The following is a 72,089-nucleotide window of genomic DNA, read 5'->3' on the forward strand; positions in this document are numbered from 1 at the left end:
ATACACACCACTCACACACCAAATACACACCACTCTCACACTAAACACACACCACTCTCACACTAGATGCATACCTCACATGCAGACACCATAATACATTAGACACACATATAGCTCACACAAAGTGCATATATATCTCATACAATGGACTACACCAATCACACTACAAAAATCAATCAAACACACCACTTCACTCACATTCCTGTATTTACTTGCTTTCTGCTTGCAGATGCAGACCATTACCAGTGTGCACCACCCATACCCCTATACTGTTTGATCCCCCATCACTTTAACAGGCTGGTTGCCTGCTTTGCTGAAGAGATAAACCTGCTGGTGCTGTGCAGTAGTTGTGAGTCACACACCTGGCAGGGGCACGAGTCTTCTTCTTCTCGGCAGCAAAACTGAAGCTGCGCTCTGTGGGCAGAGCAGAAAGCAAGCCTAGCGCTGATTGGCTAAAGCTCAGCCAATCAATGCTAGGCTTGATTTCTACATGTAGTCAGGCAGGACTCTACTGATTAGCTGGGAACCTGTGCAGAAAACAAGACTAGCATTGATTAGCCGGGGCTCGGCCAATAATCACTAGACTTCTTTACTGCACACTCCCATCATTACAGAGGAGCATCTCTAAGCAAAGTGTAGTTGTGAACACCAGGGGGCGGAGCCCGAGCCCAACACTATCCGACATTGATTGTGTGAGCACCTGGCCCACTGTTCACCGGCCAGTCCCGCCCTGCTGGCGCCCCCCTCTATGTTGTGCCCGGGGCACTTGCCCCGCCTGCCCTCTATCTATGCCCCTGCCTAAAGACCGGGTACTTTATAATTATACTACTGATTTAACATGCAAATTTGGCTAGTTTAGTGCCATCGGAAATAAATAGTGCCATTTTTTAAGTCTCTTTTGAGCTGTTTCACAACAGAATAAAAATATAAAGGAAAGACTAACACCAAAACTGCATTCACTGGATAAATGTTGTTGAGATGTACCGATAATCTAATGAGCATGGGGGCAGCCTCACTGACCCCCTAACATCTGCGACTTGGGACCCCCTCTTTTAGACAGAGCAGAGTGCTGCTAACAAATAGCTGCTCTTGTTCTGACACAATTGGCCTGGCCACTTTTACATATCATACTGATATTCTTCTGCAGATGAAATATATGTCCAGATGCAACTTTTGGCCACATCATTTTGTCGCGTGGGTATTATAAGCGGGTCTTGCAGCGATCATCTGGTTTTCTTTAAGTGAAAAAAGAGCTGTCTTAAAGAAACAAACCCTTGGACTATGATGAGCTATATAAATTTTATTGTAGATGCATTTTATATTAATATCATAAATATTGTATTATGTTAATATTAATAAATACAAAATACATTAATCTCTGTGTTACTTGAATGCTGGAACTGGAATATATTCTTTCATTCACATCATCATTGACATCATTGCATTGTCAACACCAATGTCAAGGTCATTGCTTTACGCCAAAGTAACATTTTATAAACACAAAATGCACAAATGGAGTAAAATTAAACGCTTACTAAGACTAAATTGTTTGTCAAAGTTATATTATATAGAACAAAATATAATATACTGTCACAAAATGGCGTTGTGTGGCGAATAATGATATGTTGTATCATACAATGTCATTGAGCAGTGGACCATGTTAGTTTAGTCAATAATGTACATGTTATATTTCTTCTAATCTAATTCCTGTATTGTGTAAATGGCAATCACAAATTTTTTGGAGCTGGCATTAGGAACTAAATATTTTTCACGTTTTATAAATACATGTTGTACACTTTTGACTCAATGTCAAGATCAAATACATTTCATGTCTCAGCTCTCATTTCATGTCTCAGCTCTCATTTCATGTCTGTTTTTGTAAATACTTCTATTCCCCATAAGACGGCAATTTTGGAGCTGCCTCTTAGAACTCTGCGTGCCATTCCTCTTCCTGAAAATTACCCTTCCCCTTGTCAAAAGGGTATGTCACTACACAATCTGACACTGTCAAAACTGATTGGACAGTGTCAGAGTGTGTAGGAATATGCCAAATTAACATGAGAAATGTCAATGTATTCTTATTTTTCCAGGGAGAATAGGAGAGGAACGGCACAACACATAATTTTAAGAATAGACACTTGTGTTGACACGTTCTCTTTAATGCAACTTTTGGTTGTCAACATCTGTTATGATCGCTGCCTGATACTCCCGCCACCGTGTACTTACCGGTCCCCTCGTCTTCTGGCTCCTGGCTGGCGTAGCGCCTTTCTTCCGGTCCACGCTGCTTCTGGCCTCCCATGATGGTGCTCTCTTAGCATGCTGACTCTCCCTTTCTTACAGGGCCAGTGCAAATTCACCCAGCTTTCCCGGGTCCTTAAGTTACCCTCCCCTTTTTTCTCTTTGCCTGAGCAATTAGGTTTCTTAGTCTAGGCTGCTAGTTCTGCTCTCCTGTTTAAACTATTGGATTATCTTTTACTGATCCTGCCTAAACTTGATCGTGTCCTATTTGCCTTCCCTGACCTGCCCGATTACCATGACGACTATCTGCCACCTGCAGATAGTCATCCGTTATTAAATCTCGCCTGTCCATGTCAGCAATTGCCATCAGAAACTACCAAGTCCACATCTCTGTGCAGAGGTAAAAGGCTGAAAACCTAGCAATCCTGTAGACTCTGCTCCCTAGTTTAGCAACCCGCCAAATCCTTTGGCTACATAGAGGGTTCACACCATCCTCTGTTGGCCCCATGACACTGATATTTACAGCCCCGTGACAACATAATACAGAAACTTTATGCAGAAGCATCAGCAAAACTAAACTTTTTCTTTTTGTAATCAATGTCAACTTTACTAAATGCCAACTTTGTGCGTAGTGGTGGTATGAACATCAACATAATACAACACTTTGCATCTGTAAATTATAGCGTTATTCTTTGACAACTCATAACTAGCGTATAGTTTCCTTTCAGGCACTTAGACGGCCACAGATGTGCCTCTTAATAAATTAGGCACATCTTGCTCTAGCAACCTTTATAATAAGACTGGCCTAGTCAGTCTTAATAAATCTGTTCCTAAGAGATAAAATGTTGGAAATGACTGAACGCATGGTTTACTTCTACAACGCTGCATTAGAAGAGCTTTGTTTATTCTTTTTCAAGTTCTCCACAAAAATGTAAACCTATGTTATTGTGCAAAATAACAGTTTAAAAGCTTGTTAGACTACTTGGGGTTCCTTTTTCAGATAAGTCAGACTGGAGAAACTGGTATGCAGGATGTTTATCACAAGAATGACAGAACCTAACACTGTAGTTTCACTCTTGTCTGGTACAAGAGCAATGACTCATTATTTCACTTCTTGTTATTTATCTTCAATAGCTTGGCACTGTGATCATAAAGATAACTGATGTTTCAATAATGATTGCAATGAGATCCCAGACTATAATATACATTTGTTTCAGAGTATTCCAGAAAATGACAGTGACATAATACAAAATATGCATCAAACCAGGACATTTAAAGGGGTTAACAATTTTTTTTTTTTTTTTACAAAGCTCCTAGAAGCCTCAGTTACGTTTTGACAAGTGCACGTGTTTTTCACGGCGTCTGTAACGGACGTAATTGGAGCTGGTTTTCATTGGAGTCAATGAAAAACTGCTCCAATTATGTTCCAAGAAGTGACATGCACTTCTTTGAGGCGGGCGTCTTTTTACGTAAAAAAAAAGCCCGTCTGCACAGAACACCGTAAGACCCATTGAATTCAATGGGCAGATGTTTGGAGCCATTTTTTCGGGCAAAATTCGAGGCGTAAAACGCCTGAATTACGTTCGTAAATAGGGCATGTAAACATACCCTTACAGGGGTGTGTAGACTTTTTATGTCCACTGAATACACCTTGTTCCAAATTATTATGCACATTGGATTTAAGTGTCAGAAACATTTAATTATTAGTTTTTCAATTAAACTCATGGATGGTATTGTGTCTTAGGGCTCTTTGGATCATTGTACTCAATCTCAGACACCTGTGATAATTAGTTTGCCAGGTGTGCCCAATCAAAGGAAAACTACTTAAGAAGGAAGTTCCACATTATTAAGCAGGCCACAGGTTTCAAGCAATATGCGAAAGAAAAAGTATCTCTCTGCTGCCGAAAAGCGTGAAATAGTGCAATACCTTGGACAAGGTATGAAAACATTGGATATTTCAAGAAAACTTAAGCGTGATCATCGTACTGTGAAAATATTTGTGGCTGATTCAGAGCACAGATGGGTTCGTTCAGATAAAGGCATAATGAGGAAGGTTTCTGCCAGACAAATTAATAGGATTAGGAGAGCAGCTGCTAAAATGCCATTGCAAAGCAGCAAACAGGTATTTGAAGCCGCCGGTGCCTCTGGAGTCCCGCGAACCTCAAGGTGTAGGATCCTCCAGAGATTTTAAAGTGTGCATAAGGCTATTATTCGGCCACCCCTAAACAATGCTCACAAGCAGAAACGGTTGCAGTGGGCTCAGAAATACATGAAGACTAATTTTCAAACCGTGTTGTTTACTGATCAGTGCTGTGCAACCCTGGATGGGCCAGATGGATGGAGTAGTGGATGGTTGGTGAATGGCCACCATGTCCCAACAAGGCTGCGACGTCAGCAAGTAGGTGGCGGAGTCATGTTTTGGGCTGGAATCATGGGGAGAGAGCTGGTAGGCCCCTTTAGGGTCCCTGATGGTGTGAAAATGACCTCTGCAAAGTACGTAGAGTTTATGACTGACCACTTTATTCCGTGGTACAAAAAGAGGAACCGTGCCTTCCGTAGCAAAATTATCTTCATGCATGACAATGCACCATCTCATGCTGCAAAGAATACCTCTGTGTCATTGGCTGCTATGGGCATAAAAGGAGAGAAACTCATGGTGTGGCACCCATGTTCCCCTGACCTCAACCCTATTGAGAACCTTTGGAGCATCCTCAAGCAAAATATCTATGAGGGTGGGAGGCAGTTCACATCAAAACAGAAGCTCTGGGAGGCTATTCTGACATCCTGCAAAGATATTCAAGCAGAAACTGTCCAAATACTCACAAATTCAATGGATGCAAGAATTGTGAAGGTGATATCAAAGAAGGGGTCCTATGTTAACATGTAACTTGGCCTGCTAAGTTTTTTTTTATTGAAAGAGCTTTTGATTTCTGTAAATATGACCTCCTGATGCTGCAAATTCAACAAATTACCATTTTAGTTCTCTTTACAACCTTTAAAATGTTTTGATCTCTGTTGTGCATAATAATTTGAAACAGTGCATTTTGAGTTTTTTACTTCTAAAAAAAAAATCTGTTATCATTAGGAGATTTGTTCAATAAAATTTGCATTATTCTCCAATGGTTGATGGCTTGAAGATTATATTGACTGTCATTTGCATCGACTAATGCATGCAGTTTTACAAAGATATTCTTATTTAGAAGTATCGCTTCTAGGGAAGAATGGCTTAGTGATATGGTGCCATTTTGAAACACCATATAAAGACATGCGGACCACCTACTGTTCTGTAGTATAGAACTGTAGGGACTCCATGTGCCTTTAACAGTCTCTGCCCGCATAACTCTGCTAACAATGGCCTCCTGTCTGCCAAGTATGGAAGCCCGCTAGGTCCCACCTGGAGGCGGGGCCTAAAAGGCTTCTGGTCCGCAAGATGGCTCAGGAGCTGAGCATGCGACATCAGCCGTGGGTGTCAGCTGTATGTTACAGCTGACACCAGTGGTGTAACTGCTGTTAGCAGCTGCTACGGGGCCGCAGCATGAGGGGGCCCGTGCCACCCACCGGCACGGCCCCCCATGGCCGGAGGCTCCGCTAGCAGCCACTACGGCTGCTACAGAGCGACGCCACTGAAGGGGTTGTTCCTATCCCACAGGATAGGGGATACATGTGGGATCGCTGGGATGCCCAGCGATAAGGACAACGGGGGACAAAAAGTCCCCTGAAGTTCTCCATGACAAACCTCGGACTTCCAGGGTCTGTCGGCAGCTCCATAGAAAGGACTTGTGCACCGGTCGCGCTTGTGTGCATGCGTGACCAGCGCTTCTTTCATTTTAATTGAACTGTGCAGACTCCGGAAGTCCGAGGTTTGTCATGGAGAACTTCGGGGGACTTTCGGTCCCCCGTTCTCCTTATCGCTGCCAGCGATCACACATGTATCCCCTATCCTCTGGATAGGGGATACATCTCTTTAGTAGGACAAACTATAGGCCGTTTTTTTTTAGGGGGGGCTGTATGGCATTTTCTACAGGGGGTTCTGTATGGTGTAATCTACAGGGGGCTGTATGGCGTTATCTACAGGGGGCTATATGGCGTTATCTACAGGGGGCTGTATGGCGTCATCTACAGGGGGGATTTGGGGCTGTATGGCGTTATCTACAGGGGGAGGGCTGTATGGCGTTATCTACAGGGGGAGGGCTGTATGGCTTTATCTACAGGGGGCTGTATGGTGCTATCTACAGGGGGCTGTGTATGGTGCTATCTATAGGGGGCTGTGTATGGCGCTATCTACAGGGGGCTATATGGTGCTATCTATAGGGTGCGCTGTGTGGCAGAATCTATAGGGAGGCACTATCTACAAGGGGGGGTTGTTTTACTATTTGACCTCAGTGCCCTGCAATTGTGGGCCAATGCTGTGGAGGAGTTTTGCAAATGCGAAATGGCACCCAAAAACCATTCCAGGAAGCTACATGCCATATCACCACATATGGGGTATTGCTGTGCTCAGAAGAGTTCACATTACAAACGTTGGGGTGATTTTTTCTCTTTTATCTATTGTGAAAATTGAAAAATCTGAGCTAAAACTACATATTATTAGAAAAAACGTTGATTTTCATTTTCATGGCCTAATTCCACTAAATTCAGTAAAAACCTGTGGGGTCAAAATGCTCACTGTACCCCTCTCAATAAATTCCTTCAGGGGTGTAGTTTCCAAAATTGGGTCACTGTTGGGCGGTTTCCACTGTTTTGGTCCCACAGGGGCTCTGCAAATGTGACATGCCGCCCGAAAACCATTCCAGCAAAACTTGAGCTCCAAAAGCCAAATGGTGCTCCTTCCCTTCTGAGCCCTGCCGTGGGTCCAAACAGCAGTTTATTACCACATATGGGGTATTGCCGTAATCGGGAGAAATTGCTTTTCAAATATTGTGGTGGTTTTTCTCCTTTATGCCTTGTAAATATTGAAGATTTTTATTTTTATAATTCCACTAAATTCAGCAAAAAACCTGTTGGGTTAAAATGCTCACTATACCCCTTGATAAATTCCTTTAGGGGTTTAGTTTGCCAAATGGTGTTTTTTGGGGATTTACACTGTTTTGGCACACGCAAAACGTCTTCAAACCTGACATAGTGCCTAAAATATATTCTAAAACAATGGAGGCCCAAAATCCACTAGGTACTCCTTTGGTTCTGAGACCTGTGTTTCAGTACATTAGAACACTAAGGTCACATATGGGATATTTCTAAAAACTGCAGAATCTGGGCAATAAATATGGAGTTGCGTTTCTCTCGTAAAACCTCTGTTACAGAAAAAAATTAATTAAAACAGATTTTCTGCAAAAAAAAATACATTTGTAAATTTCACCTCCACTTTGCTTTAATTCCTGTGAAACACCAAGAGGGTTAAGAAAATGTCTAAATGCTGTTCCGAATACTTTGAGGGGTGTAGTTTTTAAAATGGGGTGTTTTATAGGGGGTTTCTCATTTATAAGGCCCTCAAAGCCACTTCAGAACTGAACTGGTCTCTGAGAAAAAAAGCCTTTTGAAATTTTCTTGAAAATGTGAGAAATTGATGCTAAAGTTCTAAGCCTTGTAACGTCTTGTAAAAATAAAAGAATGTTAAAAAAATAATGCCAACGTATGACATATGGGAAATGTTAACTTGTAACTTTTTTGTGTGGTATTACAGTCTGTTTTACAAGTAGATACATTGAAATTTAGATAAATGCTAATTTTTGCAAATTTTCGCAACATTTTGGTATTTTTCACAAATAAACACTGACTGTATCGAACAAATTTTACCACAAACTTAAAGTACAATGTGTCATGAGAAAACATTCTCAGAATCACTTAACCCTTTCACGACCAATGACGAAAATGAACGTCATGGTTGGCTGCTAGATCCCGCACCATGACGTTCATTTTCGTCAGTATTTCAAACTATCACTCTGTGTAAATACAGAGTGACAGACCCGCGCTGACAGCTGTCCTAGACAGCTGTCACATCAGTCTCGCCGGACAGCGGACCATCGCTTTGCCGTCGCCGCATTTAAGTGGTTTGAAGCACATCGGCAGCCCCAACAAAGTGATCGTGGGGGCTACCGATGCTTGTCGTGGCAATCGGAGGTCAGACAATGACCTCCGGGTTGCCATGTACGGAAGCCTCGGAGGAGCAGCCTCCTCGGCTTCCTGTCAGTGTGACTGTCACGTCACAATGACAGTTAGAGTACATTACACTACGTGTGTAGTGTAATGTACTCTAGCAGCAATCAAAGCTGCAAGTCTAAATGTCCCCTAGTGGAACAAGTAAAAAAAGTAAAAATAAGTAATAAAGGTTTTTAAAAAAAAGTGTAAAAATGAGTTTATAAGTTCTATAAACACAAAATGCTTTTTTTTCCTATAATAAGACTTTTATTATAGAAAAAAAATGAACACGTTAAAAAAGTACACATATTTGGTATCACCGCGTTCGTAACGACCCCAACTATAAAACTGTAATGTTATTTTTCCCGCACGATGAACACCCCAAAAAAAAATCAATAGAAAACGACGACAGAATCGCAATTTTTATGGTCACCACCGCTCCCTAAATAAAGAATAAAAAGTGATCAAAAAGTCGTATGTTCCCAAAAATAGTACCAATAAAAACTTCAACCCGTCCCGCAAAAAACAAGCCCTTACACAGCTTTTTTAACAAAAAAATAAAAAAAATGATGGCTTTTTTTTTAAATAAATAAGTGATTTTATTGTGCAAACGCTAAAAAAAAGGACCAAACCTATATACATATGGTATCGCTGTAATCGTACCAACTCGCAGAATAAAGTAAAAATGTCACTTATAGCGTATGGTGAACGCCGCAAAAAGAAAACCTAAAAAACGGTGTCAGAATTCTTGTTTTTTGGTCAGGATGGCAAAAAAATGTAATAAAAAGTGATCAAAAAAAAAATCGCATGTACCCCAAAATGGTACCAATGAAAACTATAGATTGTCCAGCAACAAATAAGCCCTCACATGGCTCCGGTGGTGGAAAAATAAAAAAGTTCTGGCTCTCAGAATATGGTGATGCAAAATGTACAGGGTGTTCAAAAAGCGGATAAGATCAGGCGCCATTTATCAGGCCACACATCTATGAATTATTATTTATTTACCGCATTATTATACCCTCTTATTATGCCCTGATGTACTCTACCCAGCTTACACATACTCCCACATTATAAACTGAAATATCAGCGAAACCCCAAACAAAACTACTACCAAGCAAAATCTGCACTCCAAAAACAAAATGGCGTCCCTCACTTCTGAGCCCTGCAGCGTACCCAAACAGCAGTTTGCGCCCACACATATGGCATCATCATACCCGAGAGAACCCGGTTAACGTTTTATGAGGTATTGGCACAAACTGGGCACAACATATTATGCACTAAAATGGCATATCAGTGGAAAATTGCAATTTTCACTTTGAACCATCCGCTGTGCACTACCCCTTTGCGCACTATGACTTAATTGCCAGTCATGGTACGGGGGTTTATATATGGAGCGGGCTCACATGCTGAGCCTGCTCCATACGCTGCGGGTGTCAGCTGTGTATTACAGCTGACACCCAGGACTAACAGACAGGAACAGCGATCGTGCGGTTACAGAAGCCTGTAAAAATAACAATATACTGCAATACATTAGTATTGCAGTGTATTGTACCATCGATCCAATGATCGCTGGATCAAGACCCCTAAGGGGATTGATTAATAAAATGTGTAGAAGAATTATAGTTATTAGTAGTGAGAATTTTATTTTTTTAAAGTTAAAAAAAAACAAAACACCTTTTCCCATTTTTCTTCTAAAGTAATGTAAAAAAATGAACAAAATTGGTATCGCTACGTCCGTAAAAGTCTGAACTATTACAATATACCATTATTTAATTTGCACAGTGCACACCTTAAAAAAAAATAATAATTGAAACCGCCAAAATCGCTGTTTTGTTTTTTTTGTTACCTTAGCTCTAAAAAAAAAATGTAATACAACATTTTAATCACTTTTTATGTACCAAAAAATGGTACCAATAAAAACTGCAGCTCCTCCTGCAAGAAATAAGCCCTCACACCACTCTATTGATGGAAACATAAAAAAGTTATGGCTCTTGGAAAGCGGGGAGTGAAAATCTAAAATAGGAAAGCAAAAAATGGATCAGTCCTAAAAGGGTTAATTCATTTCTAATGAAAAAAATTTATGACCACAAGTGGGGTATTTCCGTACTCGGGAGAAATTGCTTTATAAAAAATGTTTGTTTTTTTTTTCCCTCCTTTATCCCTTGTGAAAATGAGAAAATTCAACATTTTAGTGGAAAAAATTTTGATATTAATTTTCGCGCCCTAATTCTAATAAACTCTGCAAAAGACCAGTGGGGTCTAAATGCTCACTATACCCCTAGAAAAATTCCTTGAAAGTTTTTCAAAAATGGAGTCACTTTTGGTGGGTTTCCACTGTTTTGGTCCCTCCAGTGCATTGCAAATGCGACATGGCACAGAAAACCATTCCAGCAAAATCAGAAATCCAAATGGCGCTCCTTCCCTTCTGAGCCCTGCTGTGGGTCCAAACAGCAGTTTATTACCACACATGGGGTATTGTCGTAATCGGGAGACATTGCTTTACAAATTTTGGGATGCATTTTCTTCGTTATTCCTTGTAAATATTAAAAATTTCTATGTTGTTTCAGAAAAAAAGTGCATTTTAATTTTTACAGACTAATTCCAATATATTTAGCGAAAAACCTGTGTTGTCAAAATGCTAACTATACCCCTAGATAAATACCTTAAGGGGTGTAGTTTTCGAAATTGGGTCATTTATGGGGAGTTTCTATCGTTTTGGCAGCTCAAAGCCTCTCCAAATGTACAGTGGTGCCTAAAACATTTTCAAGCAAAATATGAGTCCTGAAAGCCTACGGGTGCTCCCTTCCTTTTGTGCCCTGCCGTGTGTCCAGGCAGCGCATTAGGGCCACAATGTGGGTATTTTTGAAAACAGGAGAAACAGGGTGATAGATTTTGTGGTGTGTTTCTTCATTCTCATGTTCGCTTTACAAAGAAATCGGTCTTCAAACTGATACTTTTATGAAAAAAAGTTACATTTTTGTTTTTTTCACCTGCTATGTATTCAATTTAGCAAAAAACTGTGGTGTCAAAATACTTACTATACACCTAGATAAATACCTTAAGGGGTATAGTTTTCTAAATGGGGTCATTTGTGGGGGTTTCCATCACTCTGAGACCTATGAGCCTCTGAAAACCTGGCTTGGTGCAGGAAAACAAAATGTACTTCAAAATTTATAAAATTATTATTCAATTTATAAGTCCTCTAAATTGCTGAAAATTTATTTGATTTTTTCAAAAGTGCTGCCAAAATAGAGTAAAGAGATGGAAATATATATTTAATTAAAAAAATTGTACAGTATGTGTGTACATATGTGACATATTGCAGTTACAAATAGGGAAAAATTGTAATTTTTACAAAATTTCTTCCATCTTTCTATTTTTTTATTAATTTCTGCAAATTGTATCAGTCTACCACTTAAATAAAGTACAACATGTGACGAAAAAACAATGTCAGAATTACTTGGATATTCAAAACTTTCACAGAGTTATTTTCTGATAAAGTCAGACATACCAGATTTGACTAATCTGGCTTGGTCATTAAGGTACAAACATGCCCGGTCATTAAGGGGTTAAAAAAAAAAAGCATTCCAAAGTTATTACATAAAATGGCCTGGTCCATTAGGCGAAAACAGGCTGTGTCCTTAAAGGGTTAAAGAGACCTTCCCATAAACACCATCTATGCTAGATCAATTTGATGATCCTGTGCGCCGTGAACGTTCAGAGGTCTATCACTGGGACCCCACTAAACCTCACTCAAGTTGAATATTTGGCCATGCATGCATAACCACTGACCGTTTAAGTCTATGGAAATACAAAAACAGGCTTGACTATTTCCGTATCTCCTGTACACTATAATAGTGAGTGATTGTCGATATGCCATGAAAGTTATTCATAGGAAAGCCACTTTTCTAATTTAATGCTGTCTTAGCTACTGCAACACCAGTTCAATTCAGAAGGTGGTGATAGAGAGACAAATCACTCTTGTAATGAATGTCAGGTACAGTCACATTATAATAAGTGCCTGAGTGACTATAAATAAAATGTGCGCTGACTCATAGCCCGTCTCCGAGACACAACAAGCAAACAGATAATAATGCAGTTAAACCACTTTTCACCAAATATCCAGTTATAATAAACACGCTGTTCAACGACCATTTACTTTTACTATGTCAAACTCAATTTTTAAGACAGGAAGTTGTGTGTGACAGTTCTTTTGCTGACATCATTATTGGATCCAGCACGGTTGCAGTTTCCAATATAGATCATTACACCATAAAGTCTCATTAACGTCTCTGAGCAGCATTGTGCTGTGATAGGGCACCTACAATATAGGCTTCTACGGGCCCAACTGTTCCTCTGCATGCCTCTGATTTCATATAGACTCTTCCAGGGAAAAAAGCATGCCGTCCCTTTGTATCCCATATTGTACAGCTATTCTACATTAATATGCTGAAGCACCCTACAGTGGCACACCGTGTGTTTACAGCTCCGTAATAGGAAACTGCAGGTACTCTGTGTGCCTGATTTGTCTTGTTCATGAGACCTTAGCCCTTATTCACACGACAGGGTTTCCCGGCCGGGTGACGGCCGTTCATAAATCGTCCGTCACCCGGCTTCATTAGGAACAATAGACCCCTAATGGGGCTATTCACACGACCGATTTTTTGACGGCCCGGGAAACCTGGCCGTCAAAAAATGGGGCATGCCCTATTTTTAGCCGTTTACCCGGCCGCCCGGCTCCCATAGACGTCTATGGGGCCGGATAATACACGGCCATCACCGGAATGTGTCCCGAGTGATGGCCATGTATTCCGTCGCTCGCGCTCTCTCTCCTCCTTCTCCTCACAGTGCAGAGTGCATGTGAGAAGGAGGGTCTTTTTTTGCTCCCTGTAGAAGTCGGAATCTCCAATCCCCGGACGGGGATTGGGAATTCCGCTACAGGAGAAGTGAGTGACTACACTGTCCATATATGGACACAGCGACGTCACTCACTTCTGAAGCGGAATCCCCGACCCTGTGGCCGGGGATTCCGCTACAGGAGAAGTGAGTGACTACACTGTCCATATATGTACACAGCGACGTCACTCACTTCAGAAGCGGAATCCCCGACCCTGTGGCAGAGAATTCCGCTACAGGAGAAGTGAGTGACTACACTGTCCATATATGGACACAGCGATGTCACTCACTTCAGAAGCGGAATCCCCGACCCTGTGGCAGGGAATTCCGCTACAGGAGAAGTAAGAGACTACACTGTCCATATATGGACACAGTGACGTCACTCACTTCAGAAGCGGAATCCCTGACCCTGTGACAGGGAATTCCGCTACAGGAGAAGTGAGTGTCTACATAGTCCATATATGGACACAGCGACGTCAATCACTTCAGAAGCGGAATCCCCGACCCTGTGGCAGGGAATTCCGCTACAGGAGAAGTGAGTGACTACACTGTCCATATATGGACACAGTGACATCACTCACTTCAGAAGCGGAATCCCTGACCCTGGAAGGGGGGGTGGGTGCAACCTACAAGGGGCTGTGTGGCATCACCTACAGGGGACTTGGTGGCATTACCTACAGGGGGCATGGTGGCATTACCTACATGGGGCAGGGTGGCATTTCCTACAGGGGGCTGGGTGGCATTACCTACAGGGGGCTGGGTGGCATTACCTACAGGGGGCTGGGTGGCATTACCTACAGGGGGCTGGGTGGCATTACCTCCAGGGGGCTGGGTGGCCTTACCTACAGGGGGCTGGGTGGCACTACCTACAGGGGGCTGGGTGGCATTACCTGCAGGGGGCTGGGTGGCCATATATGGACAGCGTAGTCACTCACTTCTCCTGTAGTGGAATCCCCGGCCAAGGTGTCGGGGATTCCGCTTCAGAAGTGAGTGACGTCGCTGTGTCCATATATGGACAGCGTAGTCACTCACTTCTCCTTTAGCAAAATCCCCGGCCAAGGTGTCGGGGAATTCGCTTCAGAAGTGAGTGACGTCGCTGTGTCCATATATGGACAGTGTAGTCACTCACTTCTCCTGTAGCGGAATCCCCAATCCCCGGCCGGGGATTGGAGATTCCGACTTCTACAGGGAGCGTAAAAAGACCCTCCTCACATGCACTCTGCACTGTGAGGAGGAGGAGGAGAGAGAGCGCAAGCGACGGAATACATGGCCATCACTTGGGACACATTCCGGTGATGGCCGTGTATTACCCGGCCTCATAGACTTCTATGGGAGCCGGGCGGCCAGGTAAACGACCGAAAATAGGGCATGTCCCATTTTTTGACGGCCAGGTTTCCCGGGCCGTCAAAAAATCGGTCGTGTGAATAGCCCCATTAGGGGTCTATAGTTCCTACTGCAGCAGGGTGACGGCCGATTTATGAACGGCCATCACCTGGCCGAGAAACCCTGTCATGTGAATAAGGGCTTAGGCCCTATTCATAACACATTTGTCCATACAATTGAAGAATATGTTGTTTTTTTTTCTTCCTAAAAAATGTATACTAAAATATATGCACTGTATATTCTTGGTAGACTACGCTTTTCAATATGATCAACAAACATTATCCAGATGTTAAAGAGGCTCTGTCACCAGATTTTGCAACCCCTATCTGCTATTGCAGCAGATAGGCGCTGCAATGTAGATTACAGTAACGTTTTTATTTTTAAAAAACGAGCATTTTTGGCCAAGTTATGACCATTTTTGTAGTTATGCAAATGAGGCTTGCAAAAGTCCAAGTGGGTGTGTTTAAAAGTAAAAGTCCAAGTGGGCGTGTATTAGGTGCGTACATCGGGGCGTTTTTAATACTTTTACTAGCTGGGCGCTTTGAAGAGAAGTAACATCCTCTTCTCTTCAGAACGCCCAGCTTGTGACAGTGCAGATCTGTGACGTCACTCACAGGTCCTGCATCGTGACGGCCACATCGGCACCAGAGGCTACAGTTGATTCTGCAGCAGCATCAGCGTTTGCAGGTAAGATCGACTTACCTGCAAACGCTGATGCTGCTGCAGAATCAACTGTAGCCTCTGGTGCCGATGTGGCCGTCACGATGCAGGACCTGTGAGTGACGTCACAGATCTGCACTGTCACAAGCTGGGCGTTCTGAAGAGAAGAGGATGTTACTTCTCATCAGAGCGCCCAGCTAGTGAAAGTATTAAAAACGCCCCGATGTACGCACATAATACACGCCCACTTGGACTTTTACTTTTAAACACACCCACTTGGACTTTTGCAAGCCTCATTTGCATAACTACAAAAATGGTCATAACTTGGCCAAAAATGCTCGTTTTTTAAAAATAAAAACGTTACTGTAATCTACATTGCAGCGCCTATCTGCTGCAATAGCAGATAGGGGTTGCAAAATCTGGTGACAGAGCCTCTTTAACTTGTCAAGCACATGTCGAAAGAACACTCCAGAAGCCTATGGGTACATCACAGGATACATTTCAATACTTTTTTGCTAACCAAACTAATCCTGACATAGCCCATTAATGTGGTGTGAATAGAGCCTAATTCCCGTCAGGCAGTTCAAACTGTTGTTCCCATTAACATGCCACTCTCTTAGCACTACACGGCACATACCTTCTAAACAGGTACATCATTTTAGTCATGTCACATTACAAAGGAGCTTTCAGGTGAAGGCATTTTTCTGTGTCTAAAAATCAACCTTGTTACTCATTTGTCCTTTGTGACTGCAATTTAATCACAACATAATTTTTATTGAAAAAGAAAGATGAATAGCCACAAGACAAAAAGGCCGTAAGTCAAACTGTATATTCATTGTGAGTTCAAAATGGCTGATTTAAAGTATTTAGATGATTCTGGAATTTGTTATTGTTGTAATAGCTATTTGAGAAATACAAAAACAATTATATAAAAGCTTGAAAGTTTTTATTTTTAACCCCTTCAGGACTGAGCCTGTTTTGGCCTTCAGGACGAAGCCGATTTTTCAAATCTGACATGTGTCACTTTATGTGGTAATAACTTCAGAATCCTTTTACCTATCCAAGTGATTCTGAGATTTTTTTCTCATGACATATTGTACTTTATGTTAGCTAAAAAATTTGGTCGGTAAATTCAATATTTATTTGTAAAAAACACCAAGATTTAGAGAAAATTAGCAACAATTTACATTTTTCTATATTTTAATGTATCTACTTGTAAAACAGATAGTAATACCACACAAAATACTTACTAGTTTATATTTCCCATATGTCTACTTTATATTTGCATAGTTTTTTGAACATCCTTTTATTTTTCTAGGACGTTACAAGGCTTAGAACTTTAGCAGCAATTTCTCATATTTTCAAGAAAATTTCAAAAGCCTATTTTTTCAGGGACAAGTTCAGTTCTGAAGTAGCTTTGAGGGCCTTATATATTAGAAAGTCCCCATAAATCATGGCATTTTGAAAAATGCACCATCAAAGTAATCAAAACAGCATTCAGAAAGTGTTTTAACCCTTTAGGCGTTTCACAGGAATTAAAGCAATGTATAGGTGAAATGCACTCAATATTTATTGCCCAGATTCTGCAGTTTTTAGAAATATCTCACATGTGGCCCTAGTGTGCTAATGGACTGAAGCATCGGCCTCAGAAGCAAAGGAGCACCTAGTGGATTTTGGGGCCTCCTTTTTTTAGAATATATTTTAGCACCACGTCAGGTTTGAATAGGTCTTGTGGTGCCAAAACAGTAAAGACCCCCAAAAGTGACCCCATTTTGGAAACTAAACCCCTCAAGGAATTTATCTAGGGGTATAGTTAGCATTTTGAAACCACAGTTTTTTTGCTAAATTTCTTTGAATTAGTCTGTGATGATGAAAATCTACTTTTTTTCTGAAAAAACGTAGACATTTTTTTTTTTTTTACAAGGAATAAAGTAGAAAAAACACCCGAACATATGTAAAGCAATTTCTTCCGATTATAGCAATACCCCATAAGTGGTAATAAACTACTGTTTGGACCCACAGCAGTGCTCAGAAGAGAAGGGGCACTATTTGGATTTTAGATTTCTGATTTTGCTGGAATAGTTTTCAGTGCCGGGTTGCGTTTGCAGTGGAAACCCCCCAAAAGTGACCCCATTTTGGAAACTACACCCCTCAAGGAATTTTTCTAGGGGTAAAGTTAGCATTTTGACCCTACAGTTGTTTTGCTGAACTCATTGGAATTAGTCTATAAAGGTAAAAATCTACTTTTTTCCTGAAAAAACATAGACATTTTTAATTTTTACAAGGAATAAAGGAGAAAAAGCACCCCAAAATTTGTAAAACAATTTCTCCCAATTACGTAAATACGCCATATGTGTAAAGGATCTGCCAGGCACAGCTGCGGGGTTAACGCCCAGAACTAATCAGTCAGCACCTGAGAATACCTCCCTGAGACTGACTCCGGCTTCCACCATTCAGGCTGGCAGGCTTAGGAGTGGGAGAGCCTATCGTAACCTGGCCAGACTCAGCTAGCTCCCGCCCTCGGTCTTTTTAAGCCTGCACTTCCTGTCCCTCGGTGCTTGTGATTCTTTCCTTGTGGTTTCCTGGCCCAGCTACAGCTCCTGATATTTTTGATCCTGCTCCATACAGACCCTGGCTTACCGACTACTCTTCTGCTTTTCGTTTTGTACCTCGCACACTCCTGGCTTGACTCGGCTCGTTCACCACTCTGGTTGCTCACGGTGTTGCCGTGGGCAACGGCCCCTTTTCTTTGCTTGTGTTCCTTTGTATGTTTGTCGTGTTTGTCGTGCACTTACTGAGCGCAGGGACCGCCGCCCAGTTGTACCCCGTCGCCTAGGGCGGGTCGTTGCAAGTAGGCAGGGACAGAGTGGCGGGTAGATTAGAGCTCACTTGTCCGTCTCCCTACCCCCTGCCATTACAATATGTGGCAATAAAGTGCTGTTTGGACCCACAGCGGGGCTTAGAAGGGAAGGAGCGCTATTTGGCTTTTGGAGCTCAAATTTAGCTGAAATGGTTTTCGGGTGTCATGTCGAATTTGCAAAGCCCCCGAGGGACCAAAACAGTGGAAGCCCCCCAAAAGTAACTCCATTTTGGAAACTACACCACTTAAGGAATTTATCTAGAGGTATAGTGAGCATTTAGACCCCACAGGTATTTTACAGAATTTCTTAGAATTAGGCCGTGAAAATTAATATTAACATTATTTCCATTAAAATGTTGAATTTTTTCAATTTCACAAAGGATAAAGGAGGAAAAAGCACCCTAACATTTGTAAAGCAATTTCTCCCGTGTATGGCAAGAACCCACACGAGGTCATAAATGGTTTTTCATTAGAAAGTAATTAACCCTTTCCGGACTGATCCATGTTTTTCTTTTTCTTTTTCGTTTTTCCCTCCCTGCTTTACGAGAGCCATAACTTTTTTATTTTTCCGCCAATAGAGTGGTGTGAGGGCTTATTTTTTGCGAGACGAGCTGTAGTTTTTATTGGTATCATTTTGGTACATACAACTTTTTTAGCACTTTTTATTCCATTTTTTGGTAGAGACAAGGTGACCAAAAAACAGCGATTTTGCAGTTTTAAATTCTTTATTTTTCACAGCGTTCACCGTGCGAGTTAAATAATGGTATATTGTAATAGTTTGGACTTTTACAGACACAGCGATACCAATTTTGTATATTTTTTTTATCTTTTTTTACATTACTTTAGAGAAAAAATGGGAAAAGTTTTTTTTTGGGACTTTAAATATTTATTTCATTTTTTCCACTAATAATAACTATTTACTTTTGTTTTTACACATTTTAATAGTCCCCATAGGAGACTTGAACCAGCAAATCAGTTGATGTACTAATGTATTGCAGTATATTGTAATTTTTACAGACTCCTGTAACAGCGCGATCGATGTTCCTGTTCGTCAGTCCCGGGTGTCAGCTCTAATACACAGCTGACACCCGCATCGTATGGCGCAGGTTCAGTGCATGAGCCTGCTCCATACATCCCCCCCCCCACACCACGGCATGCTATTAAGTCATGGTGCGCGGATGGTGCAGAGTGAAAATTACAATTTTCCACTGATGTGCCATTTTAGTGCACTTTATGTTGTGCCCAGTTTGTGCCACAAATACCTCATAAAACATTAACCAGGTTCTCCCGGACATGGCGATGCCATATCGGTGGACGTAAACTGCTGTTTGGACATGCTGTAGAACTCAGAAGGGATGGGACGGCATTTGGCTTTGGGGAGCGCAGATTTTGCTTGGCGGTAGCTCTGGCGTTTTGCTGGTATTTCAGTTTATAATTGGGGGAATATGTATGCTGGGCAGGGTACATCAGAGGCATAATAAGAGGGTATAATAATGGGGTAAATAAATAAAAATCTGCAGATATGTGGCCAGTGTCGCACTTATAAATGGCGCCCGATCTTATCCGCTTTTGGAACACTGCACATTTTGCATCGCTATATTCTGGAAAGCAGAACTCTTTTATTTTTTTTCACCACCAGAGCTGTGTGAGGGCTTATTCTTTGCCGGATAATCTGTAGTTTTCATTGGTACCATTTTGGGGTGCATGCGATTTTTTTTTAATCACTTTTTATTCCATTTTTCGGCAAGCAAATCATCAATTTTGACAATGTTTTTTTGGTTTTTTTGACGGCGTTCATCCTGGGCTATAAATGAATGTTTTAATTTATTCTGCGGGTCGGTACAATTACAGCAATACCATATGTATATAGTTTTTTTACATTTTGCAGCGTTTGCGCAATAAAATAACTTATTTATAAAATAAATTATTTTTTGTGTCACCATATTCTGAGAGCCATAACTTTTTTATTTTTCAGTCAATAAAGCAGTGTAAGCGCTTGTTTTTTGCGGGACGGTTTGTAGTTTGTATTGGTATTTTGGTGTACATGCAACTTTTTGATCACTTTTTATTGTATATTTTGGGAGGGGTGGTGACCAAAAAATTGTGATTCTGGCATAGTTTTTCATTTATTTTATTTGCGGTGTTCACTGTGCTGGAAAAATAATATCATAGTTTTATTGTTGGGGTTGTTACGAACGTGGTCATACCAAATATGTGTACTTTTTTTTATGTGTTCATTTTTTTCCTATAATAAAAGACTTATATGAAAAAAAAAACATTTCTTGTTTATGTCACTTATATCTTTTATTTTTACACTTTTTAAAAAAAACATTTTTATTTAATTTTTTAACTTATTTTACTTGTCCTACTAGGGGACACTTAGACTTGCAGCTCTGATCGCTGCTCAAACATATTACACTACCTACGTAGTGTAATGTATTCTGTCATTGCGACGTGGCAGTCACTCTGACAGGAAGCCTAGGAGGACCAGCAGAGGCTGGTCCTCCTAGGCTTCTGTACATGGCAGCCCGGAAGCCATTGTCTAGCGTCCGGTTGCCGTGGGTACCATCACCAGCCCCCGTGATTTCACGTGGGGGCGGCCGATCTGCGCTAAACACCTTAAATGCGGCGATTGCAATCGAATGCTGCAATAAAGGGGTTAACTGTCAAAATCAGCGGCGAAGGGCCGCTGATAGGCAACAGGAACTGCAGGGCAGACACCCTGCACAGTTAACCGCCGCTGCAGTGTAGCGCCGCGTGGCGGTTAACTGTCAAAGCACAGATGTAACTGCACGTCAAGGTGTGCGAAGTTACTGCACACATTGACGTGCATTGACAGCAAGGTGCGGGAAGGGGTTAAGATGCTGATTTAGGCTCTATTCACATGACAGGGTCCGAGTGTCGGTCATTTTGCATCCGTTTTGCCTCCATTCCGTTTCCGTTCTGGGCCGTGTTTCCGTTTATAATGGCAGATTTTAACCCGTTGTGCATCCGTTTTTTTTCCCTGTCCGTTTTAAATATGGATGAATTTCATTTGTCAATTTTTTGCCACACACTTCCCTCTGTAGATAATGCCACACACTGCCCTCTGTAGATACTGTCACGGCTCCCCTCTAGATAGTGCCACACAGCCCCCCTTGTAGGTAGTGCCACACAGCCCCCTTGTAGGTATTGCCACACAGCCCCCTGTAGTTTGTGCCACACAGCAACCGGTAGGTAATGCCACACAGCCCCCTTTAGGTAATGCCACACAGTCCCCTGTAGGTAATGCCACACAGCCCCCTGTAGATAATGCCACACAACCCCCTGTAGGTAATGCCACACAGCTCCCTGTAAGTAGTGCTACACAGCCCCCTTTTACATAGCAATCCCTCCCCCATAGATTATACCACCCTACCTTCCTGTAGATAGCACCACTGTAGGGGACCGTTCCAGGAGAAGTCTGACTTCAATGTCCATATATGGATAGTGAAGTCAGGGACTTCTGCTGGATTGGAATCACCGGCCACAGCATCGGGGATTCTCTATCAGGAGTAGGGGTCCGCGCCAGGAGAAGTCCCTGACGTGACTGTCCATATATAGACAGTGAAGTTAGGGACTTCTCCTGGAGCGGAATCCCCGGCCACAGCTTCGGAAACACTGTGGCCGGGGATTGGGGATTCAGCTCCTACAGGGAGCAAAAAAATACCCTCCTCCTCGCACTGTGAGAAGGAGAAGAGAGCGAACTAGCTGCAGAAAGCAAGGCCGTCACTCGGATCAAAAAATCGGCCATGTGAATAGCCCCATTTGGGGACTATTGTTCCTACTGCGGCCGTGTGACGGCCGTTCAAAAACGTCCGTCACACAGCCGGGAATCCCTGTTGTGTGAATAGGGCCATACTGTTTGTGTGATTATACAGTAATCTGCATTGGAAACTAAGCCCACGTTCAAACGGAAAATTTCCCCGGCAATTACGCAATTTTTCCAATCCTTTGGTTGAACTTGATGGACTTTTTTCAACCATACTAACTATGTAACTATGTAGCTATGAATCTGCAGCAAAATATCACAATGGACTTGACGCATTGCAAAGGCTGAAATCCGCAGTGAAAATCCCCTACATCTCCGCAACAGACTGTGCATGCTGAGGAGCATAAATTCTGCACTGCAGTCTAAATTCTGCACTGTTATTTTCCGCAACATCTAAACTATGTTACCTAAAAAGCTATAGAAACCAAAGGAAAAAAAGACTGCTGCGGATTTCCGCTGCGGTCTGTCCACAGTGGAATTCTGCTACGTCTGTACGTGCCCATGATTTACATGCAGCAGATTTTGTTGCAGAAATTTCTGCAACTAAAAATCAGTTCCATTCATGTGAATGGGGTTGTTTCTGCAGCAGGTTAATAGATTTCTGAAAGTTCTATTGAGAATGGAACTGAATGGAACTTGCAGAAATCCATGCACCTGTTGTATAAACAACCCCAATTAGAAGAATGGTACTGATTTTCAGTCGCAGAAATTTCTGCAAAAAATCTGCCACGTCTGAATCCACCCTAATTCTTTGGCGTACTAGTGATGTTGCTTGACAATTTATTTAAAGAGGCTCTGTCACCCAGGGCCGCCATCAGGAATTTCAGGGCCCCCTACAGCTAAATTTTCTGGGCCCCCCTACCGTGGCACCGCCTGTTAACGGTACTCCGTCCAGCACTATATCATGGTACCCAGGGCCGCCATCAGGGGAGGTATTAGGGGTACTGATGTGAGAGGCCCGGCCAAACCTAATTGAAAGGGGGGCCCGGCAACTGCCGCGACTTGCCTTTGGTAGAAAAAAAACACCAAAAGAATGTCGTGAGCTGCGGGCCCCCCTTTCAATTAGGTTTGGCCGGGCCTCTCACATCAGTACCCATAATACCCCCTCTGATGGCGGCCCTGGGTAGCATGGGGGTCGTCATGGGGGCCGTCAAACACTGCCGCCCGTGCGACCGATCGCGCGCACCCGCAAACTCCCGCGCATGCGCACCCGCGACCGCCTGGAACCGCGCACCGAATTTTGAGGCAGATTTTGACCTGCCCACACTATCTTGCCGCGTTTTTGCCCGCGGCGATTGAGGACAGCAGACAAAAAACGCAGGGAAAAATGCATTTTCTGCCTCCCATTGATTTCGATGGCAGGTCAGAGGCAGAACCGCGGCAAGAAAGGACGTGCTGCTTTTTCTTTTTTCCGCGACTGGCTCCCATTGATTTCAGAATAAATCAATGGGAGGCGGTTTTGGAAGTTTTTTGGTGCTGATTCTGACGCAGTGTCCGAGTCAATATCAAGGCCCAAAAACTCTGTGAACTGGGCCTTATTGTTAGGGCTTATTCGGACAAACGTGTAATACATCCGTGCAACGCGCATGATTTTCACGCGCCTCGCACGGACCTATGTTACTCTATGGGGCCGTTCAGACTGTCAGTGATTTTCATGCAGCGTGTCCGCTGCGTAAAACTCACGACATGTCCGATATTTGTGCATTGTTCGCGCATCACGCACCCATTGAAGTCAATGGGTGCGTGAAAATCACGCCCAGCACTTCCGCAGCCGTATAAACTATGAATGAAAACAGAAAAGCACCACGTGCTACAAACATACAAACAGAGTGTCATAATGATGGCGGCTGCGCGAAAATCACGCAGCCGCGCATCATACGCTGCTGACACACAGAGCTGTTATGGACCTTTTGCATGCGCAAAACGCCACGTTTTTGCGCACACAAAAAGCACACGCTTGTGTGAATCCGGCCTTAGGGTAGGAACACACTAGGCATGAACACTGCGGATTTTATGCAACACATTTTATTGTGGAAAATCCGCAGCGTATTACAGTCGCAGCAGAGTGGATGAGGTTTAAACAAATCTCATTCACACGCTGCAAAAAAAAATGGACCTGCAGTGTGACTTTTTAAGCCGCAGCATGTCAATGTATTCTGTGGAATCGCTGCTCCTCTGTTGCGGAAATGCTGCGTTTCTGCCGCAAAAATCACAAATGAGAAAAAATAAAAAAGGCACTTTTTTAAATTTATTCAAATTTTAGACTTGCCCCGGCCGTAGTCCTGGTGACGCGATCCTCTATTCTTAGCGCAGCCCCGCCTCCTGTCATGACGTTTCATCCCATGTGACTGCTGCAGGTCACATGGTCTACAGCGTCGTCCCAGGAGGCGGGGCTACGTTCAGAAAAGAGAGATGCGTCACCTAAACTACGGCCGGGGCAAGTCGAAACTTTTATTTCCCTGCAGGATTCCCTGCAGGATTCCCGCAGCGGACACACCTCACGAAACCTGCGCCACTATTTGGTGCGGTTTTGCTGGCAGAATTCCCTGCGGCTACTGGGGCGGATAAGCTGTGTAGTTTTACTCAGCATATCCGCCTAGTGTGTCCCTTATGATGTAGCTCCTGGAGCTGCTGCCGGTCTCTAAATAGGCAGTTGGTCCAGTGGAATTTGGAATTATTTTTTTTTGTGAACCAGCTTAAAAAAATACAAAACTTTTTTGTTAGGGCCTGTTCACATCACCGTTCGCTTCTGTTCCGTCTGAGGTTTCCGTCGGGTGAACCCCGCAACGGAAAGTGAAAGCTTCCGTTTCCGTCACCATTAGCGCAGTCGACTACGCTATTGATTCCGTCCGAAAACCTGCCAGAACGGTGACGAACGGAAACCATTAGCGATGTTTCCGTCACCATTGAGATCAATGGTGACTGAAACGGAAGCTGTGCTGTCACTTTCACTTTCCGTTGCGGGGTTGACCCGACAGAAACCTCAGACGGAACCCCGGAGCGGAAGCAAACAGTGATGTGAACAGGCCCTAACACAAAAGTTTTGTGTTTTTTTAAGCTGGTTCACAAAAAAAAATAATTCCAAATTCTACTGGACCAACTGCCTATTTAGAGACCGGCAGCAGCTCCAGGAGCGACATCATAAGGGACACACTAGGCGGATATGCTGAGTAAAACTACACAGCTTATCCGCCCCGGTAGCCGCAGGGAATTCCGCCAGCAAAACCGCACCAAATAGTGGCGCAGGTTTCGTGAGGCGTGTCCGCTGTGGGAATCCTGCAGGGAAAAAAAAGTTTAGACTTGCCCCGGCCGTAGTTTAGATGACACATCTCTCTCTTCTGAACGTAGCCCCGCCTCCTGGGATGACGCTGTAGACCATGTGACCGCTGCAGCAGTCACATGGGATGAAACGGCATGACAGGAGGCGGGGCTGCGCTAAGAATAGAGGATCGCGTCACCAGGACTACGGCCGGGGTAAGTCTAAACTTTTTTATAAATGTAAAAAAGTACCTTTTTTTTTTCTCATGTATTATTTATGCGGCAGAACCACAGCATTTCCGCAACCGAGGAGCGGCGATTCCACAGAATAAATTGACATGCTGCGGCTTAAAAAGCCAAAAGCCACACTGCAGGTCCATTTTTTTTGCAGCGTGTGAATGATTTGTTTAAACCTCATCCACTCGGCTGCGACTGTAATACTCTGCGGATTTTCCACAATAAAATGTGTTGCATAAAATCCGCAGTGTTCAAGCCTAGTGTGTTCCTACCCTGCGGCCGGATTTACACGAGCGTGTGCTTTTTGTGTGCGCAAAAACGTGGCGTTTTGTGCATGCAAAAGTTCATAACCGCTCCGTGTGTCAGCAGCGTATGATGCGCGGCTGCGTGATTTTCGCGCAGCCGCCATCATTATGACACTGTTTGTATGTTTGTAGCACGTGGTGCTTTTCTGTTTTCATTCATAGTTTATACTGCTGTGGAAGTGCTGGGCGTGATTTTCACGCACCCATTGACTTCAATGGGTGCGTGATGCGCGAACAATGCACAAATATCGGACATGTCGTGAGTTTTACGCAGCGGACACACGGACACACGCTGCATGAAAATCACTGACCGTCTGCACGACCCCATAGAGTAACACAGGTCCGTGCGAGGCGCGTGAAAATCACGCGCGTTGCACGGATGTATTACACGTTCGTCTGAATAAGCCCTAACAATAAGGCCCAGTTCACACAGTTTTTGGGCCTTGATATTGACTCGGACACTGCGTCAGAATCAGCACCCAAAAACTTCCAAAACTGCCTCCCATTGATTTAATCTGAAATCAATGGGAGCCAGTCGCGGAAAAAAGAAAAAGCAGCACGTCCTTTCTTGCCGCGGTTCCGCCTCTGACCTCCCATCGAAATCAATGGGAGGCAGAAAATGCATTTTTTGCTGCGTTTGTCTGCTGTCCTCAATCGCAGCGGGCAAAAAACGCAGCAAAAAACGCGGCAAGATAGTGTGGGCAGGTCAAAATCTGCCTCAAAATTCTTTAAGGAATTTTGAGGCAGATTTTTTCGGCCTGCAAAATACTCTGTGTGAACAGGGCCATACATAAACAGCACTTTGAGACACTTTACTCACCGTGTCAGAAGAGCTGCTCCCACTCCAGTCCTCTTCAGGCGATGTCTTCGGTCCAGATGTCATCCTTCACCTTCACCTCCAGGCTCCAGAAAATGGCGGGGATCGTAGAACTGCCGCCACGCAACAACTAGACTCCTCCCCCTCTCCTTACGCAGCCACGCTCTGGAGAAGGAGGAGGAGGCGGAGTCGGACGAGGAGGCGGAGTCGGACGAGGAGGAGGACGAGTCAGAGGCGGGCCAGCAGGTAAGTAGACTGCGCCGCTGTCCAGTGTGGCTGTGCTGTCCTGTCCTTCCCCCTGGATCTTGTGTTGCGGGCGCACCGCCTCCCTCTCGGCGGCGCGCCTGGACGCGCGCGCTTGCGGTCATTCGCGCGCTCGCTCGTACGCGCGCAAGCGGGCGGTGTTTCGCGGCGGTGATAAGAGGGGGGCCCGTAGCTCACGGTGGTGTTAAACGAGAGGGGGGCCCGCAGCTCACGACATTGTTTTGGTGAAAAAAACAGGCCCCATTGCAAGGGCCTGTTTTTTTCTACCAAAGGCAAGTCGCGGCAGTTGCCGGGCCCCCCTTTCAATTAAGTTTGGCCGGGCCCTCTACACTACTACCCCTAATACCCCCCTGATGGCGGCCCTGCTGTCACCAGATTATCAAATCCCTATCTCCTATTGCATGTGATCGGCGCTGCACTGTAGATAACAGTAACGTTTTGTTTTTTTTAAAAACGATCATTTTTGGCCAAGTTATGAGCAATTTTATATTTATGCAAATGAGCCTTTCTAATGGACAACTGGGCGTGTTTTCTCTTATTTCCAACTGGGCGTGTATTGTGTTTGTAACATCTGGCCGTGTTTACTTGTTTTACTAGCTGGGCGTTGTGAATAGAAGTGTTTGTCAGCATCATACACTTCTATTCACAACGCCCAGCTAGTAAAACAAGTAAACACGCCCAGATATTACAAACACAATACACACCCAGTTGGAAATAAGAGAAAACACACTCCCAGTTGTCCATTAGAAAGGCTCATTTGCATAAATATAAAATTGCTCATAACTTGGCCAAAAATGATCGTTTAAAACAAAAAAACAAAAAAAACTTTACTGTTATCTACATTGCAGCGCCGATCACATGCAATAGGAGATAGGGATTTGATAATCTGGTGATAGAGCCTCTTTAAAGTGTGTTTATCGGGTCTCCTATGTTACCTTATCTGAGGGCAGCATAGGGTAGAGAGGGAGATGCTGAGCTTGGGGATATATATGTTTCATGATTTGATTAAGTATTTTTATGTAAAAAGCTGTTTAAATACTGACAAGAATCATAGAAAATGCCTATGGGCTTGAGAAAGCATTGTACACGAAACAGCTGTTGCCTAATACCGTCTTCGTCTTCCCTACACCTTTTTACAAGCATTAAAGAATTTTCTACATCAGACCGGTTGAGTGCAGCTTGTTTCTCTCTATTTGCATTGTGTTACATGTGGTGTTACCTACGAAGCCCAGCACTTCCCTAGACTTATACCGCAGCCCCTGTTGCGCCCGGTGGGCAGTGCACTGCCAAATGTCCAGAAGGACAATTGGTCCCAGCAGTGCCGACTGATTCTCATGTACTTAAGCATAGAAAAAACCTGTGATTCCTGCTGCCCCTGCCGACCAGTGCCATTACTAGCTTTTCTGCTGCCTGTGGCAAAAAATAGAAATGGCGCCCACAGATCTTGATTGACTGGCTGTTCTACACCAATAGCAGCGTCATAAAAAAAACAACTGATCATACCACCCATTAGCTCGCTGCAGATCATAAAGTCACTACAGTACTGATTAGAGGCAGAATAAACATTTGCATTAAGTGACCCACAGGTAACGCCTTCTCAGATTCTAGTTGTTTTTTTCTCTTTTCTTCTCCATCCGGTCCAGACCTCTATGATGACTTCTCCCGGCCACAGCCCATTTCTACAGTTTTCCGCTCAGATGTCTTCAGCTTCTCACTTTTCAAAATTTCTGCACCTATAAACGAAGATAGAAATCTCATGGCACCCTCAAATATAATAGCACCATACACTGCACCTCTAATTATAATAGAAACATGCACTGTGTCCTTCATTATAATAGCACCATACACTGTGTCCCTCATTATAATAGCACCATACACTGTATCCCCCCCACACACACGCAGTGCCCATGTAGATAGTGCCCTCCATAGAGCCGCCTGTAGATAGTGCCCCCATAGAAACCCCTGTAGACAGTGCCCCTCATAGAGACCCTGTAGACTGTGCCCCCATAGAGTTCCCTGCAGACAGTGCCTCACTTACTATAGAGCCTCCTGTAGATACTGCACTCCATAGAGCCCCTGTAGATAGTGCCATACATAGATAGTGCCCTACATAGATCCCCCTGTAGATAGTAGCCCCTGTAGATAGTGCCCCACATATATCCCCCTGTAGATACTGCCCCACATATAGCCCTCTGTAAATAGTGCCCCACGTATAGCCCTCTGTAAATAGTACCCACATTTTTCCCCCTGTAGATAGTGCCCCACATATAGCCCCCCTGTAGATAGTGCTCACCATATAGCCCCCCCTGTAGATAGTGTCCTACATAGATCCCCCTGTAGATAGTAGCCCCTGTAAATAGTGCCCCACGTACAGCCCCCTGTAGATGGTGCCCTAAATATAGCCCCCTGTAGATAGTGCCCCACATAGAGCCCCCTGCAGACAGTGCCCCACATTGACTTCCCTGCAGACAGTTGTTCTCTTACATAGGACCCCCTATAGAGCATCCTGTAGATACTGCCCCATAGGGTCCCTGTAGATTGTGCCCCCCATAGTTAGTGCCCTACATAGATATTGTCCTACATAGATCCCCCTGTAGATGGTGGCCCCATAGATCCCTCTATAGATAGTGCCCCACATATAGCCCCCTGTAGATAGTGCACCACATATAGCACACTGTAGGTAGTGCCTCAAATATGACCCCCTGTAGATACTGCCCCACATATAGCCCCCCCCTGTAGATTGTGCCCCACATATAGCCCCTTGTAGATAGTGCCCCACATATAGCCCCCTGTAGATAGTGCCCTACATAGATCCCCTGTAGATAGTAGCCCCTGTAGATAGTGCCCCACATACACTACCCTGTAGATAGTGCCCCACATATAACCCCCTGAAGATAGTGCTTCACATATAGCCGCCCTGTAGATAGTGCTCCTTATATAGCCCCCCACATATAGCCCCCTGTAGATAGCGCTCCACATATAGCCCCCATATATAGACCACCTGTAGATAGTGCTCCACATATAGCCCCTTGATTACACTTGATTATGTCATTGCGCCGCTTGCGTTGGTAAAAGGCGCTGAGTGGCAGGGCAAGTCATTCTGCCCTGTCAATCAGTGCCTTTCAACGACACAAGCGGTGCAATGACGTCATCGCTCTGCTTGCATTGTTGAAAGGCTTTGATTGGCAGTGTGACTTGCCCTGTCAATCAATGACCCAAGCGGCGTGATGATGTAATCGCGCCGCTTACATCATTGAAGGGTGCTGAATAGTGGGGCATGTAACGTGCCCCACCATTCAGCGCTTATGCGTGTAATTGTATCTGCGTCCTATAGACGCAAGTACAATTATAGTCTGGAGAGTGGCTGCGGCTGGTTTCAGTGGCGCCGTCCCCCCCTCAGAGAGGCAGCAGGCAGCCGCCTGAGGCAAGATGCTCATCTCTCCTCATGGACAGTGCAGCCCTACTGCCGACACACAGTAATTTTCAGGTTTCTCGTAACAGCTGTTAATCACTGTATGTGGGCGGGAGGAAGCAGGACTCACAGGCTTTCTCTATGGGTCCTGGCAGCATTTAAACAACTTTTTACACCAAAATACTAAATTAAATCATAGTGAACTATATTTATTCAAGCTCCGAATGTACCCCTCTAGCATATCTGCTTACATAGGCTGCCAACAATGATGATATTTAATTCTGCATGAATTATACGATTAGCTGATGAAAGAGTTTGCTCTTTCATTGGCTGATTGTTGCCCTGTTTACCCAGAGGTATGATCAGGAACTAGCATTAATATGAACACTCATTTGCCCGATCATTGGCCCGTCATAAAGGGCCTTAACACGTAAATGGGGTTTCTTCACATTGCTACCCCCTTTCCTATAACTTATTTGCATCCCTCTATTAATCATCAGTCTTACAGCACAACTGAGCAGCATACCAAACTTTCCAAGGAAGAATTACTGCATCCAGATGAGGTTCAATTCGATGTAAGGATACGCTACAACAGTGTGCAACAAGACAAACTCTGTAGTATGATATATACAACACATAAAATATGTATAGGGAAATACAAATTCAAGGTTCAGATTTTCTCAATGTGCTCTTCCTTTCAAGCTATAGACCCAATGAATTTACTTTACTATATAAAAACAAAAAAAAATTTGAACATTCTGCCATGGTATTTTTTAGAGAATCCATGTAATCTACTACGCAATGTCTAACTGTTTTGGGCAAAGAATACCTTTTTGATTCATAATTTCCGGAGAGAAAGTTAAAGCGTTTGGCATTCAACACATATACACATATGGTGATAAATTAGCCCATCATATTTCCATTGAGTTCAATAGAGCCCAGTTCTGGAGTTATTTGTTTCCCTGATGTCTGTGACAGATGTCTTCTAATTGTCTGCTTTGCTTCAAATGCTATTGATAGAAAAGTCATTTGTTTCAGTGACTAATGTGATGTATGCCGCTTTGGAATAGTGCGTTGGTTGTCCATGTCGGAAAATTCTAATCCAATGGTTAACCCCTGCTGAAAACATAATAGCAAACATTTTCTAAAGGTGTACTGGCATAACCTAACAAGAGCCTGCTATACTGTCTACAGTACAAGAACTTCTAGGAATTCACACCCCCTGCTGATTTATCTTCTTTATTTTCAGAATATCTTACATACAGTGATGTCCCCCACCATGAAGCAAACAAAGAGAGAGATACAGTTCTGTGATACTTCCTAAATTTGAATTTTTGTCATACTTAATTGTTTCAGATATTCAAACAAAATGTAATAAAAGACAAAGACAACCGAGAAAATACAAAATACTATTTTTATTATTTCCTTTATTGAAGGACAAAGTTATCCGACACCAACTGGCTCTGAGAAAAAGTAATTCCCTCTTAGTAAATGACTGAATTAATGGCTGTCCTAGCAGGCCGCACATAAGGTGAGCAGTCATGATTCCACCGTAATAAGAGACTGGGCAAAAATGGTATCCATAGGAGATTTGCAAGGCAAAAACCAGTGTTAATCAAAAAGAACATGAAGGACCAGCTCACATCTCTAAAAAAAAAATGCCTTGATGACACTGAAAATTCTTGACCTAATGTTCTGTGTACTGATGAATCAAAAGTGAGATTTTACTGTAGGTTCATACTTAGAATTAACCCCTTCCCGACATCTGCAGTATATATACGGCGGAGGCTGGGAGGGAAAGTATGGAGCAGGCTCACGGACTGAGCCTGCTCCATAACTTGCATGTGTCAGCTGTATGAAACAACCAACACGCCATTGCAAAAATCGATATCCTGCTCATTTAACCCCTTAGATGCCACTGTCAATATCGACCAAGGCATTTAATAAAGGCCCCCAGGTGTGCCATCTTTGTGCTCCTATTAAGCCCTTAATAGGAGCCAATTAAAAGTACCATACACTGCAATACGTAGGTATTGCAGTGTATGTAGGTATTGCTGTGTATGGTGTCAACGATTGCTTGTTCAAATCCCCTAGGGGGACTAAAAAAAACAGTGAACGCCATAAAAAATAAATAAATAAAATGCCAGAATCGCTGTTTTTTGGTCACCTCATCTCTTACAAAAAATTGAATAAAAAGTGATCTAAAAGTTACGTACCCCAATGGTACTAATAAAAACTACAGTTCACCCCACAAAAAAACAAGCCCTTACACCAATCAATTGACGGAAGAAAAAAATGGATGGCTTTCAGAATATGGCGACACAAAACATTAATCGCTGTTTTCCTTGTAAAAGTGATAAAACATAAAAAAACTATATTAATTTGGTATTGCCGTAATCGTATTGAACCACAAAATTAAGTTAACATGTTGTTTTTACCGCATGGTGAACACCCTAAAAACGAAATCTAAAAAACAATGGAGTTAGTTTTTTTCCTATACCACAAAAGTAACGGCGTGTGCAAATACGAACAGCCTGAAACCCTATGTAAACAATGGAGGCTGCAGCGCTTGCAAAAGTGCCGTAGCTGTTTAACCCTTTCCCGCCCCATGACGAAAGTCTACGTCATGGAGTGGGGAGTGAAGTAAAAAATAAACAACATTGGTATTGCCGCGTCCATAAAAGTCTGCACTTTTACAATATACCAGAATTTAACTAGTACGGTGAACGGCGTAAAAAAAAAAAAAAAAAATACCAGAATCGTTGTTTTTTTTTTGTCACATTAGCGCTAAACAAAAATGTAATAAAAAGCGATCAAAAAATCGTATGTATCAAAAAATTGTACCAATAAAAACTACAGCTTGTCCCGAAAAAAATAAGCCCTCATACCGCTCAATCGACGAAAAAATAAAAAACTTATGGCTCTCAGGTTATGGAGACGCAAAACTAATTCTCTTTTAACAAATAGTGTTTTCTTTGTAAAAGTAGTAAAATATAACAATTGGTATCACTGTAATCGTATTGAGCCGCAGAACAAAGTTGAGTTGTCGTTTTTACTGCACGGTGAGAGACGTTTTTTCCAATTCCACCCTACAAAGAATTTCATTTCCATTTCCCAGTACATTATATGGTACATGAACCCCTTAACGTACTGGTATGCGGCAGCCGTTAAGGGGAAGTATGGAGCGGGCTGACGGGCTGAGTGGGCTCCATACACAGCGGTGACGGCTGTGTTACACAGCCGACACCTTACTGCAACGGGCGGAATCAAAGCTCACTTTGATTCCGCCCGTTTAACACCTTAAATGCGGAGGTCAATCGCGACCACAGAATTTAAATTGTTAGAGTCAGGGGGGCGCACACCCTCAAACACGCCATCGCGCCCCCACCGCGTCGTGTTCTGCCGTTTACAGTGGTTGTTATGGCAGCCTGGGGGCCTAATAAAGGCCCCTAGGTCTGCCATCTTTGTACAGGGCTTCAAAGGAGACTATCAGAATCACGATATACTGTAATACATTAGTATTGCAGCATATAATGCAAGCGATCCAACGATCGCTACTTCAAGTCCCCTAGGGGGACTACTGTATTAAAAAACAGTTAAATAAAGATTTTTATAATGTTCCAAAAAAATATATATTAAAAGTTCAAAATACCCCCCTTTTCCAAGTTTTTCCCTAAAGCAATGTTAAAAAAAGAAATAAAAGTTAATATAACTAGTATCACCGCATCTGTAAAAGCCCACACTATCACAATATAGTGTTATTTAACCAGCTCGGTGAACGACGTAAAAAAATATATATATATATATAAAACTTGCAAATTGCTGTTTTTTGGTCACCTTAGCTCTCCGAAAAAAAAGGAATAAAAAGCGATCAAAAAGTCGCATGTACCCCAAAATTGTATCGGTGAAAACTACAGCTCACCCTGCAAAATTTAAGCCCTCACACCTCTAAATTGATGAAAAAACATAAAGTTATGGCTCGCCTCTCAGAATATGGCGACACAAAACATATTTTTTTTAGCGATTTTTTTTAAAAGTGGTAAAACCTAAAACAAAACATTTAAATTTGGTATCGCCGTAATCGTATCAACCTGTAGAATAAGGTGAATATGTAGTTTTTACAGCCTGATGGACGGCGTAAAAACCCCTAAAAAAATGGTGTAATCGCTGTCTTTTGCCCATTTCACACCACAAATAAGTTTTTTTCCCAGATTTCCAGTACATTATGCGGTACAATAAATGGGGTCGTGAAAAACTACAACTTGTCCCGCAAAAAAACAAGATATCATATGTCGACAAATAAATAGAAAGCTATGGCTTTTGGAAGGCGTGGAGGAAAAAACGAAAATGAAAAACTCAAATTGGTGTGGTCCTTAAGGGGTTAAATGGTGCTAATAGAAACTACAACACCCCCAAAAAAAATAAGCCCTCACACCATTCTATTGATGGAAAAATAAAAAAGTTATGGCTCTTGGAAGGGTAGGAGTAGAAAACGTAAAAACGAAAAATGTCTTTGTCTTTAAAGCGTTAAATTATTGATTAACGGGTGTGCCGAGAGTCAGACCTCCACCGAATGTTAATAGCCTTTCCTAAGAATGGGTCGTAGATTTTTAAATCCTAGATAATCGGTCACGTTGGGTACGTGGACCCACTGAGCCGTACCGCCTTAACGATATGGCAGCTGGCCAACAGGACACAGGTCACAGCCTATAGTTCGTATGGGTGTACCTGTGGTAGCTCAGACAGTAGCAAGACAGGCTCGGCTGGGACTAGGCAGAAGGCAGGCACCAGGCGTGGTGTAGCATGACAGGCGTAGTACTCAGCACAGCACGATTCCAACTCAATACGGCACTTGGACCAGGTAGCGACAACAAAGGTCATGTGTGCGCTCTGAGCTCGTGAGCGCACCCTAGTGGTGGCTAGGGAACAGTATGGCCGCATGTGCAGACATCTCTGGAGAGAAGGGCGTCGACAGGATGGGAGGTGTTCATGGTCAAGCCTCAATTTGTCTTTGGCATCTCATACCTCTCTCTCACATTTTCTTTCCTCTCTTTAGCAGTTGTTCACACATGCTTTTAAGATACTTATGCATGCTGCAATAATCATCAGAGTGAGTTTTTATATGTGTCCCTTGCATGCATGTCTTTATTCTTATGTATTTTATCTATGTGATGTACAGTATACTGTTTTTTGGCTTACTATATATTAAATATAAAATGCCCCACTTTCTTATTTTTTGTATCCTAGTTTGAAAGAATGTTTAGTCTGAAACGTTGCTTACTTGGTGTCACTGGAGCTTCAATAATCTTTGTACTAACAAGCATTTACCTCTCCTTGTGCTGTCCCAGTTTCTTACCAAGTGCATTAAGCTAACATAAAGAACATAATACCAACAGTCAAACATGATGATGGTGGTGGTGGTATCTTGTATAGGAATGCTTTCCTGCTTCAGGAAACTTGCTATAATTGAAAGACCAATGCTATGCAAGATTTAGACAACATAAACTTAGACCAGGCAGTCTGAAGATGCAACAAATTTATCATAGGGGTTCTCGCTGTATGATATATTTGGCATATCTTGCTAGACATGCGAGACACTTTTCTATTCCTTATACCAACCCTTGGTTGTTTTAGTTTTAGTTTGACATACTTTGGCACATTTTAAGCTATGCCCTTTTTCTGCTAGGCCACTATAAAAATGTCTAGTAAGGCACAAACATCTCTTCTTAAATTAGTCAAAAAATACAGCTTGCCAAATTGTGCCAAAATGCTTTACATTGTGGCACATTTTTCAATACATTCTAAACCGCTCAAAGAAAGAGCATACAGCTTTTTTTTTCCTGCGAGTGGTCAAAAGCCACCTGGGAAAAAGCCTCTGCCTCCCATTGAAATCAATGAGGGGCAATTTGAGGTGCCTTATGGCTGATTCCGATTGACCCTTAAGCTGAATATAAATATAGATATATTTATATTTTCCAAGCAAGATGCAGCAGCACTTTGGCAAATTAATTATTCCTTGGTGGTAGCGAACTTCACAAGGTGCATCCCAAAAGCAATGAGAATGATGTTTTACGCTCCCCACGATGGCTGCTTGATGAAAATTGGGATGGGGGTTGATGCGGGGGTATCTCAAAAAAGGGTTGATGTCATTACATAGCACTTTCTGACACTGCACATAGGTTGAACTCCCCATATTACCATATAAGTTTAGCAATTAAAAAAAGTCCTAAGCACTAGGGTTGCATGATGCATCAAACTATTGATACTTTTTCTATGCTGTGCACACCCAAACGGTTCAAAACCATTAATTAATGTATTTTGATACTAAGCTCTGCAGCCGCACAACTTGGTATTGTAATACATGAATTTAGTCAGAGCAGGGCTGCGGCTGTGTAATACAGCCATTGTACCCCGCTCCTGTAAAGTGTGCGCGCGTGGCCAGCCTGTGGTGATGCGGCCGGCGCTGCACTAATGAGCTCCGAAACTGAACACAGGGAACATGGTGGACGCACTGCAAAACACACCCACGTTCTCTATTCTGTGCCGACATTATCGCTCATTAGTGCAGTGCTGGCATCACCTCATGCTCACTGCGCATGCACACTTGTTGTCAGGAGCGGGGCAAATGCTGTATTACACAGCCACAGCCCAGCTCTAATGGCAGAGATGAGAGAAACCTCTCATCTCCACCGCTATTCCCTTAAGTGCTGCAATCAAAGCTGACCACAGCCCTCCAAGGGGAAAATAAGAAGTGGGGATGCCCCTTGGATCGCATCACGGGGAATCCATGTGACGCGATCGAGGGACATACCATATATGGGCAGACAGCCCAGGGTCCATTGAAGGACCCCAGGGCTGTCTGACCATATTTCCTGTTATACTTAGGTATGTTCTAACAACTGCCTGTGTACTATCCGTACACATGCTAATGTACTGGCATATAGATATATGCCAGTACATTAAAGTTTAAAAATAAAAAAGTTAAAAAAAAAGAAAGTAATGTTAAATAAAAAAAGAGATGGAAAAAAATACAAACATTTTTTATAAAAAACATTAAAATAAAAGTCTTGAATTTATCAAATATACATTTATTCTGTATCAGATAACCTGCACAACAAATTTATGCGTCATTTATTAAGTGTATGCTGTAAAAAATAAATAAAAAAATACTGCTTTCTCTCACTTTAATGTGAGGATTGTGGTAATATGACTTTTAAACCACCATGTGCCTCACATTAATAGTAATTAGCCCCATCATGTATCTCACACATTAACCCAAGGTTGTCCATTATGACTGTGAGAAACATGATTGGGTTAATTACTATTAATCTGAGGCACATGGAGGTTCAAAAGTCATCACACCATGTGTCTCACATCAGAAAATAGAACTTTTTTTTTATTATTATTGTTGGCAAAGTATCGTTTTGGTATTGAGAATCTCAATACTACTCAATGTATCGGTATCGAAGCCCAAATTCTAGTATTGTGACAAACCAATCCAGACATTGTTAACAAATGAGAAAGCTTTGCTGTAATATAATTTAATCAAGAAAGATAGCTAGGTTTGTAGACAACAGAGCAAAGTCTAGACAGGAGACACCTCAAAGTTGGAAGCAGTTAGACACACTGCGTAAATTATTGAAAAGCAGCCCTTGGCTCTTCCTGGACCTTTAGGGTATGTTCACATGGACTGTTTTCAGGCGGATTTCGGGGCGTTTACACCTCGAAAAACGCCTGAAAAAACGAAAGCAGAATGCCTCCAAACATCTAACCATTGATTTCTGTTCTGACAGGGTGTTTTTTTACGCCTCGTTTTCCAAAAACGGCGCGTAAAAAGACGCCCGCGGAAAAGAAGTGCATGTCACTTCTTGAGCCGTTTTTGGAGCCGTTTTTCATAGACTATAGAAGAACAGCTCCAGAAACGGCCGTAAAAAACACAGCGAAAAACGTGAGTTTGATTAAAAAACGGCTGAAAATCAGGAGCTGTTTTCCCTTGAAAACAGCTCGGTATTTTCAGACTTTTTTGATTTTGTGTGTGCACATACCCTTACATAGAAGAAGCTTGTTTTCTGGTAGAACGCTCTGAGGTTGATGAGGAAACATGACTTCAGCTGTAATGTAATAGCTTTTGGGTTTGCAAACTCCATAAGCTTTGTAACAGACATAACTTGTACTGGACGCCTTTAACACTTTTCCCTGTTGAAATAGCCAGTATTGAGTAAACACTACCGGGAAAGTCTACTTTTATTTGCATTGTAAATCTGGGTAAAAAAAATCACTACCATCATCATCAGTAGACAACGCTTACTATCCAGCTTGGTTATGCTGCACAATTTCCTTGTAAAAATATGACTTCTCGGTGATCACTCACATGAAATGCAGAGGTGTTAACTCGCTGCATAGTATCATATCAAACTGCACAAATTTGACCTGCATAAAATTCTGCCACTTCATTGAGCAGCTACTGACCTATGTATTGGGGCAGCAATCCGGTATGGATTTTAATATTTTATGTAGAGCTGACATTCTTTTGACTTTCTTGAAAACGTTTTATGAATGCCTGTATTCTTCTTTTTTTTTTGCCATAAACAGTGTTAAGCACTATTCTGTTTACAGGTTCACGACAATGGAGAAATTTAATCTCAGTCATATTGAATAGCCTCGGCTCATATATAAGGTAATTCTGAAATGCAAATCCAATTATTATTGTTGCTGCTATTATTATTATTATTATTTAATAGGTTGACAATTTGAATTATGGCACTGGTCTATCTGACACCGTTTTAATGGACAAAGAAACTATTTGGACATAGATATTATATTTAACACTTAAAGTCATAAATGTTGCTGCACAGAACAGTTGAGGCAGGGAGTTTCTCTCATTGTGATTGACCTTGAGATACAGATAAGCAGGGTTTTTCGTGTGACAAATGTATTCGCCTCATGAGAGCTAATATGACTGGCAGGAAGCAGCAGTCTAAAGTACAAATGGTTTAGCTTTCTAGAGAAACATGTGTCAGTTTATGTGGTAATAACTCCGGAATGCTTTCACCCATCCAAGCAATTCTGAGATTGTTTTCTCGTGACACATTGGACTGTAAGTTAGTGGTAAAATTTGTTCGATACATACAGTGTTTATTGGTAAAAAAAAACACCAAAATTTAGAGAAAATATTTAAAAATTAGCATTTCTCTCAATTTAAATGTATCTGCTTGTAAGACAGAGAGTTATACCACACAAAATAGTTACTAGTTCACATATCCCATGTATCTACTTTATGTTGGCGTCGTTTTTTTGAAATTCTTTTCTTTTTTCAAGGACGTTACAAGGCTTAGAACTTTAGCAGCAATTCCTCCCAATTTCAAGAACATTTCAATAGGCTATTTTTTTAAGGACAAGTTCAGTCCTAAAGTGACTTTGAGGGCCTTATATATTAGAAACACAGGAATTACAGCAAAGTGGAGGTGACATTTACAAATTTCATTTTTTTTTGCAGAGAATCAGTTTTAATCCATTTTTTTATGGAACACAGAAGGTTTTACCAGAGAAATGTTAATCAATATTTATTGCCCAGGTTCTGCAGTTTTCAGAAATATCTTACATGTGCCCCTAGAGTGTTAATGGACTGAAACACAGGCCTCAGAAGCAAAGGAACACCAAGTGGATTTAGGGGCCTCCTTTTTATTAGAATATATTTTAGGCACCATGTCAGGTTTGAACAGGTCTTGTGCCAAAACAGTAGAAACCCCCCAAAAGTGACCCCAGGAAGCTACACCCCTCAAGGGAATTATTTAGGGGTATAGTGAGTATTTTGACCCCACAGGTTTTTTAAAGAAATGATTGGAAGTAGGCCGTGAAAATGAAAATCTAAATTTTTTTCAATAAAATGTAGGTTTAGCTAAATGTTTTTCATTTCCACGAGAACTAAAGCAGAAAAAGCACCACAAAATTTGTAGAGCAGTTTCTCCTGAGTAAAACAATACCCCATATGTCGTCATAAACGGCTGTTTGGACACACGGCAGGGCTCAGAAGGGGAAGAGCGCCATTTGACTTTTGGAGCTCAAATTTAGCTGGAATGGTTTGCAGAGGCCATGTCGCATTTGCAAAGCCGATGAGGGGACAAAACAGTGGAAACCCCTGAAAAGTGACACCATTTAGGAAACTACACCCCTCAAGGAACTTATCTAAGGTTATAGTTAGCATTTTGACTCCAAAGATTTTTTGCAGAAATTATTGGAAGTAGGCCGTGAAAATTAAAATCGACATTTTTTTCAATAAAATGTAGGTTTAGCTAATTTTTTTTTTCATTTCCACGAGAACAAAAGCAGAAAAAGCACAGCAACATTTGTAGAGCAGTTTCTCCTGAGTAAAACAATACCACGTATGTGGTCAAAAACGGCTGTTTGGACAAACGGCAGGGTTCGGAAGGGAAGAAGTGCTATTTGGCATTCAGATTTTGCTGGATTGGTTTGCTGAGGCCATGTCGCCTTTGCAAAGCCCCTGAGGGACCAAAACAGTGGGAACACCATAAAAGTGATACCATTTAGGAAACTACACCCCTCAAGGAACTTATCTTAGGGTATATTTAGCATTTTGACCTCACAGGTTTTTTTGCAGAAATTATTGGAAGTAGGCCGTGAAAATGAAAATCTACATTTTTTTCAATAAAATTTAGCTTTAGCTAATTTTTTTTCATTTCCGCAAGAACTAAAGCAGAAAAAGCGGCACAACATTTGTAGATCAGTTTCTCCTGAGTAAAGAAAAAACTCATATGTGGTAATAAACTGCTGCTTGGACCCACGGCAGGGCTCAGAAGGGAAGGAGCACCATTTGGCTTATGGAGCTAAGATTTAGCTGGAATGGTTTTCGGGTGCCATGTCACATTTGCAAAGGCCCTGACAGGACAAAACAGTGGAAACCACTGAAAAGTGACCCCATTTGGGAAACTACACCCCTGAAGGAATTTATCGAGGGGTATAGTGAGAATTTTGACCCCACAGTTTTTTTTTTTGCTAAATTTAGTGGAATTATGCTGTGAAATTAAAAATTACTTTTCTTCTGATAAAACGTGGACATTTTCAATTTTTACAAGAAATAAAGTAGAAAAAGCACCCCAACATTTGAAAAGCAATTTCTCCCGATTACGGCAATACCCCGTATGGGGTCATAAACTGCTGTTTGGTCACACGGCAGAGGTCAGAAAGGCAGGAGCACTATTTGGCATGCAGATTTTGCTTGCTTGGTTTTTGGGCGCCATGTTGCATTTGCGAAACCCTAAAGGTACTAAAGTATAGTGGTAGCCCCCAAGAAGTGACCCCATTTTATAATCTATACCCCTCAAGGCATTTATCACTTGCCTGGACATATGACAGGGCTCAGAAGTGAAGAGCACCATGCGCATTTGAGGTCTATTTCTGTGATTTTCACACCATTGGCCCACAATTGCATGGCTCTGAGGTCAAATAGTAAAACAAACCCCCAAGTAGTGACCCCTATTTTGGAAACAACACCCCTTAAGACATTTTAAGGGGTGCAGTGAGCATTTTAACCCCACAGGTTTTTTTTCGTGAGAAATTAATGCGCAGTGGATGGTGCAATGTGAAAATTGCAATTTTCCGCTGATATGCCAGTTTAGCGCACTGCAGACAAATACCTCATAAAAGTTTAAGCGGGTTCTCCCGAGTTTGGCGATGCTATATATTTGGACGTAAACTGCTGTTTGGGCTCATAAAGCAGATTATGTTTGGTAGTTGTTCTGTTTGGGGTATTGCTGATATTTCATTTTGTAATGTGGGGGCATATGTAATCCATGCGGAGAACATCAGGGTATAATAAGAAGGTATAATAATGTGGTAAATAAATAATAATCCGCAGTTGTGTGGCCGGTGTCGCACTTCTAAATGGTGCCCAATCTTATCCGCTTTTGGAACACTCCACATTTTGCATTGCCATATTCTGAGAGCCAGAACTTCTTTATTTTTTCTCCACCGGAGCTGTGAGAGAGCTTATTTGTTGCGGGACAATCTGTAGTTTTCATTGCTACCATTTTGGGGTACATGCAATTTTTTTTATCACTTTTTATTCCATTTTTTGGCAAGCAAGGTGACCAAAAAACAGCAATTCTGTTATGTTTTGTATTTATTTTTTTACGGCGTTCACCGTCGACTATAAGGTCGATATGATTACGGTGATACCAAATGTATATAGTTTTTTTACGTTTTGCAGTGTTGACGCAATAAAATCACCTTTTTTTTTAATTTAATTTATTTCTTGTGTCACCATATTCTGAGATACTTAACTTTTTTATTTTTCAATCAAAAAAGCTGTGGGAGGGCTTGTTTTTTGCGGGACTAGTTGTAGTTTTTTCTTGTACTGTTTTGGGGTACATGTGACTTTTTGATCACGTTTTATTCCATGTTTTGGGAGGGGTGGTGATAAAAAAAAGAGATTCTGGCATGCTTTTTTACTTATCTTTTTTGCGATGTTCACCGTGTGGTTTAAAATAACATTACAGTTTTATAGTTGGGGTCGTTACGGACGCGCCGATACCAAATATGTGTACCTTTTTTAACGTGTTAATTTTTTTCCTATAATAAAAGTCTTATTATGGGGACTTGAGGTCCTGCACCCCTGATCTTTACTCTAATGCATTGCACTACCCACGTAGTGCAATGCATTAGAGCTGTCAGTCATTCACTGACAGCAAGCCTATTAGGTCCCATCTGTGGGCGGGGCCTAATAGACTATTGTACGTGGCAGACCAGGAGGCTTTGATTAGGACTCTGATTGCCATATCAATGATCGGCATCGTCACGATAACATCGTGTCGATGCCCATCGCTACAAACTACTAAGATGCCACGTTCGATTTTGATCACGGCATCTAAGGTGTTAATGGCAGGGATTGGAGTTAGCTCTGTTCCCTGCCGTTACAGCACGGTGTCAGCTGTAACATATAGCTGACACCGGCGGCTGATGTCGCAGGCTCAGCTTCTGAGCCTGCACCAACTTTCTTTAGCAACCGGAAGCCTTTTAGGCCCCGCCACCGAGCGGGACCAGCAGGCTTCCATACTTGGCAGACAGGAGGCCATTGTTAGGCCTCCTGTCTGCCAGAACAACCATCGGAACCCCGAGATTTGCATTGCGGGGTTCTGATCTGCTAGGAAACACCATAGATGCAGCGCTTGCTTTTGAGCACTGCGTCTAAGGGGTTAATCGGCCGGATCGGTGACTAGCTCCAGTCCTGGCCATGCAGCAGGGTGTCAGCTGTAATATACACCTAACACTGGCTGGCAATGGTGCGGGCTCAGCTTCTGAGCCCGCACCAGCAGCACAACGTACTCATACGTTGTTTTGCGTTAAGTCCTTAACGACAGCGACGTACCCATATGTTGGATGTCGTTAAGGGGTTAAAGAATTGCTGCTTTTGTATTTCCTCTACCTTCTACAAAGGTATAGAGATCCAGGACATGAACAACACATTCATTAGAAGACTTTCAGAAGTTCAGAAAAATAATCAACTAAATCTGGCTTGTAGAACATGGGGTTGTCTTATACAGACCACACATTGTTCAAATAAAGCTAAGTTTGTCTTCTGAGGCCCATTGGCAGACAACTGATATACCTGGGCATACCTGAAGCTGGCTATACAGTGACTGACTGTATAATACATTGCTGGGTTTGGTCAACCAGAACAAAAACCATACATTCTTAATGTGCACTGCTCTGGCTAATAAAGAGAGGTCCCAAGTGGAGGACTCTCTTCTATGAAGTCCGTATGTCTTAGGGCCTGTTCACATCAGTGTAACCCTTCCGTTCATGGGTTCAGTTAAAACCTTTCTGTTGGAGAAACCCATGAACGGAAAGCCAAACGGAAACCATAGCTTCCGTTTGCATTACCATTGCTTTTAATGGTAATGCTTCCGTTATAAATGGCTTCCGTTTGTTTCCGTTCCATAAGGTTTCATTTATTTTTGGGCGGAAACAATAGCATAGTCCACAGCCTTTGCAGAACGAAAACAAATGGAAAGCTATGGCTTCCATTTGTCTTTCCGTTCATGGGTACCTCCGACGGAAATGTCTAACGGAACCCATGAACGGAAGGGTGAAGCTAATGTGAACACACCCTATGGCGTATGTAAAGGAGTTGTCTTATTGAGACATCCTCTTTAAAATCCACTCCAGCTCCTGTTGCTCTTGTACATAGGTATATAGCATAGTAATAGCACACAGATTCACTGAGAAAAATATACTGGTCTGTATCATTCTCACAATTCATATCTTTTTTACTTGCACCAAACCTAGATTTTCCTTCAACACCAGTAATGTCATATGGCTAAACAAATATGGAGATGACTCTAGTTGTAACTTAACTTTAGTAGCTCTTGCCACTTCTCACTATATTAAACTTTACCCTCTGCTCAGCCTTCCTCCACTCATCTTGTAAGATGCAAGACTATGCGAGAATATTCTAGATCAAGATATAATATGGGACTAATGTGTGCAGATGCTAGAACATTAACAATTCTAACATAAGGGATGCCAGATCGCTGGTGTTTTACTGCATGTAACAATCTTTCTGCGAAACACTTTGGAAATCATGCCAATGGTTAAATTCATAAGTAAAGAAAATCAATGAAAAGCAAGTACATATTGCAGGGGACAAGATGACATTTTAGTGAATTTGCTGTATGAAAAGGCGTTCTGCTGCTTTCTGCTTGACTGTTCTGTCTTCCCCTTTATACTAAATAAAATCTTTCATCTATAGAACATTTTTGTGTAGCTGTTGGACATTTATTATAAAAAATAAAAACAAATAGGAACATATTGCGCTTTAAATAGGTAACGCAACACAGTTTCTAACCATTTCAGTCATTATGTTAAGGATGTTGAATGTGAAATGTAATTGTGAAATACTCCCTCTGACCCTGTTGACATTACATAATATAATATGAGCAGATATAAGGGTTTCATTAAATATTCAGATTTTTATAATCAGGCTGTTCTAGACCTCTAGGGGGTTCTCCATTTTGTCTTAAAAGGGTTGTCTTGTTTAGGATACCCATGATCAATGTCCCTGTTAGGGTATACTAAATCAATATATATGGGTTCCCCATTTAAGACCCTTATAGTAGGGGCTACACAGAAGTTATCTTGCACTGGTGGAGCCAGCACGTTGGTGCATTACACGTTAGCTCATTAAATTCGATAGGAACGGTGTAATGGTTCATTTCTGTCGTGCCCACGGTCACTGACCACCGGCATATCCCACCTGCCGCCAGCTGCAGGCCTCTGGAACCTGGCCAACGTCTCCTCCCACAGAGACGCCGTCACACACTGCTTCCTCTGATGCCTGTAGGGTGTGCACGCGCTCATCCCCGGTCTTAAAGGGCCAGCACACGCACCAGCAATTTCGTCCCTGACCAATTCCAGCACATCTGGGACTTTAGGACTTTAAGAAGAACTCTGAGCACTCCCAATTTGCCTGAGCAATGTTGTCTACCCAGTGTTTTTTTGTTTGTTTTTTACTCTTTTTTTTTTTTTTGGGTGTCTATCCCAGTGTTTGTCATGCAAAAGGTTCCTTAGCTGTATTCTGTATCCCGTATCCTATATCCCATATCCAATATTTGTGTCCGATGCCCATGCCAAGTCAAGTGTCCAAGACAACTTCTGTGTTATAGTCCATTGTCCGAGACAAATTCTATGTTCAAGTCCATTGTCCGGGACGACTTCTGTGTTCAAGTCCAGTTTCTGTGCCAAGTCGAGTTGTTCAGCACAAGCCCGCCTCCGATAGTCCGGCACAAGCCAGCTTCTGATAGTCCGGTACAAGCCAGCTTCCGATAGTCCGGCACAAGCCAGCTTCCGATACTCCTGCACCAGCGTGCTTCTGATCATCTGGCAAATCCATCCAGCTCCGTACATTGGCAGCAGAGCTTGCCAAATAAATAATGAGGCCGATGTCTTCACCGCTGCCTGCCTCAGGTTCGTCCTGTCCTGTTCCCGATGCCTCAGTCACTCTCTGGACTGCCTCCACAGTATGCCTGTTTTGCGGATGTCTTTGGCAAGAAGAAAGCTGAGGGCCTTTCTCCCCATCATCCCTACGATTGTCCAATTAAATTGCTCCCTAAAGCTTCACCTCCTCGTGGACGGGTTTATCCTCTCTCATTAGCTAAAATCCACGCCATGTCGGCATATGTCAAGGAGAACTGTCATGTCCCTCGACTTAGGTTTCTATTCACTGTCATGTTATGTTATATGCTCCTATTGCAGTTGCTTTGCTTTATTTAGTTTGTCCCTGCTATCTCCCTGTAGCTAGGCTCTGAGGTAATAGCTCCTCCCTTCTTTCTGTGCTTAGTTGTCTTTCCTCATGGTTCCCATACTGTGTAGTCATCTCCTGCTCAACTCTGGCAAAATATCATCTTTTCACCTGCTGGTTTGTGTACATTACAAGTATTTCAGCCTGAAAATAAACTTCTCTGGAAACTTCCCACGTGCCTCTTCAGCTGAGTTGACGCTATCTGACAGTGTCTTGGTGTGAGTACCGGTTCAATACAGACATATACAGTGAGATTGTCTCAAGGGCCCTACAACTTACAGCCTGGTCATGGAGTCAGAATAGTGAAAAGATGATTATATATCTGCCAGATCCAGCTGTATAGTCAGTGTGCAGCTCCTGCAGAGATAGTCACAGACAAGCAACTGCCTGCAGAAGAAATCATCAGTGTGTGTGACCCCACAGCATAGACCCTTCTAGCAAGCTAGCACCCCCACCTCTGTATTATCCACATCCTGTCTGTGAGGTGTCATGTCTGAAGAGAACATTGCACAGTCTTCTCAAGGTGAACAGTACCTACAGTCAGAAGAAAGTATGGATCCTAGTCTGCAGTATAGTGAGAGAGCTAAACGCTCTGCTAAGCCTACATGGAAGGTTACAGAGAATCTAGAAGGTGCAAAACATGAACTTTCTTCTGCTGTCTCAAACTTCTGGCAAAGATTGCTGAGTCACATCTCCACCATCTCACAGCCTGCTCACAATGTTTCACCACTAGAGGGAGCTCTAGAACAGCTTTGTACAGCATATGAACATTATTCACTGAAAAGCCAGGAATATGTTGGCATTTTGAAGAATCTTAATACAAAGGATTCTTTAGAAGAATTTGAAAGCTTCCAGAAACTTAATTTGGAACGAGACAGCCTAGTATGCAAAATTAAGTCTAACACAGGGGCAAGAATCGCGCAATTACAGGAAACGTCGTCTTGCATTTCTAAGTCTACCAGTCGTTCAAAACTATCTTCTAAGTCAAGATCTTCAAAATATTCCACGCTCAGCGAACAGCTCATAAGAGCGCGGGCAGAAGCAGAGGCTACTAAAATACAGGCCGTCTTTGCGCAAAAGAAGGCAGATATGGAAGCCGATGCAGCGCGCCAGAAGGCAGATATGGAAGCCGATGCAGCGCGCCAGAAGGCAGATATGGAAGCCGATGCAGCGCGCCAAAAGGCAGATATGGAAGCCGATTCAGCGCGCCAAAAGGCAGATATGGAAGCCGATGCAGCGCGCCAAAAGGCGGAAATAGAAACTTTAAACAAACAATGCGAGCATGCCACAGCTATGGCAAGGTTAAAGGTTTTAGAAGAAGCTGCCAGGGGAAGTGAAAGAGACAGCATCAGTGTATGTGAAGTGGAGGTAGAAGATCCTCTTAAGCGCACAAGAGACTACGTACTAAGCCAAAACAGTGAACCTGTGATTGCTGCTAATGATCCTGACAGCGCAAATATTTCTCCAGAGCAACGGGGCACAGATTCTTCTGCAGCATTCTGCATCCAAGGTCAGTACAATGCATTACCAATTTGTCATCCTTACCTTTCTCCACATACCACATTGCACCAGAACCCTGCACCTCAGCAAGCTCATTACACAGACGCCCAGGTGCAATCCAATATGCTAGCAAGTCACCAGACTCCTGGCAACCACATAGTTCCAGTTCCATGTGTAGCTAAACCTATGGACTTTAAACTATCTCCTGGATTGAACGCCCGTGCAGACCCGTATTTCCCTATGTCTCTTAGCCAGAACACCGCAAATAATATGATCAGCACTACTCAGTCAGCAATACTCTGCCCAAAGTCAGAGAGAACTGACATGACAGAGTTTGCAAGATACATGGTTCGCCGCGAACTTACTAAAACCGGCCTCACAAGGTTTGACGACCAGCCTGAGAACTACAGGGGCTGGAAATGTGCCTTCAGAACCGTTATTAGTGACATTGGCATTACTGCTGCTGAAGAACTAGATCTGCTGATCAGGTGGCTCGGTCCACAGTCTACAGAACGTGTCAAGAGATTGAGATCTGTCCACATTGAGAATCCAACTGCAGGCCTCATCGCTGCTTGGGAGAGACTGGAACAAAGCTTTGGCAGTCCTGAAGCCATAGAGAATGCTCTGTTTAAACGGCTGCAAGGTTTTCCAAAAATATCTGGCAAAGACAATGAAAAATTCCAAGAGCTCAGCGACCTACTCTTAGAGCTCCAGCTGGCCAAGGCAGACCCACACCTACCTGGCCTCAGTTACCTAGACACAGCTCGTGGGGTAAACCCAATAGTTTCCAAGCTGCCGTACAATATTCAAGAAAGGTGGACTACACTTGGGTCGAGATACAAAAAAGAAAAGCAAGTCTCCTTTCCTCCATTTTCTTACTTCTGTGAATTTATCAGGAACATTGCAGAATCCAAGAATGACCCAAGCTTTACCTCCAGTGAGTCCAGTGGTCCTGGTTCACCCCATCCTAAGTACGACAGCCCACGTTCTAACTATAGAAACCACAGAGGTCCAGTGTCAGTGAAAAAGACTGATGTCCTTCCCACACCCTCATCAGCTCCAGACAAGTACAACCAAGGTGAAAAGATTGAAAATCCTAATCGCCTATGTCCTATTCATAAGAAGCCACATCCTCTCAAGAAATGCATTGGCTTCAGAAAGAAACCGCTCCAGGAACGCAAAGAGCTTCTAAAGAAATTTAGGGTATGTTACCGATGTTGTGCGTCTACTGAACATTTCGCTAAAGACTGTAAAACTACTATTAAATGCATAGAGTGCGGCTGTGAGGACCATGTGCAAGCGCTCCATCCATCTCAATTCAGTCCTGCTCCACCTGCACATTCCACTCCTGCGATAAATCATGGCGGGGAGAATGCAGGGCAAGCAGCAAATCTTACTACTGTATCTTCTTCATGCACAGAAGTCTGCGGAGACGACCTTTGCGACAAGTCCTGCGCAAAGATATGTCTAGTCAACGTATACCCCAAGGGTCAACCAGAAATGGCCGTAAAGGTGTATACCATCCTGGACGATCAGAGCAACCGTTCACTCGCAAGATCAGAACTCTTTGACCTGTTCAACTTAAAAGGAGATGCTTACCCTTACACCTTGGGTACTTGTAGTGGCATTACAGAGGTCTCCGGAAGAAGAGCCAGTGGACTTATAGTGGCTTCTCTCAACAATCAGGAGATACCCTTACCCACACTTGTTGAGTGCAACCAGATACCATCCAACAAAGATGAGATTCCTACGTCAGAGGCTGCTCTTCATCACACTCATCTAAGGGCTATAGCGAAAGAAATACCAGCCCTTGACAAGAGTGCAGAGATCCTACTTCTGCTCGGTAGAGACATTCTCAGGGTACATAAGGTACGCCAGCAAATCAACGGACCACATGATGCTCCGTTTGCCCAACGCCTTGATTTAGGTTGGGTTATCATAGGCAACGTCTGTATAGACAAGATGAAGAAGCCTACCAAGATTTCCTCATTTAAAACTCACATTTTGCCAAATGGTCGCAACACTTATTTTCAGCCATGCCCACACCATTACTGGGTGAAAGAGAAGCTGAACAACAGTAAGTGGCAGCTTAACCACCAAGATAATATGAACACATTCCTGTCCTGGGATGACAGTCTTGGAGCAACAGTGTTCAATTCTACAAGTGAAGACAATAAGTTGGCACTTGCAAGAGAGGATAAAGAATTTCTCAAGGTTATGGACAAAGAATTTGCTCAGGATGAGTCTAACAGCTGGGTAGCACCTTTGCCTTTCCGTTCCCCAAGACCAAAATTACCAAACAATCTACAGCAAGCAGTTTCGAGATTTTCCTCTTTAAAACGCACCCTAAAGAGGAAACCAGAGATGGAAAAACATTTTGTAGACTTCATGCAAAATATATTTGATAGAGATCATGCAGAACCTGCACCACCACTAAAGGAAGGAGAAGAATGCTGGTACCTTCCATCCTTTGGCGTGTATCACCCTCGCAAGCCTAATCAAATCAGAGTGGTGTTTGATTCCAGCGCTCAGCATGAAGGCGTTTCTCTAAACAACCTGCTCCTCACTGGGCCTAACCTAAACAACAACCTCATAGGAGTACACATCCGCTTCAGACAAGAACCTGTTGCAGTAATGGCTGACATCCAGCAAATGTTCCACTGCTTCATTGTCAAGGAAGACAACAGGAACTACCTCAGGTTTCTATGGCACAAAGACAATGATGTCAACAACAAGGTCACAGATTACCGGATGAAGGTACATGTCTTCGGCAACAGCCCCTCTCCTGCTGTAGCAATCTATGGATTGAGAAGGACAGCCCAGGAAGGTGAGAAGGGGTATGGATCTGATGCTCGTCAATTTGTTGAGAAGAACTTCTATGTAGATGATGGACTTAAATCCTTACCCACAAGTGAAGAGGCAATCGATCTCCTCACCAGAACGCAGGCAATGCTGTCTGTAGCAAATCTCAGACTTCACAAGATTATCTCTAACAGCCAGAAGGTAATGAATGCGTTCCCCTCTGAAGATCATGCAACCAACTTGAAAGACCTCGATCTTGGTTCTGATGTTCCTCCTATACAACGAAGCCTAGGTTTGCTGTGGGACATTAAGCAAGACACATTCACCTTCCAAGTGTCAGCCAGTGACAAACCTTTTACCAAGCGAGGAGTTTTATCTGTTGTGAACAGCATCTATGATCCTCTTGGCTTCATAGCCCCCGTCACCATTCAAGGCAAGAAATTGCTGAGACAGTTTACCACCGAGAACATAGACTGGGATACTTCTCTGCCTATTGAGAAACAACAAAGGTGGAAGATATGGAAGGAGTCTCTGAAAATATTAGAACAACTCCAAGTCTCACGTTGTTACGTTCCCAGCTCTCTTTCAGCTGGCATCAGAAGAGAAATACACATTTTCTCTGATGCGTCTATCGAAGCCATAGCTGCAGTAGCCTATCTGAGAATCCCAGGAACCAACAAGCCTCACTGTGGATTTGTCCTGGGTAAGGCCAAACTAACCCCAAAACCCGCACACTCTGTGCCAAGACTTGAGCTTTGTGCAGCTGTGCTAGCAGTAGAGATTGCTGAAGTTATTAAAAACGAAATGGACATTGCAATTGATTCATTTGCTTTCTACACAGATAGTAAAGTTGTGCTTGGTTATATATACAACCAAACAAAACAATTCTATGTATATGTCAGCAACAGAGTAGAACGCATTAGAAGTTTTTCTACTCCTGGGCAGTGGCAGTACATCTCCACTGACCTTAACCCAGCTGATCGTGGAACAAGACCTGAACCGGCAGCAGGCCTATGTGACATGTGGTTGTCACCTCCAAGATTCTTGTATGAGGATCCCTGTTTAATTCCTACCAACACCACCTATGAGATGGTGGATCCCGAGTCTGACAAGGAAATCAGGCCTACAAATACCACGCTCTTCACTTCTGTAATTCCAAAATTGAAGCTGAAGTCACATCGCTTTGAGCGCTTCTCAAATTGGTCATCTATTGTGCGAGCTGTTGCTCACCTAATTCATATCGCTCACTGCTTTGCTAAGGACACATCAGAGTGTCATGGCTGGCATATCTGTAAAGAACACCCTACTGTCGCAGACATCGAACATGCTGAAGAAGTCATTACCCGTTGTGTGCAACAAGAAGTATACAGTCAGGAGATTGACAATATTACAAAGGGTATCAATCTTTCCAAGAGCAGTGCACTCTTTGAACTGAATCCAGTGCTTGATCATCACAAATTGCTGAGAGTGGGCGGCCGTATAGTGAGATCTGATCTAAGTAGCAAGGAACAAAATCCTGTCATTATACCAGGTCGGCATCATATTGCTACACTATTGGTCCGACACCATCATGAAAGAGTGCAGCACCAAGGCAGACAGTTTACGGAAGGTGCCATCAGGTCAGCCGGCTTGTGGATCGTAGGGATGAAGAGATGCATCTCCTCCGTGCTCCATAAATGTGTCAAGTGTCATAAGTTAAGAGGAAGACACCATCAACAACAAATGGCAAATCTCCCAGCAGACCGGCTAAGTACGGAACCGCCCTTTACTCATGTTGGGGTGGATGTCTTTGGCCCATGGTCAGTTGTTACACGAAGGACCCGTGGTGCAGTCGCAAACAGCAAACGGTGGGCTGTGCTGTTTACATGTCTCAGCATCCGAGCAGTACACATTGAAGTGATTGAGTCTATGGATTCTTCTTGCTTCATCAATGCCCTCCGAAGATTCTTCTCTATCCGAGGACCCGTCAAGCAACTGAGGTCTGACTGCGGCACTAACTTCGTGGGAGCCAGCAAAGAACTGCAGTTAGACAATTTCTTGTCTAACAATGGGTGCACATGGGTGTTTAACCCTCCACATTCGTCTCACATGGGAGGATCATGGGAACGCATGATTGGAATTGCACGCAAAATCCTTGACTCCATGTTGCTGGATCACAAGTCTTTGCTTACTCATGAGATCTTGGTCACCTTTCTTGCAGAGGTGTCCGCCATAATCAATGCAAGGCCACTAGTCCCAGTATCCTCGGACCCTGATTCCCCAGTTATTCTTACCCCAGCTACGCTTCTTACCCAGAAGATCGGGACTGCTGCAATCCCTCCGGGAATCTTTGACCACAGCGACATTTACCGACGCCAATGGAAACAGGTACAATACCTGTCCAACGTGTTCTGGCACCGCTGGAAGACAGAGTATTTGCACATACTTCAAAGCCGTCACAAATGGCAGACGTCGAGACCTAACCTCCAGGAAGGTGACCTTGTTCTTCTAAAGGATAAGGAAGCCCATCGCAATGAATGGCCAATGGGTCTTGTTACCAAGGTTATGCCTAGTGATGATGGAAAGACTCGAAAGGTAGAGGTCAAGGTGACCAAAGGAGGCTCAGTGCGAGTTTTCTTCCGCCCAATCACTGAACTAGTGCTTCTTCTTCCAAAGAAAGAAGGCACATAAAGGACACAGCCCCCAGCTGGCTGCTAGCTGTGTTATATTTGGAACACCTTACCATTTGGAATATACAGTGGGTTGGTGGAAGTGTTGGCAAGTTGCGGCTTCCCCAATCCGAAGATGGTTTTTTTACTTGGAACTTGTACAAGCGGATACCTACTGTTGCGGACTATCGGCAACAGACTTGGACTATAACTATTGTCATTGTTTGCATGTTGTTTTTGTCTTTCAGGTTCCAGGATCCACTACTGGACATTATTCAAGGACATTCTTTCAAGTTTGAATTTATTGTGAAATCTAAAGATTTCAGACGGGGAGTGTCATGTCCCTCGACTTAGGTTTCTATTCACTGTCATGTTATGTTATATGCTCCTATTGCAGTTGCTTTGCTTTATTTAGTTTGTCCCTGCTATCTCCCTGTAGCTAGGCTCTGAGGTAATAGCTCCTCCCTTCTTTCTGTGCTTAGTTGTCTTTCCTCATGGTTCCCATACTGTGTAGTCATCTCCTGCTCAACTCTGGCAAAATATCATCTTTTCACCTGCTGGTTTGTGTACATTACAAGTATTTCAGCCTGAAAATAAACTTCTCTGGAAACTTCCCACGTGCCTCTTCAGCTGAGTTGACGCTATCTGACAGTGTCTTGGTGTGAGTACCGGTTCAATACAGACATATACAGTGAGATTGTCTCAAGGGCCCTACAACTTACAGCCTGGTCATGGAGTCAGAATAAGAACCTTGAGAGGGATTTATCAGGAAGTCAGAGCCGTATTCTTCTTCATAGAAAATAAAGATTATCTCTCCCAAGATGTATAGACTACCATGGTTTAAACCAAATCAGTGTCAAGAACAAATACCCCTTGCCGTTAATCTCTGAGCTCTTTGACAGAATTTGTGGGGCCAAGATTTTCACAAAGCTGGATCTTTGCAGGGCTTATAACTTGATCCATATTCGCAAGGGTGGCGAATGGTAAACCGCATTCAACACCCGAGACGGTCACTACGAATATCTCGTGATGCCCTTTGTACTGTGTAACGCTCCGCCTCTGTTCCAGGAATTTGTAAACAACATCTTCCAGGATCTACTGCATGTCTGTGTGGTGGTATATCTGGATGACATTTTGATTTACTTACCAGATCTGATGACGCATCGGAAGAATGTTAACCAAGTCCTGTCTCAGTTAATGGTGAATCAACTCTACGCCAAACTCGAAGGCACAAGCCAGCATTCTCTGAGATGACTTCTTTGTTCAAGTCCATTGTCCGAGACGACTTCTTTGTTCAAGTCCATTGTCCGAGACGACTTCTTTGTTCAAGTCCATTGTCCGAGACGACTTCTGTGTTCAAGTCCAGTGTCTGTGCCAAGTCTAGTTGTTCAGCACAAGCCAGCTTCCGATAGTCTGGCACAAGCCAGCTTCCAATAGTCCGGCACCAAAGTGCTTCTGATCATCCGGCACAAGCCGGCAATATAGGTACTGTTGCCCTAGTGACTCTTATTGACATTTTGTTTGACCGGCTGCTACTCTGCTATGGCAGAGCGGCCCAGTGGGTCCGCATACCCCACAGCCGTGACAATTTCCCTTGTAGGGGTGCTGCAAGGAAATTAAACAATTGTTGCCGGATTTCTCCACATATTACGGATTACCATTGGGGGTCCCGGGACTGGACAAGCCCCCTTAAACTGGCACTAAAGTTTCAATAGAGACTAATTTCATTACTCTATTAGCTGCAATACACAATAAAATATTAACATGTATCAGTGGGCAAAAACGCAAATTTCAAGTTAAAAAGGTTTTGGTGGGTAAGGGTTTGACCCTAAATTGGGCAAAACAATTTATTATTTGTTTTTTCCTTGGCATTTAACTGAGTTACAGATGTAACTTGAAGCACCTTAACCCAAATGGCAAATCTGTAACGAGGCCCCCAACTATCAAGCAGCATTTGTAATAATTGGTCCCCTCACATGTGGCAGAGGGACCTTTTGGGCTCACTATGGCTCCAGGGCCTGGATGTGATTGCAACCTCTGAATCCCTTAGAGTTATGATGCTGACAGTGTGGTGTTTCATAAACTACTCTTGATTCCAGACAGATTCTTCATATGTAGAGTACTTTATATGTAGAGCACTGTACGTGTTAACTACTGTTGTAATAAGGCTATATTATTTTATTTCTCACATATAGAAGCTTTAGACTTGACAGGTTTGACACTCTCAATATAATGTTATCCACATTTGTGGTTTTCTGTTTAAAGACACTGCTGCTTTTTAAGAGGAAATGGATCAGAACTCCTTGTGGAATATAAAAGTATTCTCCTTTATTGAAATAGCCAGCAGGTAAAAATAGGCAAAGTGGCAAATTACAAAAAGAGTCCGTCCCCTCTGACGCGTTTCTAGCTGTCAAGAGCCATTACTCATAGATAGGGGAGGAAATGGAAGTATGTGGCTGAAATAGGGCCCAGGAAAAGTACCACCCACTTCAATCAGGTGCACACAATCGTAGAGGGGTAAAGAAAACATGTGAAACACCACATTTGTTATATCTCAAAATGGTTACAAAATGTATATAAAAACATTCAATAGTTCATAATAAGATATTTCTTACGTTAAGACTATTGGGGACTCTAGTATTTAACATGAGAATCCATTATCCCTCACGATTTAATAGAGCTCTCCTATGGTCACCACCTCACACTGGTTTATTAACCCCCTCAATCCCTGAAAACTGGAAGCTGCTAGTATTCCCCTGATGCATGTGAAAAAAGTGTCTATGCATTAGAAAGATTTCTTACCTCAGGTGTAAAGGATCTGCCAGGCACAGCTTCGGGGTTAACTTCCAGAGGTAATCAGTCTTCACCTGAGTCTATCTCTCTGAGACTGACTCCAGCTTCCACCACTCAGGCTGGCAGGCTTAGGAGTGGGAGAGCCTATCGCAGCCTGGCCAGACTCGGCTAGCTCCCGCCCTCTGTCTATTTATAGCTGCCTTTCCTGTTCCTCCTTGCTTGTGATTCTTTCCGTGTGGTTTCCTGGCCCAGCTACAGCTCCTACTATTTGATCCTGCTCCATACTGACCCTGGCTTTCTGACTACTCTTTTGCTCTGCGTTTGGTACCTCGTGCTCTCCTGGTTTGACTTGGCTCGTTCACCACTCTGTTGCTCACGGTGTTGCCGTGGGCAACTGCCCCTTTCCCTTTGCTTTATATTCCCTTGTATGTTTGTCTCGTGCACTTACTGAGCATAGGGACCGCCGCCCAGTTGTACCCCGTCGCCTAGGGCGGGTTGTTGCAAGTAGGCAGGGACAGAGTGGCGGGTAGATTAGGGCTCACTTGTCCGTTTCCCTACCCCTATCATTACATAATCACAAGCCCATATACCTAGTCTACCCTGGTCCCTGACACTACTATGGACCCCCTTGAGACCCTGGCTCAGCAAATGCAGGGTCTCTCCCTACAGGTCCAGGCCCTGGCTCAGAAGGTCAACCAGCCTGATGCTACCTTGGTAGTTGCCCTCACCTCAACTCCTGAACCCCACCTCAAGTTGCCCGACCGGTTCTCAGGGGACCGGAGGGCTTTTCTCTCCTTTTGGGAGAGTTGCAGGCTTTACTTTCGCTTAAAGCCCCACTCCTCAGGTTCTGAGAGCCAGCGAGTGGGTATAATTATGTCCCGGCTCCAGGACGGGCCCCAAGAATGGGCCTTCTCCTTGGCTCCTGACGCCCCTGAACTTTCCTCCGTTGATCTTTTCTTTTCTGCTCTCGGACTCATTTATGACGAGATTGACAGGACTGCCTTTGCCGAGAGTCAGCTGTTGACCTTACGTCAGGGTAAGAGACCTGTTGAGGAGTATTGTTCTGACTTTAGGAAGTGGTGCGTAGCTTCTCGGTGGAATGAACCTGCCTTAAGGTGCCAGTTTAGGTTGGGTCTGTCGAATGCCCTGAAAGACCTGCTAGTTAGCTATCCCTCTTCTGACTCCCTAGACCAGGTTATGGCTTTAGCGGTACGACTTGACCGACGTCTCAGGGAATGACAACGCGAACGTTTATGTGTTTTCTTCTCCGACTCCCCCATGATGCCTCCCGAGGTTCCGTTGCTTCGTTCTTCCCCGGAAGACTCAGAGGTACCTATGCAACTCGGGGCCTTCGTGTCCCCCCAACAACGCAGAGATTTCCGCAGGAAGAATGGTCTCTGCTTCTACTGTGGGGATGACAAGCATCAAGTGAACAACTGTCCTAAGCGTAAGAATGCAGCCGGAGAACTTCCGCGCCTAAGTGATCATCGGGGAGGTCACTTGGGCGCACAGGTATTTCCCGTAAATATGAAACGTAATAAGATCTTGCTTCCCTTTCAGGTCTCTTTTGGTGGTAGGTCTGCTACCGGCAGTGCCTTCGTGGATTCAGGGTCTTCTGCTAATATCATGTCTGTGGAATTTGCTATGTCTCTTGCTATGCCTTTGATTGATTTGCCTAAACCTGTCCCGGTAGCGGGTATCAACTCCACTCCTCTTGCTAATGGTTATTTTACACAGCATACTCCTGTTTTTGAACTCCTTGTTGGCTCCATGCATTTGGAGCAGTGCTCTGTACTGTTGATGCAGGGATTATCGTCAGATTTGGTTTTAGGCCTTCCCTGGTTGCAGTTGCATAATCCCACATTTGACTGGAATACTGGGGAGCTTACCAAATGGGGTAATGAATGTTTGACGTCATGTTTTTCTGTTAATTCTATTTCTCCCCCTGAGGAGGTGAACACGCTACCTGAGTTTGTTCAGGACTTCGCTGATGTTTTCTCTAAGGAGGCCTCCGAAGTGTTACCTCCTCATAGAGAATACGATTGCGCTATCGAATTGGTACCAGGAGCTAAGCTTCCTAAGGGTAGGATATTTAATCTTTCTTGTCCCGAACGTGAAGCCATGAGAGAGTATATCCAGGAATGCCTGGCCAAGGGTTACATTCGCCCCTCTACTTCTCCGGTAGGTGCTGGCTTCTTCTTCGTAGGGAAGAAGGATGGTGGTCTTAGGCCATGCATTGACTACCGTAACCTGAATAAGGTCACTGTAAGGAACCAGTATCCCCTTCCTTTGATTCCTGATCTCTTTAATCAGGTTCAGGGGGCCCAATGGTTCTCTAAGTTTGATCTACGGGGGGCGTATAACCTTATCCGCATCAAAGAGGGGGATGAGTGGAAGACTACGTTTAACACGCCCGAAGGTCATTTCGAATACCTCGTCATGCCCTTTGGGTTGTGTAATGCGCCGGCGGTCTTCCAGAATTTCATAAATGAGATTTTGAGAGATTACCTGGGGATATTTCTTGTAGTGTACCTTGATGACATACTGGTGTTTTCCAAGGACTGGCCCTCCCACATTGAGCATGTCAGGAAGGTGCTCCAGGTCCTTCGGGAAAACAAACTGTTTGCTAAAACTGAAAAATGTGTGTTTGGGGTACAGGAGATACCATTTTTGGGTCAAATCCTCACTCCTCATGAATTCCGCATGGACCCCGCCAAGGTTCAGGCTGTGGCGGAATGGGTCCAACCTGCCTCCCTGAAGGCGTTACAATGTTTTTTGGGGTTCGCTAATTATTACAGGAGATTCATTGCTAACTTCTCGGTCATCGCTAAGCCTCTTACGGACCTCACTCGCAAAGGTGCTGATCTCCTCCACTGGTCTCCAGAGGCTGTCCAGGCTTTTGAGGTCCTTAAGAAGTGCTTTATCTCGGCCCCGGTGCTGGTTCAGCCCAACCAAATGGAGCCATTTATCGTGGAAGTTGACGCATCCGAGGTGGGAGTGGGGGCTGTCTTGTCCCAGGGTACCAGGTCCCTCACCCAGCTCCGCCCCTGTGCCTACTTCTCCAGGAAGTTTTCGCCCACTGAGAGTAACTATGATATTGGCAACCGCGAACTCTTAGCCATTAAATGGGCATTTGAAGAGTGGCGCCACTTCCTGGAGGGGGCTAGGCACCAGGTAACGGTCCTTACCGACCACAAGAATCTGGTTTTCCTAGAATCTGCCCGGAGGCTAAACCCGAGACAAGCTCGATGGGCGCTATTTTTTACCAGATTCAACTTTTTGGTTACCTATAGGGCTGGGTCTAAAAATATTAAGGCCGATGCACTGTCGCATAGCTTCATGGCCAGCCCTCCTTCGGAGGAATATCCTGCTTGTATTTTGCCTCCCGGTATAATAATTTCTTCTATTGATTCTGATTTAGTCTCTGAAATTGCAGCTGATCAAGGTTCAGCTCCCGGGAACCTTCCTGAGGACAAGCTGTTTGTTCCCCTGCAATACCGGCTAAGGGTACTTAGGGAAAATCATGACTCCGCACTATCTGGTCATCCAGGCATCCTGGGTACCAAACACCTCATTGCCAGAAACTATTGGTGGCCTGGGCTGCCTAAAGACGTTAAGGCCTACGTCGCCGCTTGTGAGGTTTGTGCTAGGTCCAAGACTCCCAGGTCCCGACCAGCGGGCTTACTACGTTCGTTGCCCATTCCCCAGAGACCTTGGACACATATCTCCATGGATTTTATCACCGATTTGCCTCCATCCCAAGGCAAGTCGGTGGTGTGGGTGGTAGTAGACCGCTTCAGTAAGATGTGCCACTTTGTGCCCCTCAAGAAACTACCCAACGCCAAGACGTTGGCTACCTTGTTTGTCAAACACATCCTCCGTCTCCATGGGGTCCCTCTCAATATTGTTTCGGACAGAGGGGTACAATTTGTTTCTTTGTTTTGGAGAGCCTTCTGTAAGAAGTTGGAGATTGATCTGTCCTTCTCCTCTGCTTTCCATCCTGAAACCAATGGCAAAACTGAGAGGACTAATCAATCTCTAGAACAATATTTAAGGTGTTTTATCTCTGACTGTCAATATGATTGGGTCTCTTTCATTCCCCTCGCTGAATTTTCCCTTAATAACCGGGTCAGTAACTCGTCAGGGGTCTCCCCCTTTTTCTGTAATTTTGGGTTTAATCCATGGTTCTCCTCCGTTTCACCTGGTAGTTCCAACAATCCCGAGGTAGAGGTCGTTCATCGGGAACTGTGCACAGTCTGGGCCCAGGTTCAGAAGAACCTAGAGGCGTCCCAGAGCGTACAAAAAACTCAGGCTGATAGAAAACGTTCTGCTAACCCCTTGTTTATGGTCGGGGATCTGGTGTGGTTATCGTCTAGGAACTTACGTCTTAAGGTCCCGTCCAAGAAGTTTGCTCCCCGGTTTATAGGGCCGTATAAGGTCATTGAAGTCCTCAATCCTGTCTCCTTCCGGCTGGAGTTACCCCCATCTTTTCGTATACACGACGTGTTTCATGCCTCCCTCCTTAAACGCTGCTCCCCGTCCTTGGCTCCCTCAAGGAAACCTCCTGTTCCCGTTCTCACCCCTGAGGGGGTGGAATTCGAGGTGGCCAAGATTGTGGACAGCAAGATGGTCCAAGGCTCCCTCCAGTACCTGGTCCATTGGAGAGGATACGGGCCTGAGGAGAGGACTTGGGTACCCGCCCTGGATGTTCACGCTGGGGTATTGGTCAGGAAGTTCCACCTTCGTTTCCCCAGTAAACCAGGTCCACTTAGAAAGGGTCCGGTGGCCCCTCATAAAAGGGGGGGGTACTGTAAAGGATCTGCCAGGCACAGCTTCGGGGTTTACTTCCAGAGGTAATCAGTCTTCACCTGAGTCTATCTCTCTGAGACTGACTCCAGCTTCCACCACTCAGGCTGGCAGGCTTAGGAGTGGGAGAGCCTATCGCAGCCTGGCCAGACTCGGCTAGCTCCCGCCCGTCTATTTATAGCTGCCTTTCCTGTTCCTCCTTGCTTGTGATTCTTTCCGTGTGGTTTCCTGGCCCAGCTACAGCTCCTACTATTTGATCCTGCTCCATACTGACCCTGGCTTTCTGACTACTCTTTTGCTCTGTGTTTGGTACCTCGTGCTCTCCTGGTTTGACTTGGCTCGTTCACCACTCTGTTGCTCACGGTGTTGCCGTGGGCAACTGCCCCTTTCCCTTTGCTTTATATTCCCTTGTATGTTTGTCTCGTGCACTTACTGAGCGTAGGGACCGCCGCCCAGTTGTACCCCGTCGCCTAGGGCGGGTCGTTGCAAGTAGGCAGGGACAGAGTGGCGGGTAGATTAGGGCTCACTTGTCCGTTTCCCTACCCCTATCATTACATCAGGATTAGAAATTCCATTAGGATGTTCTCTAATTCTGGCTTTAAGCGGGCTACAAGTGCACCCAACATAAGTCAGATTGCAGCAAAGAGTACAGTTTATCTGATATACTACACGTTGTGTGTTACAATTAATGAATTGTTTAATTTTATGTGTAGTTCCATCAATTGCTGAACTGACATGTTTAATTTGATGTACATTAAAAAACCTTTAGGTGAAAGCCATGTGTTTTGTCTTAGTGGAAAATATGTTAATTTAGGGGAAAGCATGGTTCCTAAGATAGGCGCTTTACGAGAGGAAAATTTGCATCCCGGCTCCAGGATGTGGCGTAAGCTTTTATCCTGAAAAAGGACTGGTAAATATTTGGACACTATTGATCATATCAAATAATATGCTGTATGATGTAACAAATGCAGGAGATGAATTATTGCTATTTTTATGTTTAAAGGAACAGTGGCACCACAATAAAAATTTTCATGTCAGTTTAATGTTAGTGTTTTATTAAAAACGTTTTTATTTATTTGTGTGTTTGTGTGTTACTTTTTTCTATTTTTTCACTTTTTCTTCCCTATGGGGGCTGCCATTTTTTTTTCCATTTCTGTATGTGTCGATTAACGACACATACAGACATGGAATACGGCAGCCACAGTCCCATAGGGACTGCGAACGGGTCCCGTCCCATCCACTTCTGTGTACGCCGTCTGTGTGGGAACTGCGCATGCGCCGCTCCCACACAGTCCAATTTGAAATTGGCGCCGTCCGGCGTCATTTTCCTGTGGACCGGAAGTCGCGGCCGGACAGTAAGATTACTACCTCTGGTCGCGGCTTCCGGACTTGTGCACTTGGACCAGCGGCAGCAGACGGAGCGGACGGGCCGGAGGGAGCCGCGGCGGCAGGAGCAGGTAAGAGATTTCTATGTATGTACGTGTTTGTGTGTGTTTACTACTGTATGTAAACCTACTACACTGTGTGTTAGCTCAAAAAATGGCGACACACAGTGTAGGAGGTTAGACCGTTCAATCCCCTCGTTTATCCCGTCACTAGCCAGGATAAAGGAGGGGGGGATTCTCAGAGCTCACTAGAGCGAGTGCTTTTTTCCCAATTTTGCAGCAAAAAGCAATGTGGTTGCTTTACCACATGCAATGCTGCAATTTTGGGAATAGCTCCATCTAGTGACCAGCAATGGGAAATATTATAAATTAGAATCTAATTTATAATATTTCCTGACTCGTGAAAAAAATAAAAAAAATTTGAACGATGTTTAATCACCTACACACTAAATGTTTAATTAAAAAAAAAAAAACACGTTTTGCTGGCAACACATTCCCTTTAAGTTTTCTCTGTAACCCTCACAGCGATTCTTACCCTCGCCTGTGTTAATGGCCCTGTTTAGGGTCCACTGGGGATATCCTCGGTCCTTAAAATGACAACGTATTTTGTTGGCTTCGTCCCTATACACGAGCAGATGAGCAGTTTCTTTTTGTCCTGAGTAGAGATGAGCGGACTTATGAAAAGTTCGGTTCGGCAGGTTCGCCAAATTTCATGAAAAAGTTCGATTCGGACCGAACTAGTTCTGACCGAACCTGTAATACAAGAAAGCCCCTAAAAATTGTGTATAACACTGTTTAAAAGCCCTAGAAGCCCTGTATAACACTTTTAGGTCACCCATGAGTGTATCCAAGTACTTTTGAGCTGTCTTTAAGGCAAAGTTAGTGTCAAAGTTACGCCAACATGTATGGCTATAGGAAAACGGATGGGACACGGTGATAACTAACAGAAACCACTGCACTTGTGCATGTTGTATGCTTAATGCATTGTTAAAAAAGGTACAAAAATTAACCATTTTTGGTGGCAGATGCGTGCCAGGGTTCATACATATAAGGTGGTAAAAGAAGAAGCAATGGCTTTTGACAAGCCCTCAAAAAATTTACCCTTTATGGTGGCAGATCCCTGCCGGGGTTCATCCAGACATGGATGTAAAAGCAACAAGCAATGGCTTTTGACAAGCCCTCCAAAAATGTACCCTTTTTATTGGCAGATGCCTGCCGGGGTTCATCCATACATGGATGTAAAAGCAACAAGCAATGGCTTTTGACAAGCCCTCCAAAAATGTACCCTTTTTATTGGCAGATGCCTGCCGGGGTTCATCCATACATGGATGTAAAAGCAACAAGCAATGGCTTTTCACAAGCCCTCCAAAAATTTACCCTTTTTATTGGCAGATGCCTGCCGGGGTTCATCCATACATGGATGTAAAAGCAACAAGCAATGGCTTTTGACAAGCCCTCCAAAAATGTACCCTTTTTATTGGCAGATGCCTGCCGGGGGTTCATCCATACATGGATGTAAAAGCAACAAGCAATGGCTTTTGGCAAGCCCTCCAAAAATGTACCCTTTTTATTGGCAGATGCCTGCCGGGGTTCATCCATACATGGATGTAAAAGCAACAAGCAATGGCTTTTCACAAGCCCTCCAAAAATGTACCCTTTTTATTGGCAGATGCCTGCCGGGGTTCATCCATACATGGATGTAAAAGCAACAAGCAATGGCTTTTGACAAGCCCTCCAAAAATGTACCCTTTTTATTGGCAGATGCCTGCCGGGGGTTCATCCATACATGGATGTAAAAGCAACAAGCAATGGCTTTTGGCAAGCCCTCCAAAAATGTACCCTTTTTATTGGCAGATGCCTGCCGGGGTTCATCCATACATGGATGTAAAAGCAACAAGCAATGGCTTTTCACAAGCCCTCCAAAAATTTACCCTTTTTATTGGCAGATGCCTGCCGGGGTTCATCCATACATGGATGTAAAAGCAACAAGCAATGGCTTTTGACAAGCCCTCCAGGCCTGCTTGTAGCAGACGGCAGTGGAGGTGTATTGGTGGTAGTAGAGGTAGCCAACCTAGACAACAAGGGTGGTAGACTGGTAGTAGTAGTAGTAGCAGCACATTAAAAAAAGAGACTGGACGACAGTCGCAGGACAAAGCCCTGTGGTGGGGCAGGCCTCAGGCCTGCTTGTAGCAGACGGCAGTGGAGGTGTATTGGTAGTAGTAGAGGTAGCCAACGCAGACAGCAAGGGTGGTAGTAGTAGTAGCAGCACATTAAAAAAAGAGACTGGACGACAGTCACAGGACAAAGCCCTGTGGTGGGGCAGGCCTCAGGCCTGCTTGTAGCAGACGCCAGTGGAGGTGTATTGGTGGTAGAAGAGGTAGCTAACACAGACAGCAAGGGTGGAAGTAGTAGTAGTAGTAGTAGTAGCAGTAGCAGCACATTAAAAAAAGAGACTGGACGACAGTCACAGGACAAAGCCCTGTGGTGGGGCAGGCCTGCTTGTAGCAGACGGCACTGGGGGTGGATTGGTGGTAGAAGTAGTAGCAGCACCAACAGCGGCACATTAAAAAAAGAGTGGACAGGACAGAATCCCGTAGTAGCAGGTGGCAGTAGCAGGTGGCAACAGCAGCAGCAGCAGCAATGTCAGATCTAATCAGTGGCATCAGGCACAGGGGTTTTAAAATCTTCACCGATCCACGCTTGATTCATTTTCAGAAACGTGAGATTTTCCAAGCTGTTGGCGGACAATCTTGTTCGCTTAGGGGTGACGAAGCCCCCTGCTGCGCTGAATACCCTCTCTGACGCTACACTGGAGGGTCGACAAGACAGTACAACCATGGCAAACTGGGCCAGTTCTTGCCAATGATCCAATCTGCTGACCCAGAAGTCCATGGGGTCTGGGATCAGCATTTCTGACAGAGAAAGGGCACAGTCCAGGTACGAGTGAACCTGGTTGTTTAGGCTGCACCTGGTGATGGTGAACATCCCTTTGGTGACTACGATGTGTGTCAGGTCGGGGTATTGGATGTAAAAATGTTGTCATCATATTTTCCAAACTGAATTTGCTGCTGCTGCTGCTGCTGCCGCTGCTGCTGCCACCTATTGCAGAGGTAGCTCTGCCAGAAGCGGTGGAACGATGAGACAGTGGGGATTGGAGAGTGGCCCCCCGGTCAGACATGCTTGCAGCAGGTGTTTGCCGTTTGAAAGCCGTGACAAGCTGGCTGCATAGCTTCTCTCGATAATAAGCCAATTTTGCCTCCCTCTCGGAAGGCGCAAAAACCACCCCCATTCTGGATTTATACCGAGGGTCTAAAAGTGTGGCTATCCAGTACTCATCTCTTTGCTTCATGCTAACAATACGACAGTCAGCACGCAAGTAACGAAGCATACAGCTCGCCATCCTGGCCAGCGTTTCAGAGGGCCCGGTTGGTTCCATCTCCGCCCCATACTGCCATGGTTGTCCATCATCAAGGTCGTCGTCAGACTCGTCATCACCACCATCACTGTCATGTTGTGCGGCTGCCTCGTCCCCTATCCCTTCCTGTGATTCCATCTCCAAATCCAGCTCCTCTTCAGGTCCTGTTTCCTCATCCTCATCCTCCTCCTCGTCCTCAACATCCATAGCCAGATGTGATCCTTCCTCCATCCTTCGCTGAATCATCGCTGTGAGCGTTTGCTCCATAATGAATATCAGCGGCATAACATCGTTCATTCCGCTAGCGTCACGGCTCACAAATCGTGTGGCCTCTACAAAGGGCCTCAAAACGCGACAAGCGTCTCTAACCAGCTGCCAGTGCCTGAGCTCGAAATTACACTGGCTCTAAACGCTGCCCGTCTGCTGCATCAGGAAATCATTCACGGCTTTCCGCTGTTCGTTCAACCGGTCCAACATGTGCAGGGTGGAATTCCAGCGTGTTGGAACGTCGCAAATCAGGCTGTGTTCTGGGAGATTGTTTTGACGCTGCAAGTCCAGGTGGGCGTGCTTAAAGGGAATGTGTTGCCAGAAAAACATGTTTTTTTAAAAAAAATTAAACATTTAGTGTGTGGGTGGTTAAACATTGTTCAAATTTTTTTTTTTTTTTTGCACGAGTCCAGGAAATATTATAAATTATTTCTAATTTATAATACTACCCATTTTTGGTCACTAGATGGAGCTGTTCCCAAAATTGCAGCATTGCAACATTGGGTTAAAAGCCCTCGCTCTAGTGAGCTCTCAGCATCCCCCCCTCCTTTATCCTGGCTAGTGCCGGGATAAACGAGGGGTTTGAACGGTGTAACCTCCTACACTGTGTGTCGCCATTTTTTGAGCTAACCCACAGTGTAGTAGGTTTACATACAGTAGTAAACACACACAAACACGAACATACATTGAAATCTCTTACCTGCTCCTGCCGCCGCGGCTCCCTCCGGCCCGTCCGCTCCGTTTGCTGCCGCTGGTGCAAGTGCAGAAATCCGGAAGCCGCGACCGGAAGTAGTAATATTACTGTCCGGCCGCGACTTCCGGTCCACAGGAAAATGGCGCCGGACGGCGCCAATTTCGAATAGGACTGTGTGGGAGCGGCGCATGCGCAGTTCCCACACAGACGCCGTACACTGCAGTCAATGGGACGGGAGCCGTTCGCAGTCCCTATGGGACTGTGGCTGCCGTATTCCATGTCTGTATGTGTCGTTAATCGACACACACAGAAATGGAACAAAAAATGGCAGCCCCCATAGGGAAGAAAAAGTGTAAAAATAAGAAAAAGTAAAACACAAACACACAAATAAATATAAAAGTTTTTAATAAACCACTAACATCTTTAACATATAAAAAAATAATTTCTGATGACACTGTTCCTTTAAATGCATACGAACGTCTAAAGCGAACGCAAACCCTCCAGGACATGGCCAGCACACCCTTCAAACCAACATATGACTTTAAGAAGCGTGTTATGACCAGATTGATCACATGTGCAATGCAAGGAGCGTGTGTCAGGTGACCTAGACGCAGTGCAGCCACAACGTTCTTCCCGTTATCAGAGACAACATTGCCCAGTGTGAGTTTCAGAGGAGACAGCCAGCGTGCGATTTCCTCCTTGATGCACAGCAGCAGCTCCTGCCCTGTGTGGCTTTTCTCACCCAGGCTATGAAAAGAGGAGGGAGGAGGAGTGGAAGATACGCTGTGTCCTGTCGGGGACGGGAAGACCTCCAAGGAGGAAGGCAAGGAGGAGGAGGAGGAGGAGGAGTAGGAGGAGGAGGATGGTAGGCGCCTGGTGTCCGGAGTTGAACCAGAAAGATACAAGCGTGGAGGTGGTAATGCCTTGCATTCCTGCGGTGGTGCATCGGACTGCAAAATATTGACCCAGTGGGCCGTGAAAGACATGTACTGTCCCTGCCCATAGTTGCTGCTCCACGTGTCGACGGTGGCATGTACCCTGCTGCACACGGATAATTGCAAGGACTGGCACACTTTTTCCTCCACATGCTTGTGCAAGGCAGAGACAGCTGTTTTGGAGAAGTAATGTCGGCTAGGTATTCGCCGCCTAGGCTGAGCGCACGCCATCAATTGCTTGAAGGCGGCAGAGTCGACCAGGTGGTACGGCAGCGAATGCACCACCAACAACTTAGCCAGGTGTGAATTAAGCCGCACGACAAGTGGATGACTGGGTATATATTGTTGCTCTTTGGACAACGATTCCGTAATGGATAACTGACGGGACGTAGGAGGAGCACTAGATGACAGTGATGATGATGATGACAACGACATGGTGGATAAGGCCTGGCTACTACTTAGATGACATGGACTCGGAGCAGCAGCAGCGGGAGAGGGGTCTTCATTAGATGTACATGATGATGGTGGGGCATGTCGATTGTCCCACATGGCCTTGTGATGCCGCTCCATGTGTTTACGTAGAGTGGTAGTTCCTACATTGCTGCCCTGCCCACGCCTTACTTTCTGCTTGCAGATACGGCACTGTGCCATGTTTTCGTCCTCCGGGAAGGTACAGAAAAATTTCCACACGGCAGAGTACCGTAAAGAGGTAGTACCACGTCCACCACCACCACCACCCGAGCTTGCCCCTTGTCTGGCAGGCTTTTTTCGGGAGCTTACACCAGCATCAGTGTCGCCGTCACCGGCTCCTGAGCTGACCATACCGCTGCAACGTTTTGCAGATTGACTTCTGCCCCTACCTCGGCTTGGTTGTTTATCACGGTCAGTGCCGCCACTACTACCTTCCTCCTCTGACGCCGTCATCACCTCGTGACCTGGTTCCCACGTCCTGTCTAAAACAACATCATCATCATAGCCTTCCTCATCATCCCCGCCACTTCTGTCACTGTGTTGTGAATGTGATGTTACATCATGGCGGGCTCCATGCCTCCCCTCATTACTGCGTCTCCCACCACGGCTACCACCACCAACACCCCCACTACCGCAGCTATGCGTCTCGGACACCGCTTCCACCTCCACCACCGCCGCAACACACTCCGTTGGCTGACTCGCGGAAAACAAATCATCATCATGCCTATGTTGTTCAGTATCTTCCTTCGCACCCGAGGAGATGTCTCTTAGGACTCTCAGGAAAGATGGCTTCCCGCTAGGAAGGGGGAGTGTAGACATAGATGATGGAATGGAAACGCTAGAAATACCTATATTACTACTGTCACTGTGCCAAGGAACTGTAGAGGATCTGGAATCCAACGAAACCTGGATTGAAGCCAGATCGTCAGAGTCTTCCTGCTGAGATGACCGCGAGCCAGCCAACCAGTCCACAATGGTCGTATTGTCTAAAGTAACCTGCCCACCGGAGGAGATGGACAAGTCTGGCTTGCTGATACTGCTGCTACTACTACCAGCAGGCGCATGGCTGCTGCTACTAGTGGAACTGGGCACATGTCTTGTGCCACAAATGCTGGTACTGGGTCTGGCACCAACAGATCCAACATTTGGACTGGAAGAGGAGACGGCATGGGTGTTTTTTCCTCTACCCCGTCCTTTCACAACCTTTTTTTTCCAAGACATTTCACTGCTGGAGTGCAGCAAGTTGAATCAAAACCCGGGGGATGAGCCCCTTCTAAAAGCGTATTCACAATGACACTGGCTTGGCAAATGGCAATGAATGAGAATTTCTATCAGCCACGCCGCGGTGCACTCAGGGAATGCTTGGCGTTGTAGTACTACTAGGCTGCCTGTATTGCAAGTTGGATTGTTATTTCGTTATGTTGACGGCCGGGGATGAGCCCCTTCTAAAAGCATATTCACACTGACACTGGCTTGGCAAATGGCAATGAATGAGAATTTCTATCAGCCACGCCGTGGTACACTCAGGGAATGCTGGGCCTTGTAGTAATACTAGGCTGCCTGTATTGCAAGTTGGATTGTTATTTCGTTATGTTAACGGCCGGGGATGAGCCCCTTCTAAAAGCATATTCACACTGACAATGGCTTGGCAAATGGCAATGAATGAGGATTTCTATCAGCCACGCTGCGGTGCACTCAGGGAATGCTGGGCCTTGTAGTACTACTACAAAGGCAGCCTGTATTGCCAGTTGGATTGTTATTTCGTTACGTTAACGGCCGGGGATGAGCCCCTTCTAAAAGCGTATTCACACTGACACTGGCTTGGCAAATGGCAATGAATGAGAATTTCTATCAGCCACGCCGCGGTGCACTCAGTGAATGCTGGGCCTTGTAGTACTACTACAAAGGCTGCCTGTATTGCAAGTTGGATTGTTATTTCGTTATGTTAACGGCCGGGGATGAGCCCCTTCTAAAAGCGTATTCACACTGACACTGGCTTGGCAAATGGCAATTAATGAGAATTTCTATCAGCCACGCCGCGGTGCACTCAGGGAATGCTGGGCGTTGTAGTACTACTACAAAGGCTGCCTGTATTGCAAGTTGGATTGTTATTTCGTTATGTTAACGGCCGGGGATGAGCCCCTTCTTAAAGCGTATTCACACTGACACTGGCTTGGCAAATGGCAATGAATGAGAATTTCTATCAGCCACGCCGCGGTGCACTCAGTGAATGCTGGGCCTTGTAGTACTACTACAAAGGCTGCCTGTATTGCAAGTTGGATTGTTATTTCGTTATGCTAACGGCCGGGGATGAGCCCCTTCTAAAAGCGTATTCACACTGACACTGGCTTGGCAAATGGCAATGAATGAGAATTTCTATCAGCCACGCCACGGTGCACTCAGGGAATGCTGGGCGTTGTAGTACTACTAGGCTGCCTGTATTGCAAGTTGGATTGTTATTTCGTTATGTTAACGACCGGGGATGAGCCCCTTCTAAAAGCGTATTCACACTGACACTGGCTTGGCAAATGGCAATGAATGAGAATTTCTATCAGCCACGCCGCGGTGCACTCAGGGAATGCTGAGCCTTGTAGTACTACTAGGCTGCCTGTATTGCAAGTTGGATTGTTATTTTGTTATGTTAACGGCTGGCGATAAGCCCCTTCTAAAAGCGTATTCACACTGACACTGGCTTGGCAAATGGCAATGAATGAGAATTTCTATCAGCCACACCGCGGTGCACTCAGGGAATGCTGGGCGTTGTAGTACTACTACAAAGGCTGCCTGTATTGCAAGTTGGATTGTTATTTCGTTATGTTAACGGCCGGGGATGAGCCCCTTCGAAAAGCGTATTCACACTGACACTTGTTTGGCAAATGGCAATGAATGAGAATTTCTATCAGCCTCTGTGCACTGACTCAGGGAATGCTGGGCGTTGTAGTACTACAAAGCATGCCTGTATTGCAAGTTGGATGCAATGGGGATGAGCCCCTTATAAAAGCATATTAACACACTGGCTGAGTAGTGAGTAGTGGATGAGCCCCTTCGATTTCTGGATTCCTGCCTTTTAGATTCCTAAAGCTTTCCCTTACTGCACAGAGATGCTATCCCTACAGCTTCTGTCTGTAAAATGGCCGCTGAGCTCTGTGCATAGACTTTTATTGCAGGCTTGAGCCCGCCCCTATGCTGCCTCCCGATTGGCTGGGAGAGCCGTTTGCAAGGCATTATGGGGTAGCCTGATGTCAGGTGATCTTGTGAAAGCCTCCATTTTAGATCTAACATGTGGCAGGCGCCAAAATGTAGCCGGGTTCGGTCAAAACGGGTTCGGTCGAACCCGGTGAAGTTCGGATTCGCTGCGAACCGAACTTTTCCCGATGTTCGGACCGAAACCGGGTTCTGTTGTCCCGGTTCGCTCATCTCTAGTCCTGAGTATCTCTCCCACTGGAACTCCCCTCATAGTGTGTACTGAGTGACATGAACTGCCATGCAAAATTGCATTTCCAGCTGTGGGCTTACGATAAGTGCCAGTCTGAACAGTCTCTAAACTAGAGGTCCATTTCAAAGTTAGATCCAAAAATTTTATTTTCTGACAATCATAGGCATAAGCAAAAATCAAACCACAAGGTTTATTATTAATGTAATCGATGAAGTCTGATATGGACACCGCATCGGCGGAGCAAACAATGATCATATCATTTAATGTAGCGACCATACCAGACCACATCGAGACCAAAAGGATTGCTGTCAGTGAATAGAAAACATTCCTCCCATCATGCTACATATAAGTTTGTGAGTGATGGGGA

This window comes from Rhinoderma darwinii, chromosome 4 (assembly GCF_050947455.1).
Source record: "Rhinoderma darwinii isolate aRhiDar2 chromosome 4, aRhiDar2.hap1, whole genome shotgun sequence".
Classification (NCBI taxonomy): domain Eukaryota; kingdom Metazoa; phylum Chordata; class Amphibia; order Anura; family Rhinodermatidae; genus Rhinoderma; species Rhinoderma darwinii.